The 72089-nt window shown below is 37.9% G+C and overlaps 3 protein-coding genes and 1 long non-coding RNA gene across 5 annotated transcripts; 2 read left to right on the forward strand and 2 right to left on the reverse strand.

Moving 5' to 3' along the window:
- The first annotated feature begins 11404 nt into the window (after positions 1 to 11404).
- Positions 11405 to 11926, forward strand: LOC110707149. Its single transcript, XM_021885159.1, has one exon. It carries the CDS (start codon positions 11405 to 11407, stop codon positions 11924 to 11926), a length of 522 nt encoding a protein of 173 aa, XP_021740851.1.
- A 13913-nt stretch (positions 11927 to 25839) lies between these two features.
- LOC110707221 lies at positions 25840 to 30269 on the reverse strand. Its single transcript, XR_002508446.1, has 5 exons — positions 30008 to 30269; positions 28682 to 28761; positions 28455 to 28538; positions 27339 to 27419; positions 25840 to 26032 (listed from the first exon to the last, which is right to left on the reverse strand). It is a non-coding gene; the product is annotated as an uncharacterized LOC110707221 (long non-coding RNA).
- A 2821-nt stretch (positions 30270 to 33090) lies between these two features.
- Positions 33091 to 35862, forward strand: LOC110707222 (zinc finger A20 and AN1 domain-containing stress-associated protein 8-like). 2 transcript variants are annotated; one of them, XM_021885227.1, is made up of 3 exons: positions 33091 to 33491; positions 33807 to 33870; positions 35088 to 35862. In XM_021885227.1, the coding sequence occupies exon 3, from the start codon at positions 35102 to 35104 to the stop codon at positions 35612 to 35614; it is 513 nt and encodes a 170-aa protein (XP_021740919.1). In that variant the 5' UTR covers positions 33091 to 33491; positions 33807 to 33870; positions 35088 to 35101; the 3' UTR covers positions 35615 to 35862. The 2 variants fall into 2 exon arrangements, with proteins under 2 accessions (XP_021740919.1, XP_021740918.1); XM_021885226.1 differs by lacking the exon at positions 33807 to 33870 and having other exon boundaries at positions 33092 to 33491.
- A 16953-nt stretch (positions 35863 to 52815) lies between these two features.
- On the reverse strand, positions 52816 to 55125 carry LOC110707150. Its single transcript, XM_021885160.1, has 2 exons — positions 53935 to 55125; positions 52816 to 52881 (listed from the first exon to the last, which is right to left on the reverse strand). Exons 1-2 carry the CDS (start codon positions 55123 to 55125, stop codon positions 52816 to 52818), a joined length of 1257 nt encoding a protein of 418 aa, XP_021740852.1.
- Positions 55126 to 72089: the final 16964 nt, after the last annotated feature.

The following is a 72089-nucleotide window of genomic DNA, read 5'->3' on the forward strand; positions in this document are numbered from 1 at the left end:
CTCCTTCTCTCCTCTTCTTCATTACAATCCTAGATTCACTTTCTCTCTCTTCTCAAACTCCCCCTTCGGTCGTCCTTGCCTTTCTCGGTTTCTCAGCTCGTTCCTCCTTTTGATGCGGCGTTTCGCGGCTTCTCGTTGGTGGTGTGGTGGTGTGAGGTGTCCGCCTCTGCTGGTGGTGTGGTGTTGTGAGGTGTTGACTCGGTTTCATCTGTGTTTAGATCTAGTTTTTTTTTTTTTAATAAATGTTTAGATCTAGTTAATTGTATATGTAATTGTAATGTTAATTTATAAAATTTATTAGACAATTATATATTTGTACATTTCTATTAATTTTCCTTGTTTAATTTTGGTTTTTTGGGGTTTTTTCCGGTTTTAAGGGTTAACGGTGGTAGTGTGGTGGTGTCGGTGGTGGTGGGTGGGCTGTTCTGGTGGTTCGGTGGTGGTGGGTGGGTGGGATGTTTTGATGGTGCCGGTGGTTATGGGGTGGGATTGTGGTGGTGTAGGTGGCGTGGGGGAGGTTTGGTGGGTCTGGGTTTGGGTGGGGTCTGGGTGGGGTGGGCTGTCGGGGTCTGGGTGGGGTGGGGTGGGGTGGGGTGTCTCGTCTGGGGGGTGGGCTGTTTGGATCTGGGTGGGGTGGGCTGTCTGGGGTGGAGTGGGGTGTTCTGGGTTGGGTGGGGTGGGGGTGTCTGGTCTGGGTTGGGTGGGGTGTCTGGGTGGGTGGTGTGGGCTAGTGGCGGGGGTGGAGCTGGGTGGTGAATTTTTTTTTTTTTTTTTTTTATTTACTTTTTCCGACGGAATATCTCCCCTATCGACGGAATATTCCGTCGGAACTTATCACACTCCGACGGAAATTTCCGTCGGAACCTTGCGACGGATTTTCACCTAAAGTCAACAAAAGCGCCGACAGAACATAATCCGTCGGAAATTCCGTCGTAAATGTCTCTTACGACAGAATTTCCGACGAAATATCGCAAAATACCTACAAAAGGTCTTCCGACAATGCCTTCCGACGGAATTCCGTCGGAAATGGGCGTTTTCGACGGAATTGCAGGGTTTTCCGACGGAATTTTTCCGTCGTAAATCAGGTGTTTTCTAGTAGTGAAAACTATCAACCTTTCACGTCGAGGTTGAAGGCAACTACGAGAAGGGCTTGGAGTATTCAAGACTCGTGAAGGAGGTATGGTGTATGATATCAAGAAGGTGTTGGGATGTGTTTAGGCTAGGCTAAGAAAAGAAAGAGAGAGAAAAGCTTTTAACTTAGAGAGAGGGATAGATGATGACTGCTGATGATCAAGCTTGTTGATGATTGAAAATGGGGTAAACCGACCTCTATTTATAATGAAAAAAGAGGGTCGAAGGATCAGAAAAGATTCGAATTCGAATCGGAATAAAACTCTTGCGATAGGCAGCAGTTTTTGCGGTTTTTGTTTTTATCATATCTTTTGATCCAGAAAACGGAATAATTTAAATAATATATCGTCGGAAAGCTCTAGAAGTCTTTTTTCCAACTCAATTATAATCAGGTTAATATCTTTTGTAGAATCAAAGATATAGCCGAAATAGTGGAACGGTGTCAGTTTTGGATAAAGTTTGGTATTTCGTTCATATTTTTTTCGTTATAACTCGAAATTGGGAATATGATATCATTGGAAAGACAATTTCAGGGGCTATCCAACCATTTAATATTTGGATAAAAATTATGAGGCAAGAATCTGAACATCTTTGAATTCGAGTAGAACAAGGACTTTCAAAAGGGGGAGTTTTATTCAATTTCAAACTCTTTGATCTTTATCTTTCAAAAAGGATAGATTAGAAACTTCTAGAGGCTTATAGAAGTTTCTAATGAATCCTAATTGGTTTAGGATTGGGATTAAGGTTAATGGACCCTCCACATGATCATTGGGTCGTAGGTAAGGTGGACCTAGGTTCTGTTTGGGCTTAGTTTAGTATTTTGGCCATAACTTATTCGTTTTAAGTCAAATTTGGGCTTAAGATATATCGTTGGAAAGATCTTTTCAACCCCATCCAACTAAGCAATAATTGGACCAGGATTATGGACCAAAATAGATTGGTTTGGACGATTTTATAAAGAGGACACGAAATGAATGATTTTGAGGACACGAAATGAATGATTTTGGCTTTAAAGACACGAAATGAATGGTTTTAGTCTAAAACATTTATGGAAAGGTTAGAAATGGTCAAGGCTAAAGCAAATTCATAAGACTTTTCAACACTTCACCTAACTCGATAATCAAAGACGTGAAAGGTACTGGGTTTGGTTTTTTGGGGAGACACAATCAGGTGTCTAAAATACCCAAAATCCAAATTGACTCGCCCCAAACATACTCGACTCGATCTGATACCCAACTCAAAACATACCTGAAATCTGAATTGACGCAACACGTACCTGACCCGAATGTTAGCTTACTCAAAATTAGCTAGCCCGAATGACCTGTTTGCCAGACCTGACAATCTTAACCTGAACTTAACCTGAAATCGACCCGTCCCGAGAGTGAAGTTGACCTGATACCCGAAATGACCCGACCTAAAGTTGACCCGCGATTTGATTTTGACCCGAATTACTTGACTATAGATTCGATATCTGAAATGTCCCGAACTAAAATTACCTTATACTCGTACTAAAAATGCCTGTTGCCAAAAATTACTCAAACGACTTCATCTCCTACCATAAAAGAACTTATACATCGAATTGAAAGTGCTTATTATAATAATAACAACATATAAAATTATCGATTTGAGCTCGATCCACAGTATTGACACAAAATAGAACGACCCGAACATGACCCGTCCTGATTTTGAACCGATCCGAACATGACCCGAACATACTCAACCAAACTAACTTAACCTGAACACACCCTGCTTCGGGATTTTTTGGAATCCCTCGCGATACAGGTCTTGAATATAGCTGGATGGCTGCAGACATCTGCAAAACAACAAATATTCCGATTGACGGAATATTCGCTTCCGACGATCAAGTTAGTGATCGGAAAACGAAAGTGTTTTAGAGAGAGAAAGTAGAGAGAAGTTAGAGCAATTTACTTATGCAATAAATGATATGTCTCAATCCACCCTTTCCATCATAAATAATTGGGGTATTTATAGGGGTGGGAATGTGTGCCCTTTAGGATCGGTGCCCTAAAAAGGTGCAACCTGATTGGCGGCGCAATCGGTGTTGGACACGTGTCATTTGGGGGCGCCGCTATGATGCTTTTCTCGGGATTTGGGCCTCCTGATGTAAGGAGGCCTTCTCTCTTTCAGGTGCTCTTTAGTTGGGCACATGTCATCTTCCTATTGGGACACGTGTCGCCCTTTATTAGGTCACGTGTCACTATGGGATTGGAGCACGTGATGGGATATTTTTACCCTAAACATTTTCCACTCAGAGGAGGGGGGGCTCGTACCATATGGGCCGCCTCCTCTGATTTTCACTCGTCCAGGCATGTTCAAGTATTGGGCTGTTTGTTAAAAGTAGCAAACTATATCGTTCGCCTAGTTTTTGGAAAGATCCTTTGGGCTAATTGCCTTGAGCCGTCTGCTTGATTTCACCTTTGGACTTAAGTCTTGAAATCAGACGGACGAGGGGTGCCGCCTGTAATCAGGTGAGACACCTGTCCTTCACATTTTTTGGAGTAACGGTTTGGATTCGCTGATTTAGCCGTCTATTTTGATGTGCTGTTTGGGTAACCGTACATCTTCTCCGTCTTTATTGACGGAACAGTTTAATTAACCGTTTGAGCTTCTAGGTTAGGTTTTTCAAAAAGAGTCGTTTGAACTTCTAGGCGGGAAAGGTAATTTTACCATTTTGCCCCATAAATTTTACCTATAAATATAACTTGTCTGACTTCATAAAAACACTTTGGATGTTGTGTTTTCTAGATAGAAGTCAGAGCTTTTAGAGATAGAAAGTGACTTTTCCTCCCAAATCTTCGAGAGCTCAACCGTGAACTTGAGTTTTCCGTTCGAGTATCTTGAATTTGCCGGTCAGCTCATCAAGATCTTTAAAGTTCCTCGAGTTTTCTACTTGTACAAAGGTAATTGTCTGCTTCTCTTTATTTTTTCCTTTTCCACACTTGTTTTTATTTTTAAACATGAATTGGCACAACACTCGGATTCGTCCGTTTATCCTCATGAGGTCGGTCATTCGCCTGGGACTGAGGAGTCTAGAGTGGACGGAGCTGACTCCTTCACTCTTTGGAGTGGGTCCATTTCTATGCATACCAACTCACCCCCACCTATTCTTCTCTGTCCCTACAGTAGAACATGGCGCTTACAAGATAAACGTACGAGCATAATGTAGAAAGAAACCCGGACAGTAGTATGGTCGACCCCCTAGTCCTATAATCCCGATAATACGGACGATGAGAATACAGACGCCACATTCAGTGGTAGTGCCTGCTCGGTAATGGAGGTGACTGCCTCCTCGTCCGGGAAACATGCTTAACAAATACAACTTCCCAGTCTTCTTCCAGACCAACGAGGGAAGGGGAAACTGTGGCGTCCGATCCAAATTCGGCACAATTCCTTTCACAATACACTAGCTTGGTCCTGATGCCGTTCGAGCTGCTATCTTCTGAGAGGCATCCTTCCGCAATTCAGGCGGACGCTAGGTCCGGCCGAGGGGGGTTGTCCGATCAAAATCCCCAACAACCTTCAAAACAAACTACCAGGTCGGCCAGGCCATGGACTGGGATCCTTATCTTTGAGCCGCCCGACCTGACCCATCGTAGCGCCATTGTGCCTGAGGAGAGAAGAAAGATAAGGGTGGTCGTTGGAGGAGAGAAGAAAGATAAGGGTAAAAGCTGACCCTTGTGCCTGAGGGAACCATTGTTATTAAGACCGACCAAGGCTCCAAATGGAGGGGGGGGGGGGGGAGCGAGGCCGAGGCCGCTACTCTAGACACGGTGCTGTCTTCAGTGTTTGGTTCGGTCAAGACCCCCAAACCTCAAGCGGCTGAGCAGGAAGCTAAGAATCCGGACGCTAATCAAGTAGCCGAGGAGCCCAACACCGTAAATTTCAAAGACCCATACGCCTGTATTATTGGTAGTGTGGCTCTGGGCTTTCTGAATAATAAATTCGAGGAGTTCAAAGAATTCCTCAAACTTGGAAAGGGTTTCCACATCGTGGCCCCAAGGCATTCATACTCGGTGGCCGCCTGGGAAAGCAAGTCACAAAGGATGGTGTTTCAGTGTCTACCCAGCGGCCTTGTAGGTGGGACTCCGTTTCCTGTTGCATCCATTCGTCCAGAATCTGCTGGATGAATATAATATTGCCATTTTTAAGCTGGTGTCGAACAGCTGGGTAAACATATTCGGCTACTTGGTGACGGGCCTTAGGCAAGGCATGACTCGGTCTTTTGTGAGATGCACTCTATGGTGCGGCTAGATGTAGAGACGGATGGATGGCTAGTTCTGAACACCCACAAAGACTACCTGGTAGTTATGCACAAGCCATCCAAGTGGCGTGACTGGAAGCACCAATTCTACGGCATTAAAACCAAATATGTGGAATTCAATTTGCGAATGAATCGCTTCAATGCCGAGCCTATTCAGCTCGGACGGGGGAATCATAAGCCCACCAAGCCACCCGTCCATCTTGACAATGAGTTCCTACTTGACTATTTCAAGATCAAAAGGTGGTCAGGGATGGGATTTCCGTGTCCGTTCTGTCTCATTGGATTCCACTGGCCGACTGGCTAAGGGATCCGGTGTTCATGTCGGCATGTGGCCTGTGCCTGAACTATCCCCAAGGTGGAACCTTGTGACTTGCACGTTCAAAGGTTTTTGTAACTTGAAAATAATCTGACACTTGATTTTTGTTTTCTTATCAGACGAAGCCTTCTTGAAGTTGGATGCCGAGCAGAAGGGGGAAACAGACATGTCCGACTTCAGCCTGGAGCGTTACAAGTTTCGCCAACAACAGTACGATCAGGCTAAGGAGGTAATTTTTTTTTTCCGAGCTTGTATGTTAGGAGGAGTATCCTTCCTAATTTTCCTCGGACAGGGCTTCTTGTCGTAAATTGCTAAGTTGATATGTTACGAGAGGTATCCTACTAATTTTACTCGGACATGGCTTCTTTTCATAAATTGCCGAGTTGGTATGTCAGCAGAGGTCTCCTTCCTAATTTTACTCGGACAAGGCTTCTTTTCATAAATTGTCGAGTTGGTATGTTAGGAGAGGTATCCTTCATAATTTTACTCGAAGATAATATCTTACTCGACCAATTTCTCTGCCTTTTCAAGCGTCCACTCCTAGGACAAAGAGGAAACAACCGGCTACTGTTTCCAAGGACGGCCAGACGTCCAAGTCTCGGAAGATTGTAGCCACCAAGGCTAAATCTTCTCCCCAGGCGGCCAAGACGACGCTGCAGACTGCTTCCAAGTAGTCTAAAGGAAAACAACCCAAGCTGATACCAAGAGGGGGCTCCAAGTCCATGGACCCGCAAGCTGAAACGGTCCATGATGAGATCGTCCGCATGGGTGAAGGGGGGAAAGTCGTCCCCTCACAAAACGGCTGGCAACATTGCCTCAACTCCGCATGTCGAGGTCGTCACAAGGTCTGAGTGGCTGGGACAACAACCCTCTCCGGCGGCCGCTGAGCAGCAAAGTCAACCCTAAGAAATTGGGGAACAGCCGCCGCATACTCATTTGGCCAAGCTTCGTGTACCATCTTCTCCATCCTTTTCGGCAAGTATAGACACCTGATTGTGTCTCCCCAAAAACCAAACCCAGTGATGAGTACCTTTCATGTCTTTGATTATCGAGTTCAGTGAAGAGTTGAAAAGTCTCGTGAAGTTCCCTTAAGCCTTCACCATATTCTAACCTTACCTAAAATGTATTAAGACAAAATCATTCATTTCGTGTCTAGTCCATAAAAATGTCCAAACTAGATTTTTTTTCATAATCCTCGTCCAATTATTGTTTAGTTGGATGGGACTTGAAAAGAACTTTCTAACGATATACTATAAGCCCAAATTCGACTTATAACGAAAAAGTTATCGCCAAAATACTAAACTAAGCCCGAACCAAGCCTTGCCTGCGACCCAATGATCATGAGGAGGGTCCATTTACCTTAATACCATTCCTAAACCCATTAGGATTTATTATAAGCTTCTAGAATCCTCTAGAAGGTTCTAATTTATCTTGTTTTCGAAAAGATAAAGATTTAAGAATTTTATATCGGATAAAGCATCTGTTTTTAAATGTCCTAATCCCGGTCAAAATAGAATACATACAGGTATTTTGTTAACCCAATCCAATTGGGAATCAAAATCCGTATGCTATCTATCTTTTTCAAAACCATCGCTGAGTGAGAGCACCATCGCGCCGCGACGGATCTGTCGCGCCGCGATGGAACCTGTTTTACTTTGATTTGAATTCTGACTCTTTTCTAATCGTTTCGACTCTTTTTTTCATAAATAGAGGTCGTATCACCCCGTTTTCATTCACCAACGATCATCATCAATACCCTCTCTAATATTCTCTTTCTCTCTTCTTCATATTCTTAGCGGCCTAGCCTAAACACATCCCTAACCCACATCCTTGATACTTTCCTCGATCAAACACCATACTTCCTTCACGAGATTCGAATACTCCTTACCCTCCTCGATGTTGCATCCGACCTCGACGTGAAAGCTTGATAGTTCAAAGGGTTTGGTCCCAAATCTATATTTCAATTATTATTTGATTTATTTACATTGTTGATTTAATCTTTCTTGAAGTTACTAACGTGTTTATTGTTTTGATAGCAAGAAGGGAGGAACATTAAAGTGAGTAGATCTACTATCCTTATTCCTCGATTTTGATATAGAAATCATGTTTAGAATATTATTTTGATTTCTAGTATCATGTTAGGATGTCTTTATAATTTTTAGTATCATGTTTAGGATGTCTTTATAATTCCTATTATCATGTTTTTATGATTTCTAGTATCATGTTTAGGTTAACGCTTTGATTATGATTTTTATTAGTGACATTCTAGGGTTTATTATTAATCCATTTATTATCATGCCTAGGATCTTACTAATCATGTTTTTATGATTTTGATTATGATGATGATTGTTGTGTCAATTAATTATATGTTGCTTGATTATTCATTATTGATTGTTATTGCTTGATCACGCCCCTTCTTGCAGGTTTAAAGGGAATTTGTACTTGAAATCACGCCTAATAAGATAATTAATAATTTGCTTGATTTTAGGTTAATATGATTTTAAATTAAGTGATCACCAATAATAGATTTAATTGTGCATTAATAATTAACCAACGTAGATTAAATATGCTTCGGACTAACTTGATGTATGTATGTTGATCGGAAAGCGAACATGAATATCATAAGAATTAAGTAGAGACCGATTAAGGGCGGGTTCAATATCTTTTAGGTTGTATTCGTACCATCATCCCCGAATATCCAGTCATGGTTCCAGACTACTATGGAGTTAGCGATTTCCGTGATCGTGATTGGGGTGTAACCTTCACACCCGTGAACGGTTTACAAGTTCCTAATACTTGTTGGAGACTCTTTTATCTCTAGCTTCCTTCCCTTTGGACGCCACTATGCTTAAAAACATGATCAGAGTGGGGCTCAAAAGGTTGAGTTTGAAAAATTCTCTATAGCAGGTTTATATGGCATCTGCGTGTTTAGTACTTGTACTTCAATTTCAGTAATATAACTTCCTTCATGGTTGGTACAGATTTTGCCGAAGAGATGAACATGCTGCTACCAGCCAGTCGCTTACTGGCGCTAATTGGAAGGCCATTAGGGAGGCCATGCTACAGGATGTCCCTTAGGAGCAGCACAAAAAGTTCCTCGGAATTGAGGAGTAGAGATGGCAATGGATCGGATTTGGATCGGGTGGAGCTTCACCTGCATCCATCCATTATTCTAATCGCTCCATCCACATCCATTTATCACCCGCTTCACCCATCATCCATATCCGTTCGTCCACCATTCGCGGATGAAACGGGTGGAGCGAATGAATAATAGATGAGTATTAAAGTGAAAAAAAAAAACTCACATAAACTCTAATTTTCGGTTATTTATACAATAATGTTTTTATTTTATTAATTAAAAAAAGGAAATAATAACAACATATTGTTTGAAAAATTTAATTTGCAACAAAATAAAGCAAGTAATTTTCTTGCACATTTCATATTTTATTATTATTAAAATTCTTAGATAAAAAAATTTAATATATGTTAAACGGGTGGGTGGATGGTTAGCGGGTGAAGTAAAATATCATCCACATCCGATCCGATCCATCACCCACTTCATCCGTCACCCGCTTCTCATCCATTTAATTTGAGTTTTTGTCCATTTATTTAAAGCGGGTGGAGCGGATATCCATAATATTGCCATCCTTATTGATGAGGGCTTCCTCGGTCCCATGCTTAACTGCAGCGCCGACGTAAATATATTATTACTAAGGTTTAACACTTAGTTTATTTTCATTTTTTCGCTTTTACTAACTTGGTCCTGTCTGAATGCAGCTCTTCCTTAGACTCAGCGCCTTCCTGGATTGGCGCTCTAATGAGCAAGATCAGAAGATCAAGGTCGCTTGGAGCATGATCAAGAAAGTCCAGGATGAGAACACCGGCCTGTTGGCTATGCAAGAGATCCGACACAAAGCCGCTCTAAACGCACTGTCTGAAAAGTCAGCCAAACAGAATGAGGACGTCGTCATAATGGGCGATGCTATTAGGCAGGAGCAACTTGCTCGAGAGGCCCTTCAAAAAGAAAGGGACGAGGCGGTCGCTAACGCTTCTTAGTGGAAAGAGGGCTTCGAAGCCTCTGAGAAGCTGAAGGCTGAGTTGGACTCCAGCCTCCAGGCTTTTCAAGCGACTCTAGACTAAGTGGACTCCCTCAATCTTAGGGTTGAGCAGCATAACAAGTCTATTGCGGACTTGACCGAGCAGCTCAAAGCGCCACGGCCGATCGACCCTCAGTAGGTGGTCTAACTTGGGCATGCGGCTGAGGAGAGGCTGAAGAGCCGTTTCTATGAAGCGTTCTCCATAATGTTTCCCATTAGTGAGGTGGCTTACTATCAAGAGCGCTTTGCTCATCGGCTAAACCATATCTCTCTCAAGGAGGAGGCCGAAGCTATCGGACTACCTCCTCCTGAGTTCGTTGAAACTCCCTCTCCTCCTCCAAGCGATGATGAGGATGAATTAGAGGATGACGAGGGGGAGGAGAAGGAAGAGAAGCCGGCCAAGGAAGAGGAGCCGACCAAGACGGATGGGGCTGCCAATGTTGATGGTGACAAGGCGCCGGCTGAGTGCAGGGCTCTAGTCTTCTGCTGCAGTTTATCAGTTTTTTGTACTTAGCTTTTTATTTCTTTTTTCTAACCAATTTCCATCTTTGCCGCCTGTTTAAGTTGTCTTGTATTATGACTTCCTTATTTTGCCGCCTGTTTGAGCGGCTCTGATTTATGCATGCAAGTTCTCTCCTTTTTCTTTATTCATACTTAGCATATTTTTGCATTTTTTCATGCCCTATGCCTTTATTTTGAGTACGAATGGATATGGAGGTATGCCCCTTTATTCGGCATTTTGTCTAGTCCATATTTAAAGAGGTTTGATTAACTTGATAGATCTTATACCTCGAAGGGTATGACGACTATTAAGTTAATTAAATTATAATAATGATTGCCCTTGGACTAGGCAAATGCCGAATGAATTTCTATATGCGACAGTTTGATTGGCTTTATATTTAGTCTGTGCCGAGTCGTCCTTTGATGCTATCTCTTAGACATACTCATGAAATTTCAGATATGATCTCGACCTGATAATTTCTAAGTATTCTTATGGCTTAATATCTTAGGTATGCCTTTGCCCTTGGACTTATTTCTTATTTCTTATCCGTCCGACCAGGTTCATGGCCGGATGGATAACAATCTGACCATTATGGCTGAGTTGCTTTACTGGGAGAGACTTTCGATGGACTTTTCTCCCGGCTTTTCACATTTTCCCCTATTCAAGGGCTGAATTGCTAGGCTGGGAGAGACCTTGTTGGGTTTTTCTCCCGGTCGTTCGACCTCTCCCCTCTTAGGGGCCGAGCTGCTATGTTGCTAGCAACCTTTGTTTTTGTTTTTAGGCGGCATTCCTGCTTAATATTAGTAGGCAATATTTATGCAAAAATTTAATTAACAATGTTTGACTTTTCATTAATTTGGTTAAAATTCATTGTTTAGTCGTACGACTTTAACTACATCGCGCAATCGCTAGACCTTGTTGTATATACAATTTTTTGCTAAGTACAAAAAACTTTATACATAGTATTTTTTGAGATTGTCCGTATTCCAAGTATGAGGAATAGGACGATCATCTAGGGCTTCGAGACGGTATTTACCGTCTCGCACTTCTTCTCTGATTCGGTAGGGCCCTTCGAGATGGTACATGCTTCCATTCCTTTTTCTGATCTTTTAATTCAAATGCCTCAATTTGCAAAATTTGTGAAGGAAATTAAAGATCAACATGATGATAAGGAAGTGATAAATGACAAATGCTATACTCTTTTACGTGATAGCCTACCACCAAAGCTGCATGATCCTGGTAGTTTTACTATTCCCTGTATGATAAACGAAATATATTTAGATATGGTTTTGTGTGATTTAGGTGCTAGTGTTAATTTAATGCCTTATTCATTATATGAAAAATTAGGTTTGCAAAATCTTAAACCTTCCCCTATTTCTCTTCAAATGGCTGATAGGACTGCTAGACTCCCTCAGGGTGTGGTTGAAGATGTATTAGTTAAGGTTGGTGAACTTTTTTTTCCTGTTGATTTTGTTGTTATGGATATGAAAGAAGACCATAAGATCCCAATTATATTTGGTCATCCATTCCTTGCTACAAGTCAAGCTCTAATAGATGTTCCTAAAAGACAAGTGACCATTAGTGCCCAGGATAAATAAGTAGTGTTTAAGCTCTTTAATGAACATAATTTTATATTTGATGGTGGTACTTGTTTAAGAATTGATGCTACTAACCCTTTGGTTGATAAGTGTGTATTTGATAGAAATCTTGTGAGGAACGAGGACAATATTCCACCAAATGATGTGTTTAGCTACATGAAAGTAAGTTCGGATACAAAGCATGTCAAATATAAAATGGAATCATTTGGAGGGGAATATTTTCATGGGCAACATCACGGAGTTTCTTCTTTGTGTGGTGACCCAGGTTGAGCTAATAAAGAAGGTCAAGCTTAAGACCTTAAACAAGCGCTTTGCGGGAGGCAACCTGTATTTTATTGTTTTTTTATTTTAGTCTTTTCTAATTTTTGTGTGTTTTCGTTTTTTTTGGTTCTTAGAGAGGTAAGGAGAGTGTATCTTATGCTAGTGGGAGTTTCTATTTGTGTAGGTTTTGATCTAAGAAGGTTGATTTAAAGGGAGAAGAAAGCTGGATTGCCTTCGGGTTCGATCGGGCAGAGCTCGGCCCGATCGGGCGCGCGTACGGATCAGCGAAACTACTCAACCAACTTCGAAACGCCATAACTTTCTTGTTACTTATCGGATTTTTGCGTGTGACCTATAGTTAGAAAGCTCTTCAAGTCTACTTTCTAATGCAATTATAATCACTGAATTATAATTTATACATAAAAATTTATGATCAGAATAGTGCACATGACTCAATTTTTTTATCTTTTTCCCACTAACACTCTGTTTCATTCTTGTTCAAATTTGTTCCAAAGAGATGCATTGCAATCCTCGAGGCTTTGGTGACATTGATGTGGTGATGATGATGAGGAGTAGTCACCTTGACTACTAGCTTCCCTTTAAGACAATGGGGACATTGTCTGATTTAGCTTGGGGGGAGGTTCTCGTGTACGCATGGTATATCTTTCACCCTCTCTCTTTTTATTTATTTTTTTATTTCTTTTGGTGTGTTTAGACTAGTTTTTTTTATTATTATTATTATTTGCTTTATAGGTTAGTTTTTATGCTTCCCTATGCCCTTTGATGAAATTTTTTTCGAAATTGTTTTTTTTTTCTTGGTTATTGATGATAAATTTTGTGGATTAGTTGGTCATGATTTGATATTTGATTGCTTTGAAACCTTAATATGCGTCAATTTTTCCCAACTACTTGTGAATATAGTGCTTGACTAGTTGATTTGGTAAGAAATGTGTGTTAGTTTCTGGTATGTTAATGAAGTTGAGTATTGGTTTATAACTTTAAGTAATGTTTTTATGATTCATTATTATGCACATTGAGGAGGACGAAGGCATTTGTTCCTTAGGTGGCCTTCAGACGATACTAGATACATTTGTTCCCTTCTTGCTACCCATGTTGTTGCTTGTGCCCTTTTATTGTTTATTTAGCTACATTACAAGTCTATTCAAGCCCCATTGGTTACTAGTCCCAAGTAAAGCTGGGCACGAAGTTCGTGCCGGCCCGGCACGGCCCGTGTGCCTGCTGTTAATAACGGTAATATTACCGTTTTACAACAGCCATTAACGGCTAGTTAACGGCTATATTTTAGCCAAATTGCTCCCCAAAATTTCTATAAATACCCACCTCTATTCACTTCCCAAATCACAAAATCACAATCTCTTCTTCTAATCTCTTATATTCTCTAATAATCCTTAATCTCTTATTCTCTTATATTCTATAATAATTCTCTTAAATTCTCTAATTATTTTCTTAATATCGGAAAAAATTAAAAAGTTCGTAATCATAATTAGTGGAGCGTTGAAGCACGGTTGTAAGATCTAAACTAATCTTTAATTTATTATTGTTTTTATTATTATTATTAGAGTAATCTTATTTAATTATTATTGTTGTTAATTGTTATTGTTATTGTTATAATTGTTGTTATTAATTATTATTATTGTTACAATTATTGTTATCATTTATTATTGTTGTTATTGTTATTGTTATAATTGTTGTTATTAATTATTATTATTGTTATTTTTATTGTTAAAATTGTTGTTATTAATTATTATTATTGTTAATCAGTTTTTATTAAAAATCTAATTGTTAATTATGGCATCGAACAACCCATCATCTAGGGGGGGAAAGGCCGACTTGGTCGTAGTAGTAGTTCTAGGGAATCACCTAATACAACGAGCCCCCAAATTCCGAGTCCAACCAATGACCCCAGTTACTTCCCCCCGGGCTATGAGCCATTTAGGCACGATGGTACTTCCGGTTTTCAACCCTATAATATGTCGGGATTTCCACCACCAAACCAATTTCAACCACCACAACAATTCCAACAATTCGGTCAATTCCCACCTAATTATTTTGGTGATCAACAAAACTATTATTTTATCCAAAGTAGCCAAGAAGATACCCAAATTCCCTCCGGTTCTACCCCTTCTACTACTACTAACCCAAACACACATCATGAATGGTTAACTGAAAGTGAGATGCTACTTTTGAAAAACCGAAAGAGTGATGTATGGCGTCATTTCCTCCTAAATAAACCCCGAACACATGCAAAATGTAAAACATGTAATAGTGTATTCTCGGCACTATCCAAATCCGGGACGGGACACTTAAGTAGACACATGAAAACTTGTGCACAACCAGCTAGTGATCCAACCTAGCCAAAAATTTCCCAGTACCATCCATACGGCTTTACCTACAACTATGAGAGGGATGGGGATGAACTAGGGAAAATGATAGTACACGCCAAACAACCTTTTCTTTTCTCGGAAAGTGACCCATTTAACACTTACATTAACAAAGCACTACAACCCCAACATAAAAGAATCTCTAGGAAAACCGTTCGTTCCGCCGCCATGAAAAACTTCCTAGAGTACAAATTGCGGTTACAAGCCGAATTGAGTAACCTTAACTGTAGAGTGTCTTTGACAGCCGATTCTTGGGATAGTGGTTATAAATATCACTATTTATGTGTGACTTGCCATTGGGTAGATGATCAATGGTTGTTACAAAAAAGAATAATACATTTCAAAATGATGGAATACCCACACACCGGCATTAACATTGCTCACCATTTAATGCAAGCAATAGACGAATACAACCTTCGAGATAAAATGATGTCTATGACTTTTGAAAATGCAACCTCTATGACATACACAACTAATCTTGTCAAACAAAACTTAACCGATGTAATATTAGACGGTGACGCTCTTCATACTAGATGTGTTTGCCATGTACTTAACTTATGTGTACAGGATGGAGTTCGAGCAATTGGCCCATAATACAACAAAATGAGAGATGCTATTATGTCTATTAATAGCTCAAACATGAGGTACCAAGAATGGAAGAGTTTTCTAAGACAACAAAAGATAAGGGCAATAAAAATCAAAACCGATTGCCCAACTAGGTGGAATTCCACCTATGACATGTTAACCAAGGCAATTGAGTACAAGAATCTGTTAACACTATTTTACAACAAAAAATTTCCACAAACTGCTTTATATGATGATGATTGGTATAACTATGAAAGATATATGCAATTTTTACAGTTATTATATAACATGACATTTTGTTTTTCTTCTGTTTACAATCCTTGTGCTCAAAACTTTCTTTCTAATGCATGTTTACTCGCCCAACTTTTCGCTGATCATCGCAGCCAAAGTGATTATGATCAGTATCTTCCAGCAATGGAAACAAAGTGGCGAAAATATTATAGTGAAATTCCTTTGATTAATATTTTTGCATCCATATTAGATCCCAGGCAAAAGTATGAAAACACATTTATATTAGTTGACATTTATTTTCAATGCATGAATCTTGACAATGATGTAGAAACCTATAAGACTCAAGTGAAGGATCAATTTTTTGCTTTATATAGAGTCTATGAATCAAATATGGCACCGTTCCTCGCTCAGGCCCTTCCCAGCCATCCAAAAACGTAAGTAAGAAGGCCAAACATTTATTTTCACAAGCTACTAACTTGATTTCAAGGTTTTCAGGTGATTCATCAATCAGGAGAACGCAAAGCGACGTCTCGGAGTTGCAGATGTACCTGAGTTACGACTTCACCAAAGGCATGGACGACGATGAAATAAATAGCCTTGACCTCCTTGCATGGTGGAAACAACAAAGCGGGAAGCATCCAACTTTGGCGGCAATGGCACGAGACATTCTTGGTATCCAAGTCTCCTCTGTTGCCTCCGAACGAGCTTTCAGCACATCCGGAAGGGTTCTGGACGATAGAAGAACAAGTCTAAAACCCGAAACACTAGAAATGTGCGTGTGTTTCAAAGATTGGTTGGATGCGGAAAATTTCTCACAAGACCGTTCTTACGAGGAAAACGACAACGATGAAGGAACCTCCGCTTCTGACCGTTCGGGTTCGGCTAGTTCCCAATCTATCCAACTAGCCGATGAAGCCGAAGCCGAAGCTGACAACGTAGACGAAGACGAGCAACAAGAAGAATAGACAATTTTTGTATATTGTACGATTTTAATCATTATCGTTTATCAATATTATCATTATCCAATTTTCATTGTTATCATTGTACAATTTTCTCAACTCAAGTAATAATAATATGGAGTATGCATTATTCACATCCAAAGTCCAATTTGCCTTTTTTCCCCGTTTGTTATAATTTGTATATTAATATAACAAAAAGAAAATTATACCAATTAATAATACAAAAAAATATTTAATAAATCATAAACATCAAATTTTAAAGTAATAGTATAAACTAAATATATAAATATAAATATTGAATATAAAAAATAATAAAACATAAATGTTCAACTTAATTTATTTTATAACTTATAACTTATAAGTTATAAGTTATAAGTTATAATTATAATTTTATAACTTGTAAGTTATAAACTTATAAATTTATAACTTATAAAAGTTATAATTATAATTTTATAAATTATAGGTTATAAAATTATAACTTATAAGTTATAATTATAATTTTATAATTTATAAGTTATTAACCATTAACAAAAACTAAATAAAAAAAAATAAAAAATTATTTACACAAGGCCAGCCCGCCAGGCCAGTACGCAGGCCAGCACGAAGGCCGGCACGGCACGAGCCCGCCAGGCACGAGGGCCGTGCCAGGCCATGGGTTGGCCTTTGAAATTGGCCGGCACGGAACGGCACGAAAACCTGGGCACGCCGGTGACCATGGCCCGCCAGGCACGGCCCGCGGCGGCTCGGCATGACACGATGCCCGGGTTTAGTCCCAAGGTTAGCTTGGGGGAGCTAATAGTGAGTGAGATGAGGAAGTTGTAGTGTGCACATAATTTGCACAACTTGGGTGGATTTGAGAAGTAATTTGTTTGTTCTTATATTTGTGGATTGAAAAAATTGAAAAGGTGCTCAAAAGCTGAAAAAATTCCAATGTGAGATAAAAAGAAAAAAGAAGAGCAATAGAGAAAAAATTGTTTTAGTGTTCAAGTGTTCCAATGAAGGTTGCTCAAAAGAAAAGAAAGAGAAAAATAAGTTTCAAGGAAAGATTGGGAAATAAAAAATGTTCAAAGTTTGTTTGATTCACTCTAATTCTATAATGTTTATTTTTATGAGTGATTTATCGTAAGAGTTGAAAATATGTGATATTATTGGATTGGTTGTTTGGTGAATTTTTGTAGTGTTGAGTTGTGTTGGAGATGATTGGTCATTACGTATTTTTTACCTTGGTTTTATCAGGATTTGGCTCCCTTATGCATGGCTTTACTCTCACATTTTCCCAAATGTTTCCTACCTTTTACCCTAACCTTACTTTACAAGCTTTAAAGACCTTCCGACTTTTGTGCATGGAGTTGTATGGATGTGAAAGTAGTTGTCTATCAATGCGAAGAATGATTTGATATATTCCAAGTCGGCTATTAGGTTGAGTGTATGTCTTTTAAACACACGAGTGCGTGAGTTGGGAGGGAATTGTTCACATATAAAGGGGTGGTTGGAGAGCGATCGAGTACATCTTTTTCTTGCCACATAAATGAGAGTTGAGTGTGTGATCACTAGTCTTGAATTCTATATGCTCTTGTAGTTTGCTTTATTTGAAAATTGTTAGGGAAGATTGGTAGTTAGGTGGATTTGATTGATTGACTTTAATACATGTTTGTCAAATTTACCTTGAATCGTATTTATTGATTTGAATTGCTTTTGGGGTGAAGTATTGATTTATTTATTCATTGCTTTGCTTAAGGACAAGCAAAGGTTTAGCTTGGGGGAATTTGATATATGCGTTTTATACCATGTGTTATCCCATTTTCACAACGTATTTTGCATGGTTTTGAGCTCTACGGAGCTATTTCTCGCTAACAATCTCTTCTTTAGTGTGTTATATCTATTTGAATGAGCTTCACTGAAAAATGAAGATTTCTTGGATGTTTCGAACTTGTTTTGGATGGTTAAATAAGAGGTTGTTAAGTAAAAGAGGAAAATTCCCCAATGCCCTACCGGGCACCCCATGCCCTAGTTGCCAGGGCGAAGAAAGAATAAGTTAAATATGAAGAATCATCAAAAATCCCGTATGCCTGATCGAGCATACAAAGCCCAGGCAGACCGGGCGGTGAGGACATGCAGTGCAAAGCTATATTTTGACGTTGTTACGCGCACTCGACCGGGCATTCGAAGCCCGGGCAGACCGAGCGGAAGAAGAAACTGCAAAACATGGACTTACCCCATGTGCCCGACAGGGCATCCTTCGCCCGGGTGTGTCGGGCACAGCTTCGAAGTTACCCGATTTTAATTATTTTCGGATTTTATCTTTCTTAGGGGTATAAATACCCATTGTAATCATAATTAGAGGACATCTTTTATTTTCCCTAATATTAGAACTTCTTTAAAACCCTAGTTTTCTCTCTTTATGTAGTTTAATTTTTACTCTTTAGTTTGGATTATTGTTCATCAACAATTCGAGTTCTTTCGATTGAAGTAATTGGTATTTATCTATTCTATTTCCTTTACTTTTCATTGCTCATTAATTATGTTTTCTTCATTGAATCTTGTTTTTGTTTTCGTTATTATGTGTGAGTAGATCCGTAATCTGGGATCTTGCAAAGTCCGAATATGATTGATACATGAATTGAATCTTTAAATTCTCCAATAATGATCCCAATTGACATGCTTAATTGATTATGTTTATGCCAATGCTAGATTAGGAATAATTAGTATTGTTATCATCCCTTTGTTCTTATCGCAACGGAAGTTGGGCATTAACGGGATTTGGGTATTTCAATTAAGGGTTTGAAGTTCATCACGGAAGTAGATGATTGGATGATTAGGAAGTTAAGTATTGTGGTTAATGTCCCTCATTTGCTTGATTCTATGGAAATAGGCTTGATAGTTGATTTGGGAAGCCATTGATAACTCGGAAGAGACCTTTGGTATTGTTTAGGGAATGCTTTTCCTCTTGATTTGTTATTGGGGGTAGATTTATTAGTGCATCGATTATATTCGTGGTAATGTTTGATCTTGGATGCTTTAGTTCATTGATTCATCATTTTATTTAGATTATTTATGCTATTTAGCATTCTAGTTATTAATTTCTTCACTATTGATTTGTTACTTGCTTGGTGATTACTTGAGTCTACTTAATTAGTTGAACCTTAGTCTCTTGGGTTTCGACCCTTACTTGCCCAACTACATAGTTAGGAGGAATAGTTAGGTTTATTTTTGTTAGGTACGCAACACGCCTATCACCGGATTCAACGCTAAAGACACACTTTTTCGGATTTAACATCATCTTATGCTGCCGGAGTTCAGCAAATGTTTCTCGGAGGTCACTCAAATGGTCGGCCGACTTCTTTGATTTAACAATCATATCATCAATATATGCCTCCATGTTCCGGCCGGTCTGATCTTTGAAGGTCGTATTCACAAGCCTCTAAAATGTGGTTGGGGCATTCTTAATTGACTTGCGCTTTTTGCGGACCTACATTGCTTGGAGTGACCCTCCTTCTGAGTTTTGCTCAGACGCTCTGCCATGTCCGAGTGAATTTGGCTTCACGGCCAGCTGATTACACTCTTTGGCCATTACTTAGTTCCCCTAAATTGAACCTATCTTCCTGTCTGACTGCTCGAACTTCATCAGCATTAAGTGAGGGACAATTACAGCCTTTTCCGAGTTCAAGGTCAAACGGCCGATAATGACATTATAGCCAGTGAGCTCTTTAACGACTAAGAAGCGGATGACCATGTCCCTTCCCTCTCCTTTCTTCCCAAATCTGGCAGGCAGGTCTATCCGTCCAATGGGATGGATAATGCTCCCACCAAACCCAACTAATGGGTGAGAGATATCCTTCAAAGCATCTTCGGGAAACTTCAAGTTTTTCAAACAAGCTAAGTTGATTATGTCGGACGAGTTGCCGGTATCAATCAACACTCGTCCAACCTTCATATTTGCAACCTTGAAGATGAACACCATGGGGTCATTGTGGGGAGCTTTGATTTTGCCTCTATCTGCCTTCCAGGCGGTCACTTCTAGAAAAGGCTCAACCTTGACCTCTTCCGTATGCATCACTTTCCCCAATTTCCAAGCATCCTGCTTGATACCCTTCATGGTTGGGTCGTCTGTAGCGAAGCCGCCTGAAATAACGGCCACAAACCCTGAGTCTGTGCTATTTCCCTCTTCATCATTTTTTTTCTTTTCCTTCTTCTTCTCGGATTTGTTGTCCATCCGAGAGTAAGTGAACTTAGACTTCAGCACGTACGAGTTAAGCATGCCCTTCTCGGCTAGTTTATCCAACAACCTTTTCAGGTTATTGCACTCATTCGTATCATGCCCCACATTCTTATGGTAATGACAGTACTTGTTCTTGTTCCCTTACTGAGCCGACCCTCTCAAAGGCTGGGGCTTCTCAAATTCAAACTTATACTTGATTTCCATCAAAATCGAGTAACAATCTTTGTTGTATTCATACTGTGGTTCACACGTCTTGGCTTTCTTGAACTTGGTCTGTTGGCAATCAGCCACCCAGACTTGTTTTCTTTTGTTATCTCCTTCCTTCTTTTTACCGGCCGAGTCTTGCTGAGAAGAGGGTTTCTTCTCGGCGCCCTTGGCCGGCTCCTCTACTTTTGTAAGCGAACAGAAATCAACTGCCTCTATATATATGATTTGGCCTCCCGCAGAACACTTGCGTATGTCCGAGTCTTTTTTCTAATCAAGTCAAACTTGAAACCATTATGCCTTAAGCCTCGAAAAAACTCTAAGTAAGCCATTTCATCCGGCAGATTCTAAATTTGTGCTTTCTCCATGTTAAACCTTTGAACGTACAAACGCAACCCCTCTTTCTTCCCTTGGACGATGGTCGCCAAGTTAAGACTAGTCTTCCGGGGTGGTATATTGTAGGAGAAGTTTCCAACAAACAAGCTGAGAGTTGTAAAGCAATTGATATATCCGGTCGGCAAACTGTTGAACCAGTCTTGAGCCACACCCTTGAGGGTGGGCGGGAAGCATTTGCACCAAGTGGCATCATCTACACTTTGAAAGTACATCAAATTTTTGTACGAGGAAATATGTCTTCTAGGTTGCCTGTACCGTCATAAGCACCTATAAGTACACTCTTCACTTTGGCTGGGTGGGAAGAGTTAAGAATTTATTGAGAAAACGGAGGCGGCTTGTCACTAAGATTCAACAAGTGCATTTGCCAATTAATAGGTTGAGGTTGTGCGACCGCTCTGACCAGGTAAGTTGCCTGGTCGTACGGCTGACCATATTGCTCGTACTACCCATACATATGGGGAGTAGGCGGCTGGATTGCACCATAGTTATGGGGCATTTGAAACTGAGCTAGTTCAGATAAAGGATCTAGAGTTAGAGTATAGTGAGCTTGACTTCTACTGGTCCTGGCCGAGCTGGTATGCTAGGAGAGGCTATGGCTTGACATTTCATCCGGCATGGTGGGAGTGGAAGCAGTGTCCGAGTAGTAGGACTGTGCCCACTCCTGCCGCTTGTGCCGAAGGTAGTCTCTAGTATCACTAAAGTGTTGGGACGGCTCGTTTGAGGCAACCTCATCTGCCCCCCAACCGACTTCGATTTCTCAAGCAGCCTCGACCAGTTCGTTCGAGGCACCTTAGGGGACCTTGGCTGCCTCCTAAACAGAGTAACTCCCGCATCTTCAGTATTGGTCGCCTTGGTGTAGACACCTAAAAATGTCTCCCCAAAGCCAAACCCGATGATGAACAACCTTTCACCGCCATTATTGGTCGGATCGAGTATTTAATCTTGGGAGTGCTTAAAAATCCACATTCAGTCAAACACAACTTACAAATCAGTCAACAGGTCGATCCAACATTTATTCAAACTCAGTCCAACTCACATTTTAGCCCAAACCCTTTTAAATTCATCTCGTTTTATTTATTAATTAAGCCCGATTAATAAATAATAAAACCCTAAGCCTGAAATAAGTCTGGAATAGCTGAAACGGTGCCTAATTATCACGTGCTTAATGCTTAAAAAAAAGATAAAATGAATTTAGACCGAATTTAGGAAAACTGATTTGCCGCGCCACGGCAAAAATGTCGCGTCACGGCAAATTGCGTCGCGTCACGGCAAGCAGTACCTTGTCACGACAATTTGCGCCGTGACACGGCAATTTTTAGGTTTAATTTCTTCGCGGCCCTTCAATTCTAGGGTTCCGTGCTTCACCCCTCGTATTTTCTCTATAAATACGAAGCTGATTTCACCAGTTTCAGGGCACTAAATCATCCTCTCTTATGCACCAAATCATTCTCTCTTTCTCTCTTATGCTCTAGCCTAAACACTAGCCTTCCCTATTCTTCCACAATACATCCCTAAGCACTCTCCGGAGTCCGTACTTTACCCGAGGTTCTAAACTTAAACCAAGGCGTGAAAGGTAGAAGTGTTTGAGGGTTTGGTCCCAAATCAACTCTAGTTTAATTTAATTTAATTTCCATTATTATTTATTATTTTCCTTGAATTTACTAACAATTTATTCACGATGTAGTGATTTAAAGAAGCATGGAACGTGAGTAATTAATCACTTAATTACTCTTATTTTTATTCTTATTGCTAGTATCATGATTAGGCCTATTATTATGATTTGATTTTACTAACGTTATTATGGATGAATTGCTTCCAATGTTAATGATGGTTCTATTGTTATTGTATTGATCACCGTATTGCATATTAAAGGGAATACGTAATTGAATATGATGCCTAATAAGATAATTTGGACAACCGGTTTAGGTTCCTTTTTAATCTTGTTGTTTAATCAAGTGATCACTAACAATTAGAATTATTTGTTGCATTAACATTTAACCAGTTTAGCCTAATATTAGTTTGGAGCAAATTGAATCTTTGTTTGTATGCCTTTGAGATCACAGGAATCACTTTTTACAATAAGAATCGAGTAGAGGCCAATACGGGCGAATGTGACTCCATGACTCATTTCGTACCATCATCCCCGATCCTCCTTTCATGGTTCCGAACCATATGGAGTTAGTAATCTCATGGATTATGAATGGGGTGTAACCTTCACGGGTCAATCGTTGTTGCCTATCGTTGTCCCTTTTCATGGTTGCCTTTTAATGATCCGTGAACGGTTTACAAGCTCCTTAAAAACTGGTTGGTGGCTCCCTACTTTTCTTTGTCCTTAATCGTGTTCCTAATCATCAATTCCCACTTCCTATGAGTGCCAAGCATATTCACAACATGCTTAACGTAGGCGCGCTTCGAATGATGCCTACACTTGGCATGGGGCTTCTATTTGGTACCCTCTCCTTCTTTTCTGGGCGGTTGCCTAGAGGAAGAGGGTATCCTGCCCTCTTGGCCAAAGCAGCCTGCAAGGAGCCGACCGTCTCAGGAGGATCCTCGGCCTCATGGAACGAGGTGATCAGAGGATCATTACTGTTGATGTTGACTTCAATATTCTCTACATGTATGTCCTGAACAGGACTAGGTGTCTGACCATCTTTAGCGATTTTAGACGGGTATCCCCACAGATGGCGCCAAATGTTTCGAGGTTTGTTGGAATCTCTCGGGATATAGGTCTTGAATATAGCCGGACGACCGTAGACACCTGCAAAACAACGAATATTCCGATTGACGAAATATTCGCCTCCGACAGTCAAGTTAGTGATCGGAAAACGAAAGTGTTTTAGAGAGAGAAAGTAGAGAGAAGTTAGAGCGATTTGCTTATGCAATAAATGATATGTCTCAATCCACCCCTCCCATCATAAATTATTGGGGTATTTATAGGGGTGGGAATGTGTGCCCTTTAGGGTCGGTGCCCTAAATAGGTGCAACCTGATTGGCGGCACAATCAGTGCAGGACATGTGTCCTTTGAGGGCGCTGCTATGACGCTTTTCTCGAGATTTGGGCCTCCTGATGTAAGGAGGCCTTCTCTCTTTCAGGTGCTCTTTTGTTGGGCACGTGTCATCTTCCTATTGAGACACATGTCGCCCTTTTATTGGGCCACGTGTCACTATGGGATTGGACCACGTGTCACTATGGGATTGGACTACGTGATGGGGTATTTTTACCCTAAACACACCCGACCCGAAATTGACCTAACCCAAACTTGACTCGATATCCGACTCGAAAAATACACGAAACCTAAATTGACTCAACGCGTATTAGATCTTAATGTTAGTTGACCCGAAATTGACCCGTTTGCCTAGACATGGCAATCCTGACCCGAACTTGACTTGAAAACAACAACCCAAAATCGACCGACCTAACCCAAAATTGGAAACACACGTTAAATCTTGAATACCATACAATTACATGTAGTATTCATCTATTAGGAACTTCTACCAAAAATTACACACGTTAAATCTTGAATTGTAATAGAAATAATATACTCCATTCGTTCTAGTTTATATTGCCTGTTTGTGTTTTTTCACGGTATTTAAGAAGTGGGAGGAAAAAGTGGATGAAGTAAATTGAAAAAAGTGAAAAGTACAATTATAGACAAAAGTTAGAGAGAGAAAGTGGAAAAAAGTACAAGGCAAATGGAAAATTCAAGGCTAATTTAGGAAGTACAATGAGTAAAGCTAAAAATTTTAATGGTATAATAGTCTTTACATACTATTCAAAAATAGAAACAGGAACAACATTTTGGGTTCCCAAAATAGAAAAACAGAAACTATAATATGGGACGAAAGGAGTAACACTTTTATCAATATTGGTATTCATACAATCATACATTGCGTGCATGAATGACTAGTGTTTTTTAGAGCAAGAAAGGGCAAGCCCCGAGGGTAAGAAACTGCAAAGAAGACTAAAAAACAAAAACACACAGCAAATGAGCAAAATAAATACGAAGTAATTAACTTTCAAAAAAAAAAAGTAACTATGAAGAGCTAAACTCTACTATTTCTCTAAAATTAGCCACCAAACAAAGTTTGGTCTAATGGTTAGGTTTGCCATCTCACTACCAAAAGGTTGTGGGATAAAACCCCGCTAAAGAATCTTCTTCAGGGCAGGAAATTCCTTGCCCTTCCTCCGCACTTCCAAACGGCGTTGTCCGCTAGCTCAAGGCGGGTTCACATGCACTAGACGAAAAAGGTAAAAAGGCACTAGTTCAAACCCCCCCTTTGGCACCGGTTTTGAACCGTTGGGGATTTGAGGGATGTCAAATCCATGAAAATTTGGCACCGGTTCAAAACCGGTGCGAAATACACTCTTTGGCACCGGTTAACCGGTGCCAATTACCCATGGCGCGCTTTTTTTATTTCAGTACAATAGGCACCGGTTTTGGCTTAGAACCGGTGCCAAAAGTCGCCCAATAGGCACCGGTTTTTACTTATAACCGGTGCCAAAAGTCCCAAAAACCGGTGAAAAAAAAATTTAGCACCGGTTCTTTTTAAAACCGGTGCCAAAAATGCCCAAAAAAAATATTTTTTTTTTTTTGCACTTAAATTGTACCAAATACTTATATATAATCATAATATATATAAAACACATATGTTTTCTTCAATAACTTGTAATATTACACATATACATAATAGGACTATATATATATTGTGTACATTGGAAATCTGAGCCCGTAAGCAGCATGACAAGTCTGTCCACGCCTAGCCCCTAGCCTGCAGATGGAGGAAGCCCGTATTCCAGAGCTCTAACAAAAGTCTCGTCTACAGTAGTAGCTTCCTTGCCTTCCTGATCCTGTGAACACGAAGCAATTTCATCACAATACAAGAACAAGTAACTCTGGTTTACTAGTAAGACAGAGCGCATGGAAGAGATAATAGTGCCTTAATTAAAATCCAATGACCAGCAAGGCAAACACTACAGAAGTCGGGGCCTGCAGTTCAAGGAATTCTAGGTAGATGTGATAGAAATGGGGAAATATAAAAGCTTTAGCACAGAGCCAAATTGGTATCTAGATAGATAGGCAGCCTGATTTTATAGCAAATTTTTTTTACCTGAAATCATACTTCACATTGTTTTAGGATGTACAAATCTAAAATTATCACTTGTGATCGTGCTACAGATGTACAGATCTAAAATTATCACTTGTGAGATAAGTTTGATAATATAAGCCTTCAGTAGCTATGTATAATCTGGATTTTCACTTGAATTCTATTATTCTTTGTGATCTTACACTCTAATTTAGAAACACGGTTAACAACCTAACACCACCACAAAAAAAAAAAAAAAAAAAAAAAAAAAAAAAAACGCTTAACAATTAAAACCAGTTTGGGTTTTTCTCTCCTGTGATATCAGAAGCAATAATTTGCCTTTTTTTTAAAAAAAAAAAAATAGCCTATATTCATTCTGCTAAAGTGACCTTGTGAAACATGTTAATTCTGGTTATATTGCAAATTACATTTGCTAATTCATACTCTGTAACCACTTAGCTTAAGCCAAAAGGAAAATAGAAGCATGACATATAAAGAAGATATGACCCGATGTAATGACGTATCAACAAAACAGATTCATCACTACACAAACAAGGAGCAACGAGGGGTTATTTTATTCCTCTACTTAGAAGTAAATAATGTCACATAAGTTTTAAGTAGTAGCTTCATATCTGAAACATACAGAAACTTTAGCTCTAGTGCTTTAGATTGTGCATTTTAATCAATAAAGACAGAGGTAGTAGGTTGGATTTAGGCAATCATAAATATTGGGACTTAAGGCATAGATGTTGTACGGTCTTTGATAGGGTGAATTCTGAAATAATTTAATCAATAAACCACAAATTTTCAAACTACATCATATTTCAATAAATATAATTAACACAAGAGGGATCCCAGTACAAAATTTTATGACTAATCAACACTATCATCCTCATACTAAGAGGATTGATGGTCTTGATACATAATTAATATCCAGAAAAAAAATCATTTTTTATTGGTGGAACTTTCACAAGTCTTCATTATTATAGGACAGAGATGCATTAAGTATTTCCTTTAATTATAGTGATACAATGTTGCATATGAAAATTCAATTAATATATAGATCATACCTCACGAGTGTCTTTTATGACGATAGAATTTGAAGAAGCTCCAATTTTAGACACTGATCTAATAAAAAACAGTTCCCTATCCTGCAAGTAAATAGATAGAATATTACAATATATTAAACCCTGTAAGTAAATGGATATAATATATTAAATTTTGCAAGTCAACGCCTATGGCAAGCAGTTGTTTCTATATTACAAAATTCATAAGCCTTGTCAATGTTCCACAGCACAAGAGCTGATCTGAATTAGCAATAAACTTGGAAACCGTCCCCTATTCTGTCCCAGAAGATTACAAGATATTTTCTGATAGTTTATAGAATATGCAGATTGTAGACAGTTAGAGAACCGAAGCTCAAATTGGTCAAACACTCAAACATGCATGTTGGCCACTACACAAATAGCAAGTGAGTAGAACAAAGACAGAGGTAGTATAGAGTAAAACATGCATGCACTCCTAATCTGATTAATTGCTTCTACAAATCTACTAACAAGTGGTGGTTGGTATAGAATAAAATGAGGTGTGCATATTAGCATGTACTCACTCTTTTCCAGTAAACTAATTAGAGAATATATCCAAGAATAAATTTATGTCAATAACAAATTAATAAGTACACAAGCACCAAGTAAATATCAGTTATATATGTTGTACTACAATTCAAATAACATAGATCTAGCCTATGTGACATTTGATACATTCAGAAAGCTATATGCTACTTGAGAACTGCTAGTTTGCTAAATGCTACGGAGTATAACAAAAATTACTGTTTACTGAAATATAAGTTTTCAACTATTCTATGTTTTATAGCTCATTTGAAATATATTGAGGGTAATTAAAGAAAAAGAAAACAAACAGTGGCAAAATGAATTGATTAAAAAAGCAAATGGATACAGAAATTTGTCTTAAAAACCTTCACTAAACAAAGCTAACAATGGAATTAGAAAGACTCATGCTCATCCAATTAGATATGAGATACTGTTAAAATCAACACCAAAAGTCAAGAAAAATATCACAATTTCTCATAGTCAGCCTGTGCGTTCCCTCCCAAATTTGTTTTCATGATAAAAACTCTATAAACCAATGACATAAAAGTGGCAAAACATCCGGATTATTATACTTACAAGGCATCAACAGTAAGCATTCTACCAATCTGGTGTCTTGAGTTGCCAGGGATTGAAAGTTGAACATGAGTCACTGGAAAGAACCTAATCAGTCAGCGGAAGCACAAATACAAGTCACCAACTAAACCATAATTAGTTCACACAACGAGAAACTATAAATACATCCAATTTTTCTATTAAAAAGCAGAGGAGAATTCATAGAGGAAGGCTCTAGATGAGAGTAGAACCTGTGCATTTCATTACAAAATGTTAGAAAAGAGAGCTTTCTAGAATCGGAAATGATAACCAACATGCCTTTCCCCACAACCTGCAGAAGGAATAAAATATGCATTCAATTACAATGCAAGAAAAGAGATGTAGCCATTATGAGCATTAACATGAGGGTTCCTTACATCATGTAAAACCTGTGAGTTATTTTGTCCATATATGTCGAAATATTGATCGGATTACTTTAAGGTCGAGTCGGGTTACTTTTTTACGCATCTAATTAAAAACCCCTGTCATAGTGATAACTGATAAACCCTTAAAAAAAACCTTGACCTAATAAGCATGAATAGCGATCTCTGCAAATCCTCATAGCAGCTACAATGTAAGCTAAGTTTGACTGATTTTGCAAATCTATTTATTCATGCAAGTTTTCACATAAACAAAATTTGAGTTTCTATATTGCTGTTTACAAGTGATGTGTATAGCAACTATAGCCCCTGTATCATAGACGATGAAACTCTACTGGTTCTTTGATAAGTAGGAAAAAAAGTTCTCTGATCTTAAACAAAGGAAAACTAAAGGTCTCACCCCCCTATAAAGTTTGGTAAATGATGTAGTTATTTTAAAACAAGTGAAGAATCACTCCCTACCTCGTCACATAGCTAAAGAATTAAGAGTTAAGACACGTCTAGAGGCCTATATACATTACCAAAGCACCCATAGAACTTTTCGAAAAGAAAAAAAGTTGTTCTATATATTTTTAATCCTTATGGCTTATGCAATGTCAAATTCACCAAACATAACTGTAGAAAATAAGAGAATAAATAGGTAGGAAAAGAGAAGTTAAGGAGTTTGAAGGCTTCAAACAACCAGCAAGCCATCTTAGAGATCAAGAGGAAAAGCTATATAGTCTAATATTTGCCAACTAACTGATCTATACATGTGTGGAATGCCACCTTAAAGCTACTTAATTTACTTCAGTCATTATGGGAGTTCCGTATCATAAAACCTATTGTGTACTACCTACCTTGACATACAGCATAAGTCATAACCACCATACCTAATCTTTACACAACAAAAACTTCAATATAAACTACTGCTCTCAATAAACATATTACTCTTACATTTATTTTGTATAAATGCTCTTAATATTAAATAAATAATGTGCAGTAATTTAATTAAATAAGGAATACTTACGAGACGATGATGAAAATTAGAAATAAAACCAAAACCCTAAAATAAAACCAGAACCCTAAAATTACAAAATTGAAAACCAAATCAACGACAAACCCTAGGTTCTGAAGAAATTCGGTAGATTAAGAAGACCACAATGGCCCAAATCTTACCTCGAAGCTGCTTCAATGGAGGTGAGAAAACTCAGAATGCGCTTCAATGGAGAATAGAGAGCACGAGTTCAATGGAGGAGAGATATGGAGAGAGAAGGAGGTGCATGCAGCTGCTTCAACGAAGATAGAGAGCTCAAAAACGGCTTCAATGGAGAAGGTGGGAATTCGGAGGTAGTGGCCTGGAAGAGAAGGTGAGAACGAGGGAAAAAACAAGTGTTGAAAAATCAGGGGGAAAGAAAAGAAGAAGAACTAGAAGCCCGGTTTATTTAATGGCACCGGTTCAAACCGGTGCTAACTACTATAGTTGGCACCGGTTTAAGACGAACCGGTGCCAACTCTATTGCTTTCTTCGGTTTTTTTTTTTTTTTTTTTTTTTGGTTGGCACCGGTTTCAACCGGTGCTAATTAGATTAGTTGGCACCGGTTTTGGTTGGAACCGGTGCCAACTCTAAATTTTCCAATCCCGCCCATTTCTTTTGGCACCGGTTTTCAAGAACCGGTGTTAAAGGCGGGGTGCCTATGTCAAAATTTATACTAGTGATGTGAGAGGTTCCAGCTTGATAGGGCCCTTTCCCTTACCTTTATAAAAAAATCCTCTAGAACCAACCTCTACAAAGGATATTAAGTGCAATTACTAGATATATCAAGGATCACTATTATAGAGATAATTAGTTCATTATTTTGGGTCGTCATTGTCTGTTGCTAGATATGATAAATGATCTTTGGGCTAGTCAAATAGTCCAAAGCCCAGTAAAATGGATCCTATGAGGTCACACACAAGGGTATTGAATTGAACAAGTATGAAGCCCATTAATGAGCCTCATGAGGTAATGACAAGCCATGTAAGGAGTAGGGCTAGTATAGTTAGAATTGGGTTAGGAGTTTGGACTTCACATGGACTCTAATTATATATGTGATATATAAATAGAGGCCATTCCTAGGGTTGAAATACAAGTCACAATTAACCTAAGCAGTAAATTGTGAAGTAAGCAACCAAACTCTCTCAATCCCTCTCTCACACGCCTCTTTCTCTCTCTCCCCTCCTCCGTACAACCGTACGGACCACCCAAGCAAGGTGGTTGCTTGTAGTGGTGGTGGTGGTGGTTCGTGGCTTGATCGTTTCCTTTCCTCTCCGTAGAAGGTGGCTCGAAATGTTCGTGCTCGACTAACTAGCATTAGTTCAATCTGTGCCCGTGGACCAAGTAGAGGAATCACGTTTGGGGTTCTAGATCTCCTCGTTGTTCTTGCTCGATCACTTGTGGAATCATGCTTCATAGGTACAATAGTGCGTTCTTTATGTGTTATGTTTGTAGATCCTGTTTAGGTGCTTATGAATATGATTTATGCAATTCCGCCTATAGTACCTAAAACCCTACACTAAGGACCTCCTACAATTACTAAATTCACTTTGTATGTTGTATTAGTCGTGTTTTCCATAAACCTATTACTATCTATTGGTGGCCAACATACGGTCTTTTAAGATTATGTTTATCTTATGTAGTTATAACATGTAATAGAAGTTATGTTTATGTATTTGAGATATAACAATTTGAGAGAAAAACTACCATATATATGATATTAAATCATCTGGAAAATATATTTGTGTGATATATTTTCTATATTGATATTAAGTAAATAATATTTTAAAGATATTTTACACTAAGAGATAATTTAAAGAATACGGAATTATGTATAGGATTTTTGGTAGTATTTCACAAAAAATTCTTTAGGATGTTGTAAGGTGTTAGGATCATTTCCTAATAATCGATTATAACTAGACTATCTTTTGTATAAATGGTCGACGATTAACTCAATAAGACGAGAAACTATTAACCTTCATCCAAAACTTATCAAGTTTAGAGAAACTTTACCCTTTCCTTCTTTCTTATTAGCATAGAGGAGCCATGATTGAGTATCGAAGTTGCAATTGTTTAGGAAAGTATACACAACATATAGGAGCTACTATTGGGTGCGATCATACCAACACTAATACACCGGATCCCATCAGAACTCCACAATTAAGCGTGCTTGGGCGAGAGTAGTACTAGAATGGGTGACCTCCTAAGAAGTCCTTATATTGCACCACTTTTTAAATAGGGCTTCCTAATAATTTTTTATCTTACCTTATATATATATGTGTGTGTGTGTGAAGCTACCATTGCCTAAGGGAGTATACACATCAAAGGTTATACCTCTAACCCTATTACGTGAGTCACATGATTACATGCTCGGGATTCTGCACAAATATTAGAAAATTGTTTCTTGAAATTGCCATTAATTGCACCGGTAAGTTCTTTCAATTACACACAACACGTGCCTTAGAGGGCAAAAGCTTTATTAATAAAAATCAACATGAGCCCAACACAACACAACTTAATTTATTAACACGTGTTAGACACAACTCGCATGAACATAAAGGCCTTGTTTGGCAAATTGCTGTTGGCGGTTGGCTGGTTCACTTGGCTTGTTTGACTAGCTGGAATATTTGGCTATTTATAAGAGCTTTTGAAATTGGCTGTTTAAGCTGGCTGTTTATAAAGGTGTTTGGTAAATTTATTTGTTGGCTGTTGACTGTTTATTAGATAATTTGTGGGTCAACAAGCCAAAAGCCAACAATAAAAGCTACTCATAGTAGCTTTTTCATTTTGGCTTAAAAGTCAGCTTTTTCGCTAATTAAAAAGCCAATTATCAAGCACATTTTTTGACTATTTAACCACATAAATAAGCCAATAGCCAATAACTAACCAAAAAGCCATTTACCAAACAGGGTCAATGCATAATATTACATGAAAGTCACAAAGGATAATATAATAAATGCGATAATAAAAAATCAAGATTATCAGAACAATGGGACTGCAGGAGGGGGTAATTCGAGAAGGTACATGATGTACATCATCACAATCACAACTCACAAGGCCCCAACTGCCTAATGCCTATCCCAAGGCTTATGAATCGTACCCCTTACGAAAACCACCCACCAATTTAAAAAAATCGGTCAAATGAGTCGGCGAGTTGCCGACTAACTCAAGCACTAGGCTCACGCTAACTCGACACCAAAACCAACCATGCATTTATAAAACACAACAATATACGAAGTAATATTTTCTCTGTCCTCAACTTTGCTCTTATCATCATCCTTTTTCTTTTTTTCCCGAAATGTCCCTGTCATTCTTAATCATCTTCCACTTGTGAGATTTTTCTTATGTTTATCTTAGATTTTTCCATTTTCATCTACTAATAATACTACCCTCAACTACCTTTTTCTTTTTATTTATACGTTTTATTATAGTAAAGGATTCTACCTTTTTTTTTTCCATCAAATTTTAATACCATTTCTATTATTAATTATAACTACCAATATTGTTATTAATATTTACTTTATTTTTCTTTCTTTCTTCAAATTTTGAAATTCTTAGTTTTCCTCGATTATCTAGATCGTCACCAAACCCTAATTATTTTCCCCCTTTTCCAGATCTTATAACCAGGTTAATTCTCCCTTTTTATCCTTTTACCCTTTTTTAATTTTATAAGTCTCCGATCTATATGTTGGTTGATCTTTTTTATTTTAATTTTATTTTCTGGGTATGTTTTTAATTTTAATTTGATTATTTGTTGGGATTTATGTTGATTGTGTTTAATTTTGATGGGATGTTTTGATTTTATAGTCGAATCTGGACTGTTTGTATTGTATAATTGTATTATTAGATGTGTTAAGATTTTTATATTTTTTTGATTTGTGTGTTGTTTGATTGGGTATTTTTAGTGGTGTTTTCAATATTATTTGATGTATTTTTTGTTAGGTTGAAGTTTACTGGATTTATCATGGGTTCAAGCTTAATAACTGCTGATGCTTCCGATTCATCTGTATGTTGATCTGGGTTTTCTGAAACCCTTTGTAATTTATTATTCTTTTTAGGAGTGGGGTTATAATTTATTTTTATTTTTATTTAAAATAGTGAAATTATTTATCTTGTGTATTCGAAGAAGAGGGATTTTTTTATTTTTATTTTTTTTGGTTTTAAATTTTTATTCTCAATAGTGAAATTATAATTTTCTGTGTATTCGAAACAGGGGTTCTAATTAGTTTATTTTTTATTTTTATTCCCTATAGTGAAATTATGAATTTTGTGTATCCGCAGAAGTGGAAGTTAATGCTTTGATATTGTACCTGTTATTGATTGATTTGTTGGCGATGTTGTTCTGCAACCCTCTTCATAGTCTTAATTTAGTTATTAAGATACATATGCTGATATGTTGAAGCTCCTTCAGTTTTGTTTGTAAATTTTTTTTGGCAAGCGAGTAATCTTTATGCGTTAATTGATGTTTATATGCTGATTTGTTAAAGTTCTTAAGTTTAGAGCATGCTTAGTAAACTTTTTGGGTGCTGTTAAGAGCTTGGAATCTCCATGGCTTAATTTTGATTCATATAATCATATGTTGAAGATTTTAGGTCTAGTACATGCCACGTAACTTGTAAGCTCATTTGCTACAAATTTTGATAATTTTTATGGCTCACTAAATAAGATTCTTATGTTGATGTACTGAAGTTTTTTTTGGTTTCGATCATGCTTTGTAAACTTTCGTGGCTATTATAGCTATACTTAAAAAAAAGATTCATATGCTGAGATGTTGTTGAAGTTTCTTTGCTTTCAAACATGCTTTGTAACCTTTCTTGGCTATTACTAAGCTTGACAAGAGCTAGGAATCTACATTGTTAATTAAGATTCTTATGGTGATGTGCTGTAGTCTTTAGATTTTAATATATACTCCGTACTTTGTAAGCTTAGTCGGCAGCCAGGGTTGTTAAGGGTCGGGAATTTTCATGGTTGTTAAAATATATATGCTTATATGTAGAAGCTCTTTGGTTTTGAACATGCCTTGTGGCTTATTGGTATACTGTCGAGCTTGTAGATTGGTTTCTAATACTCTGTATTTATTAGCCCAATCAAGCTCATGCAGCTTCTTAAGCACCAGTTTTTTGATTTAGCTGCTGGTGTTTGATTGATGGTGTTAGATTCTGGCAGGTTTAAGATTGCTGGGTGTTCTGAATTTGATGGATGTTGAATATTCTTTCTCAACAGGAAAAATTAAAAAGATGGATCATAATGAGACAGGATGCCAAGCACCAGAGCGCCCAACTTTGTGCATTAATAATTGTGGCTTCTTTGGTCATGCAGCCACAAGGAATATGTGTTCCAAATGTCACCGAGAAACAGTGCTCAAGGATGAACAGGCAAGGTTTGCAGCCTCTTCCATTGAAAACATAGTGAATGGGAACAACAAGGGCAAAGAGGCTGTTGTTGTGCCTGCTGCTTCTGTTGATGTAAAATCTGGAGAGGTAGAGACAAAAGTTGTAAATGTTCAAGCTGCTAGCGAGTCAATTGTTGGACAGCCTTCTGAGGACAAGAAAGCGGGTCCAAGTAGATGTTTAACTTGCCGTAAGCGTGTTGGTTTGACTGGTTTTAGTTGCAGGTGTGGTAACCTGTTTTGTGCCGCTCACCGGTACTCTGACAAGCATGATTGTCCCTTCGATTACCAGTCTGCTGCTCAAAATGCCATAGCTAAAGCCAATCCAATCATCAAGGCAGACAAGCTCGATAAAATCTAGAAGCATGATGACAAGTCACCAGTTTCTTTCTATCGTTGTTTTTCGCTTTTAGTATTGCTGCTTTCCTTGTTAGAAACTATTATGTCTATAAATGTATGACAGGGGGCAGTCACAGAGGTGCACTCACCTTGTTTGCCAACTGGGTTGGCCACCTCTGCACCAGTTTGTAAGTACTTATTTGCTGGTTTGTGGCACTTTGATAATTAATTTGCGAGTTTGGGTATTATCTCTATGATCACTTCTGCATATTTTTTGGTTTCACAAAATTTGACGTGTTGCTGGGTTATTGAATTTTTTTTTTCTTTTCTTATTTCAATACTTAAGATCACCATCATTGCTGGTTTTGAAAGTGTTGTGGTGAAGAGAAATTTGAAGTTCCATTCAAAAGGAAGAACGTGATCAATACCTTTTGGCTCAAAATTTCAAACAAGGTAACTGATTTGTTTGGAAGGGGGTGGAGTTTACAGCCATATATATTTATAGCTTACAAAACCAAAGAATTTATGTAGGAGACAAGCTTTTATGGCAGTTTGGCTTCAGGGTGTATATAATTGGCAGTAATGTTTGATTTTTATATCTGTGGGGATGTCTAACAATGCCTGTGGTAATGGCGTAATGCTACTCTATTTCCAAGTTTGTGCTGATATATAATTTAAATTACAAGTTTATATTGCAGCACATTACCATATTTGGATTGATCATAGGTTAGCATCGCCTTAGACATTGTCATGGTACTTGCAAAACTGCATAGAGAATAATTACATTACTGCCACTTATTTTCATTTAGTTCTCTAGTCATCTAAACAGGCCGTAAGTGTTTTCATTTTTTGGTATGAGTTGTTTATAAAAATAACCCTTAGTTAAGGAGCTGTCAATATGCCAGCCTTGCCAGGAACTGTAATTTTAGAAAGAAGTTTTTTTTTTTTTTTTTTTTTATTTTTTTATAATTTGCAGGTGTGCTGGTATTCAGTGTACACAACCTTCAATAGCGTTTTCCTTCTCTCTTTTTTTTGTCTTGTACAATATTCAGTTTACTTTCTTCATTCTGTTATTTTACAGTTGCATTTGATCTTGCTATTGAGGTCTAGGGGCTTAGCTCCTAAATTAGTATGGCTTCTGTCTTGTTGCATTTTATGTTCATAAGAGCAGAAGTAATTAATCAATTGATTAAGGATTCCCTCAAAGCTGTTGACAGATTTTGATCTGTGATATCGTTCGTGGAGGAGGGTATCATTTATCTATTTTTGTGGAGGTTTAGTTTTAGAAATACTTCACTTATGCTGAAGTCTGACGATTTGATGGTTAAGCTCTTGTAGCTCCATTTATCCAAGATTTTTGGTTTGCCATATTATTAGGTGCTGAGCAGGCTGACAATTGATAATGCTATCAGGGTGAGGCTATATAAATGGATGTGAAAGGAGGTACGAGTGATGTGAGTTGTAGAAATCGTACAATGCTGATTTTTTTTTAAGAAAATTGTCCAGGTTATTCTTATTGTGGGCAGGAAAGCTGTAAATTGAAAGTCGTTTGGGTGTTGGTGAAGAGGAAGTACCACCCATAGCTTTAGGAAGATGGTTATTATTTAAGAATGATGTGGAGAGATTATAAGACTTAACTGGTTTGTGATGATGATGAGGGAAAATACCATGCTGTTGCTTCTGGGTTTCTTAATACTACAGGGTATCATAGTTAAGTGATCGTGTGTTTTTCTCTTATGTTGGATTAATTCATGTGAGGCTGTGACAGGTAGGTAATAGGTTGATCCTGTTTTAGTGGTGGTTTATGCGATCGTTTAGCATTTTGCTCTCGGTGTTTCACGTGTGTTCACATGTTAATGATTTTTAATACTGCAAGGGTAGGGTCTAGCATTTGGTAAGTTGGTAGCCTTGTTTTCTTTTTTTTTTTTTTTTTTTTTTTTTGATATGGTATTCTATTGCAAATATTATTATTATTATTTTTTTCCTGTGACCAATGATCACTGCTAAACACCACAAGGGTGAAACCTAGATCTTCAGTCTGGTATTCTATTGCATTTATCTTTTCTTGACTGACGATCACTGCTCATCACCAGGGTGAAACCTAAAACTTCTCTCTCTTTATACTGTATTTGCCCAATACTGTATTTCTTTGTTAGCTGGTTGATATTTTCTGTTCTTGCTACAGTCGTAGTTTAGGGAAGCATAGAATGGAAACCATAGCAATGCTGTTCTAGTTTTGTAGCGATCGATGTGGAGTTATCGTGATTCACAGGACGGTGAGACGAAATATCCGTAGTGTGCACGTTTTGGTGTATGTTACATGTAGATATGATTCATGCAGTAGTATGCAGAAGCGTAATGAAATTAAGAGGTCAGTGTGTTCCATTCATTTGTGTACAGCGCGGCTCAATGACCTTCCGACTGACCTAGTTGGATCAGGATTTGACTATTTATGTTTGAAAACTATACAAATTTTCAAATCAGAAGCATTGCCATTATAAAACTACTTGTAGGAGGATCTAGGTGATGGAGGGACTTCCCCCAAGTGATCGGGGTTTGATTCCTCATCTCCCATTCTTGTGATAGGGTGGGAGTCTTTCCCGTATCTTACCGTTAAAAAAATAAAAATAAAACTACTTGTTGGTTTGGAAACAAGCTAATGCGGTTACAACCTAAGATAAGGCAAGACCCTTTGAGCTTAAAATTGGACAATTATCTGAACAATATAACCTCTAAACATTTTTTTGTTGGTCTTCAATGTGATGTACCATTGAATACAAGTATAGAAGTACTATTGCTGGATGTAACTTTGAATCCAAGGACAACTAAACTAACTCATTTCGTGACTTTGCGGTTTAAAGTTCAAGCATTTACATGTGTTTGAGAGTAGGAGATTTCACTATCTTGCTCCTCTAATGTATTACATCTATTTCATATTATGTGTAACAAATGAGTTTGCATAAACTCCTAGACAATTTTGTTTCTGAGTGTTGAATTGAGAGAAAAAGAATAAAGATAATAATGTATGTGATGAGGAGATAACTAGAGTGAATTGACAGGTTAAAAGGGAAATAAAACATTTGTTGCACATAATGTATACTCCATCCTCTCACATCATATTTCCTGTTTTTTGGAGACCTAAAATGTTGTTCTGATTTCTATTGTTGGATAGTATATAAAGATCATTATACCTTTATTTTTGTAAAACTATATTCATTGAGCTTTCTAAATTACCCTTAAATATTTCACATGCCTTGTATTTTTTTTTCCACTTTCTCTCTAACTTTTGTCTATAATTGTACTTTTTTTTTATTTTTTATTTATTATTTTTTTTTTTAAAAATGTACTTCATCCATTTTCTCCTTTTATTTCTTAAATACCGTGAAAAAAACACAAATAGGAACTATAAACTGAGACGGAGGGAGTAACTACTTTTAGTAAATGTTGTACATAATATAAAACGGAAGTAGTATTTATATTTGTCTTCAATGTGATATACCAATGAGTACAACTATACAATTACGATGGTAAATTGTTGGATGTAAATATGAATCTAAAGACAACTAAACTAAATCAAAGGACAAAATACGAGTTTATTTTCATGGTAATCAAAATTTGATTATTTAAGGGCATAAATGTCAATTTATGTCTTTAAGTATGGACAATTATGTAATTTCAACTGCAAAAAAATATTAACACTAAATCTTGAACAAAACGGCGGTAATTAACGAAGATAAAGCTGAAGCAACAATGGAGAAAATTCAATGGACAAAATCAAGCTCAATGAAAGCTTCAATAGAGGACATGGTCACCCTTATCCTTTGGGGTTGACCATACCCTTAATTTACCCTTTTTCATAGAATTTTCGTTTAAATTTGGCGGTCGGTGGAAGGTGGTGTTGACAATGTCGGTGGAAGATGGTGTTGAAAATGTCAAAAACGGTGGTAATTGTGGTGTCGGTGGAAGGAGGAAGAAGGTGGAGGAAGAAGAAGATAGCTTTAATTGAGGCTGAAGCATTTGACGGAGGACGAAAGATGCCATTAACATTGTCACTAGAAAATACAGCTTTAAAACACTAACTTGAGCAACAACAGTATGATATGTAAGGTAATACTGTTCAAGTTATTTACAAAATGACCATTAGATAAACAAGATATGTTTATCATTATGATGATTAATGGGGGTGGCCTCAGATCAAAGTCACAGGTTCAAGTCTCTTCATTTACCTATATTTTTTAGAGTAGGAGATTTCCTCATATGTCCCATTTATTATCAAGCTATTGTGAACTTGCTTGGATTTCATGAAAGGTGCTGGTTCTTACAATAATTAAAAAACCTTGTACATAGAATTTGAAATTCATTGCCTATTGATGTTTGTTTTTGTATCAAAGACAAAAAATAAAAATAAAAAAATAGGATAATCCTACAAGGGCTGGATTAATAAAACCAGTGTTAAAGTTTTTAGATTGGTTCGTATCTAATTATATATATTTTTATACACAAATTTCTATATGTGGCTGGTCACACTGTGTGACATAGCATTATAAGGTTACTTCGATAGTGTTATAAGGTTTACTCAGTAAGTGTTTTAGGGGTTACTCAGTATGTAATACAGGGGTTACTCTATTAGTGTTGTAAGGATTACTTTTTTCTTTCACAAGTGGTCACATGGTGTAGCTAGCCGCACACAAAGAACGCTGATTTTATACGAATCTATTAAAAAAAAAAAAACCAAGTGTAGTTATCTATTTTTGAAAGTCTAAATATAAGAGCTTATAATACAAAAAATCTTCCAAGGAAGGAGAAATTAAGCACTTAAGAGACTTAAATTAGGGCCGGCAAACGTATTAGGTCGGGTTCGTGTTCGGGTTAATTGATTTCAGGTCAGCTACTTCCCAATCCGAACTCGATCCATTTAACTTTTTGGGTTGAAAACCTCAACACAAATCTGATATTTTCGAGTTCGGTTCAGCCCAAAATTGACCTTATTTGACCTGGATTTTTATTTGGGTTTAAATCAGGTTGCTTTAACATGACCTGATTTTTTTTTCCATTTAATAATCTAATTTTTTCACCTGATATTTCTTCAAACATACAAGTTCATAGGTTCAGTAGTTCAATTAGGTAAACCTTATAAGTTAGGTAAATCATATTCCCTCCATATTTTATCACTTGCTCCACTTTCTTTTTGCGGCCGTATTTTATTACTTGCTCTATTTACTTTTTTGAAAACTTTAAACAATATTTTACTATTTCCCCCCCTCCCACCATCGGTCCCCTTATATCTTATTTATTTATCATATTCTTTCTCCTCCCCACTTATACTCACTTTTGGTTTTTTGATTTTTTTATTCTTCAACCAACCTCACTTCCACCATATTTTATTACTTTTCACTATTCCTCCTAAAACTCCGTGAATGGATAAATGGAGCAAGTAATAAAATGTGGAGGGATCGGAGTATTAATTATATGAACAAGAATTAGGTAAACCGTATAAATTATATCAACAAAACAACAACAATAGATATTAATAACATAAATTTTAAGTGTATTTAACTTGTAATTTAATATGAACAACAACAAAAAATCTAAAAGCAAAACAATACAATAACGCATAAAAAAAAATTCGAAATTAGCAAACTATTTTCTCTGTTTCTATTTACTTGACTAATATTCCTATAATGGAAATATCGTACTCCCTCTGTTTTATTTTTTTAATTTTTTTTTATTTGCATCACTTGGGAGTGCACGGAGTTTTAGGAGAGTAATATAATATTATGAGTGGGTGAATAAATTATTATAGTAAAAGTAAGATAGAGACCATGAAAGAGAAAGTATGTGAGAGATGATAGATATTTTTATTATTTAAGTGGGTCCATGAAAGAAAGAGAAATGATAAAATAATTTAAGTGGGGTTTAAAGTAAGAGAGAGAAATGATAAAATATGGTATAAAGTTACCAAATATAGAAGTGATGCATTTAAAAAAAACACTCATAAAAGGGAAGTTATGCAAATAAGAAAAAACGGAGGGAGTATTACTTGACCCATACTATATTTGATAAGTTTTTGGTAGAGAAATTGTGGTAAATTACACATATAAAGTGCATATGAGGACAACTTTTGGGGGGTAATAAAGTAAGTCATGTGCAACAAGGGCTAAAAACTACAATTTCTCTCTCCTCTCCTTAAATATTGTGCCAAAGGCTATGGGTCAAGTATACAGAAACGCAAAAAGTACATTATAAATTGATGAAGAACACTTGTCACTTGTAACTTGAAGTGTGATGTCCGTGAAGGAGAGGAAGACGTAGAGAGGCAAAGGATTTTAGGAATTGATTTCTTGAGAGTTAAAGAGAGAAAATTGAGAGAAAAAATGGAATATGAGAGAGAAAGTGAGCTTGTTCAGCTGAGTAGGGATGACAGTGAGTTGGGTCAAATAGGAGACCTGCCCCATATCCGTCCCAGCGGAGCGGGGATAGAGGGAGGTTTGGCGGGTGATGGGACGGGGATGGGTATAAAAAGTGTACCTGCCACGGGTAATGGGGTGGGTATTGATTTTAGAGTAAACCCGCCCCATCACCCACCTCATATCCGACTTATACTAATTTTTGTTAAGGTTGAAACAAACTTGGAAGAGTCTAAAATCTTGATACTATAATAATATAATAATAAAAAAAATGGTTAAATTTATGACATTAACGCCGTATGATCCTGTTAAATAGATGAAAAAAGAGATTTGTTAGAAATAATAATTCTTCATATTATTGTGATATAATATAGCATTATGGTAGTGGGTTTGGAGCGGGTTTTATGGATATACAAATGGGTGGTGGGGCGGAGATGGATATTAGCTTGTACCCGGCGAGGCGGGTATGGATGTAGATATTGTATCTGCCATGGGTGGTGAGGTAGGGATGGGAACAAAATTTTTAGGTGGGGATGGATGTGGAGGTACCATCCTCCGCATCCGACCCGCCCATTGCCATCTTTACAGCTGAGAGGAGTGAGAGGATTTAGGGATTTAGTTTTTATATGGAGCTATATTCGGGCTTGGGCGGATTTCATTAGGTTGGTTTTTTTTGTTTTTCTTTTATTTATTATATATATATATATATATATATATATATATATATATTTTAAATATTTGCTATTTAAATTATACAAGTTTGGTTATCAGGTCGGGTTCGGGTTGACCCCACCTGATTTTGACTCGAAAATATTTTTGGGTTATGCGGGTCATTTTTGGATTGGAATTTTCAACCTTAACTTAATCCATTTAATTTTAGATCGGGTTCGAGTCAACCCATTTAAGTTTTCGGGTCGAAAATCTCAACACTAACCCGCTATTTTTCGGTCAGATCAGCTTTTGCCTGCCCTAATTTAAATTTATAATTTGATTAATCTTACACAAAGCACCTATTTGGTCTAAGTTTGAGTTTTAAAGGGTTTTGTAGTGTCGGAACGTAAACTAGATTAGTTCTCTTTGATATGGTCCAATTGTATCCATTTTTTTTTCAGGCCAATTTTTAATATCATGATGAAAGCAAAACCTTTTATATACACTTGGGTACACATAGAGGTAGGTGCATCTAAGGGTGATTTTTTTACTCATTCAATATTTTTAAATGAGTAAAAATACCCGGTACATAAAAAAAAAAGACAATTCACTATAAGACATACAACTTCGAGATTCCAAGTATTATTTTTTTTGAATTTTGCTAAAATAATTTCATTGACCAATAATTCTAGAACCAATAAGCTACTTCTTCTTCTTTTTTTTGTTTTTTTTTAATAAAGATTGATTCATAGATAAAAAGTCATACGACATTTACAAAGAGATTTAAATTTTATAAATATATGACAATTTAATCAAATAAAAGCTTCCTTTCAGCAGAGCTACGATCGTTGTTGCAAATCGTACATTCTTCATACCTTCTTTTATATCGATGTGATTTACAACCTTTTTCGACGAGGGGGTCTATCAATCTGTTATAGTCGTGAAGAAAATTATCGCCCGATTCATCTGATTGTAATCGAATGATTAACCTTTTTTTCGATCCCGCACAAATCATTACCCATGAAACAACTTGTACCATACTAAACTCAAAAAACAAAAACAAAAACAAAACTAGAACAAAGCCCACCATAGTGGCACTTTCTACACTCAAACCCACTATAGGGTACTTACTACCTTCAAAGAGTGTAGATTTATTGAGCTCAATAACAAAAACATAAAGAAACTAAAGAGCAAAGGTCGGAAATAGCCAAATTTTCGGAGAAATTTAACTATTTCGGTCTATAAAAGACTTATTTCGAAGAATCCTAGAGTGAAAAAATAGAGAGAAGACATGTATTTCTTTTATTTACCTACTAATAACTCAATATTCTTCTTTAGCTTAAGATACTTTGGTTTCCGTTAAAAAAAAGAGATACTTGGTTGAATTTTTTTTTTGTAAAAAAATGTTTTTAATTAAGGCCATGTTTGCTAATGGGTATATTACAGTATTTAACTTTAGTAATTAATTTTTTTTTTCTCTCTCTAGAGTTTCTCTCTAGGAGTTTTCTCTGAAAGTAAGAAGGTTGCCTTTTTAGCTTTTCTTGATGGTGGATACTATGCATCCCCCAGATCCTCCTCCCTTGCCTGATCAGGTAATGAGTGAGGCGGGTCAGCGGAGTTCTACGGTGGTAAGTTTTAGAGAAGTTTTAGCCAGTTCCTATTGTGGAATAAAGGAATGAATCAAAAATAGCCTGACCCGAGCGTCCGACCGCGCGCGAGAAGGGTCGTAGTTTCTGAGTTTCGTCACCCGACCGGGCGCGAGAGGACGCTTGGAAAATGAAGATGTGTTCGCCCGATCGGGAGAGCTCCGCTCGACCGGGCGCGAGAGCAGCCAATCTTTTGGCTGATGCTCGCCCAATCGGGCGAAGCTCCGCCCGACCGGGCGCGGGTTCGGTTGTTGGGTTGCCTAGCTTCCTTGGATTCTTTTCTTATTCAATCTCTTGTAACCCCTCACTTAAGAGGTGTTTTATGATGATTAAAACACATGTTTTTATTGCTTATTTTCTCTACCTTTTCACTTCCTCTTGATTTTCCATCTTCCCTTATTGTTCTATATATTTGTGATCAAATTTTCAGATGTGACACACAAGGAAAAATCATTCACAAGTAGCCTAAACACATTAAGCTAAAACACAACTCTATTTCTCTTTGGGCATAAGTTTGCGTAGACTCCACCTCTCATTCTAAAGTGCCTTTAGCGTGAGAGTGGTGTGTAACCTTGGGGAACGATCCGGTGAATACAATTGAGCACTTCGGTTGCACCGGAATTCTTTTCAAAGGCAGTGATTATTCACGCCACATCGAATTTCCTTCTCTTATTTTTGTTCTTATTTTATTGTTGCTCTTGTTTTAGACACCTATTTTACAACAATTTTGAAAACGAAAATGTCTATTTCAAGTGGCATTTTGAACAAGACTCTTCCCGACCTCTCTAAGTTGGAACCGCTTGATGCTAACAACTATAAGAGGTGGTCACAAAAATTGCTAATCTTTTTTGAACAGTTGGAAGTTGACTATGTGTTGAATGAAGATGTCGTTGAGACCCTCGAGAATGCGGAAGAAGCTTCCAAGACCGCTACTGAGGCAGTCTCAGCAGTCATAACGAAAGCTTTGAAGAAGAAGGAGAAGGACAACAAGCTTGTTCGTGGCCATCTCCTCAACCACATGAATAATACTTTGTTTGATTTGTTTGTTAATTTCAGATCAAGCAAGATAATATGGGACTCCTTGGAGAAGAAATATGGATCGGATGATGCCGATAAAAAGAAGCACGTGGTGGGCAAGTGGATCAATTTTAAGATGGACGATGAAAAGCCGATCATGTATCAAGTCCATAACTATGAGAATTTAGTGACTGAAATCCTTGGTGAAGGCATGAAGATGTGTGAGACTCTTCAAGCCAATGTTCTCTTGGAGAAATTCCTCCTTCTTAGAATGACTACCGAAATCTATTGAAGCACAAGAAGAAGGACATGACCCTCCAAGAACTCATTAGCCACATGAGAACCGAAGAGGCCAATCGCTTCAAGGATAAGTTTGAAACTTTGTCTCTTAATTCTTCCAAGGCTAACCTTGTTGAGTCTTCTTTGAATGTATCTAAAAACAGGAAAATCTACAAGAAAAAGGGAAGCAACAAGTCCAAAGTCAATTTCACTCATAACAATCCAAAAGGCTAAGGTAACGTGCTACGTGTGTGGAGTCATAGGTCACAAAGCCTACCTATGCACTCGTAGGCATGGAGCTAAGAAAGATGGCTCTACCTCCCAAGCTAATCTTGTTGAGAAAGAGGACATCGTTGTAGTAGTGGTGGTTGAAGCCAACTTGGTGGAGAACAAAACTGAGTGGATTTTGGACACCGGAGCATCGAGGCATTTTTGTGCAAACAAGGCTTTGATGACTGAGTTTGAAGATGTCACCGACGGAGATCATGTCTACATGGGAAATAGTAGTACCGTCGGAGTCCCTGGAAAAGGAAAGGTCCATCTCAAACTTACCTTCGGAAAAACTTTATTTTTGAATAATGTGTTGTATGTTCCCTCTTTTAGGAGAAATCTTGTTTCAGGAGCCCTTCTCAACAAAGCCAGTCTAAAACTTGTATTTGAGGCCGACAAGATTGTAATGTCTAAAAATGGAGACTTTGTTGGGAAAGGTTACCTCAATAATGGTTTGTTTGTTTTGAATATCATGAATGAGAACGGAAGTACTTCTTTTGCTTATATTGTTGAGTCTTTGGATGTTTGGCACAATCGTTTGGGACATTTAAATTATTCTTATTTGAAAAAGTTAAAGGACATGAATTTGATTAATTTTTCAATGGATGATAAACTTGACAAATGCCAAATTTGTGTTGAGGCCAAACATACTAAGAAACCATTTAAGCAAGTGGTCTCAAGAAGTACAAAATTACTTGAATTGATTCATTCGGATTTAGCGGACTTTAAAAATTGCACTAGTAGGGGTGGGAAAAACTATTATATTACCTTTTTTGAAGATTTTTCTCGCTATACCGAAGTTTATTTGCTTAAAACAAAAGATGAAGCCGAAAGTGCATTTTTAAAGTACAAAGCCGAAGTTGAAAATCAATTGGACTTAAAAATCAAAAGAGTTAGGAACGATAGAAGTGGTGAATATGGTAACGATTCTTTAAAAGATTTTTGTGAAGCCAATGGCATCATACATGAAACAAGTCCACCTTACACATCCCAATCAAATGGTATTGCCGAAAGGAAAAATAAATCTTTAAAAGAGACTATGAATGCCATGCTTCTTAGTTCCAGTTTATCCGATAATTTATGGGGAGAGGCGGTTCTTTCCGCTTGTTATGTTCTCAATAGAGTGCCCCATAAAAAATTGGATAAAACCCCCTATGAACTTTGGAAGGGATATAGTCCAAATTTAAAATTTTTGAAAGTGTGGGGGTATTTGGCTAAGGTGGCCTTTCCGGATTTTAAAAAATCCACCATCAGCTCTAAAACTTTTGATTGTGTGTTCATTGGATATGCTCATAATAGTGTAGCCTATAGGTTCATGCTTTTAAATGATAGATCGATTTGTGAAGCTAGAGATGCGGTGTTTTTTTGAGCATATTTTTCCTATGAACAAGTCTTTGTCTTCTAATGTTGATATATATGCTAGTGAATTAAGTATGAATGTGCCTTTGGTTGATTCTTTGTCTAGTTCTAGTCTCTCCTCTTCATCTACCAAAGTGGTAGAAGTTGTACCTAGGAGAAGTAAGAGACCTAGAGTAGAGTCTTCCTTTGGACCGGATTTTTTGACTTCTTTTGTGGTAGAAGACTTTGATGTGAATTATTTTTTGAATGAGCATGTTGTGTCTTTGTTTCTCTTGGGGGAAGACCCTTAATCTTATCATGAGGCAATGAGGTCTATAGATGCTAGCTTTTGGAAAGAGGCCATTAAGAGTGAGCTTGATTCTATTATGTCCAATCATACTTGGGACCTTTGTGACTTGCCTAAGGGTTCTAAACCTATAAGTTGTAAGTGGATTTTCAAGAAGAAACTTAGACCGGATGGAACCATAAATAAGTTCAAGGCTAGACTTGTCATTGAAGGTTTCACCCAAAAGGAAGGTATAGATTTCTTTGACACCTACTCTCCCGTGACTAAGATTGCCACCATTAGAACCTTGGTAGCCCTTGCGGAAATTCATGACTTAGTGGTTCACCAAATGGATGTCAAAACGGCTTTTCTTATTGGAGATCTTGATGAAGAAATTTATATGACTCAACCGGAAGGGTTTGTGGTGAAAGGGCAAGAACATAAAGTGTGTAAACTTAGAAAGTCTCTTTATGGTCTTAATCAAGCACCTAAGCAATGGTTTGAGAAGTTTGATAGTACTCTAAGAGTTGTGGCTATGTTGCTATGTTGCTAATCCATCGGATTCATGCCTGTACTCTAAAGAGTTTGGGTCATCATGCGTTATAACTTGCTTATATGTTGATGATATGCTTGTTGTTGGTACTAACCTTGTTGTTGTGAATGATACCAAGGCTATGCTTTCTACTCAGTTTGAAATGAAGGACATGGGAGAAGCCGATATTATTATTGGAATTCGCCTAAAGAAGCAGAGAATGGTTTCTCCATGAGTCAATCTCACTATGTAGAAAAGATTCTAAAGAAGTTTGATTCTTTTGATGTTGTTCCTAGCAAGGTGTCATATGATGTCAACGCCAAATTAGCAAAGAACAAGGGTTCTAGTGCGTCTCAAGAGCTCTATGCAAAGGTGATTGGTAGTGTTATGTTCTTGATGAACTCTACTCGACTCGACATTGCCTACGCAGTGAGTAGACTTAGTAGATATACTCACAATCCAAGTGAAGATCATTGGGTTGCTCTTCATCGGTTTCTAAGGTATCTCAAAGGTACCTTGGAAGTATGCTTGCATTTTAATCTCTTTCTTAATGTCTTAGAAGGCTATTGTGATGCTAATTGGGTAACCGATAATGATGAAGTTGTTTCTACCAGTGGGTATGTTTTTTTTTTTTGGGTGGAGGAGCTATTTCATGGAAGTCCTCAAAACAACCATGTCTAGCTCGCTCCACCATGGAGTCTGAATTCATTGCTCTTGAATTGGCAGGTCATGAAGCGGAGTGTCTTAGGAGCCTGCTAGCCGACATTCCATTGTGGAGGAAGTCTTCATCTCCGGTGTCCATACATTGTGATTCTCAAGCGGCCATTGGAGTTTCCAATAACAACAACTACAACGGCAAAAAGAGACATATGCGTATGAGACACAAAGTTGTGAGGCAATTTCTCAAAAATGGATTCATTACATTGGACTATGTAAGGTTCGAAAAGAACTTGGCGGATCCTTTGACGAAAGGGTTAGCAAGAAAACAAGTTGAAGAATCATCGAGGGGAATAGGACTTACGGCCATGTGATGCATTACATTGTCCTAGTTCCTATGGTGATGGTGTTTGTAATGCATGTTGGTTTGTGAGGTTGAGTTGTTTAAACTCTTAATGGGTCCTTGTGATATTGAGACGCACGGTTAAAGGACTCACCTATGTGGTTGTGAAGACTAGCCATCTTATATGAAAACTTGGTCGGTTTTCTAGTACCTCCACTAGACCTAAGGTGAATATGCTTGGCTATAAAAGAGCATATCTCTTCGCGGAGTCTATGTAAATTTTGGAGTGATGTATGTGTTTTGAGGTTCTTGAGTTAGTCTTGGAGTTTCAAGGTTAATCCACTCCATGATCAAGAGTCTAAGGGTTTCAAGGTTTTATCTACCCTTGTACTTGTAGCTCATTGTCTCAATTCACTAAGCACTAAGATTTCAAATTACTTATGTAATATCTAAGTGTTATGTATTAAACTCCTCTTATACCCAATATGCTGTTCATTCTCTTCTTTGTTGATTTTTCCTTCTTTCCTTTAGTGGGGGATTGTTGGAATAAAGGAAGGAATCCAAAATAGCCTGACCCGGGGGCCCGACCGGGCGCGAGAGAACGCTTGGAAAATGAAGATGTGTTTGCCCGAACGGGCGAGCTCTGCCCGACCGGGCGCGAGAGCAGCCAATCTTTTGGCTGATGCTCGCCCGATCGGGCGAAGCTCCGCCCCACCGGGCGCGGGTTCGGCTGTTGGGTTGCCTAGCTTCCTTGGATTCTTTTCTTCTTCAATCTCTTGTAACCCCTAACTTAAGAGGTGTTTTATGATGATTAAAACGCATGTTTTTATTGCTTATTTTCTCTACCTTTTCACTTCCTCTTGATTTTCTATCTTCCCTTGTTGTTCTATATATTTGTGATCAAATTTTCTGATGTGACACACAAGGAAAATTCATTCACAAGTATCCTAAACACATTAAGCTAAAACACAACTCTATTTCTCTTTGGGTATAAGTTTGCGTAGACTCCACCACTCATTCTAAAGTGTCTTAGCGTGAGAGTGGTGTGTAACCTTAGGGAACGATCTGGTGAATACAATTAAGCACCCTGATTGCACCGAAATTCGTTTTCAAAGGCATGCCACACCGAATTTCCTTCTCTTATTTTTGTTCTTATTTTATTGTTGCTCTTGTTTTAGACACCTATTTTACAACACCTCTGAATGGTTTGAGGAGGTTAGGAAAATTGTAGCCACTTCTACAGAGTGGTCAGAGGCCGAAGAAATAGGGCCAGATTCAAGTTTGGCGGTTCATTTTGATAAAGTGACTCTTGAACGTCTTAGGCAACCATGGAATTTAACCTTGATGGGCAGTATGTGATGTTGCAACTATAATTAGGCCTATTTATGGATCGGATATCAGAAACTGATATTCAAATACGATCCTAAAATTTCGGATATCCGATATTCGGATATCCAAAATTTTCGGATCAGATGGTTCGGATATCCATTATCCAATATATATTAAGTAAAATTGATTATAATTACTTTCTAAATTTAACTAATTACTGCTTTTTATCGTTAAGTTGTACAACATATTTTAACAAATTAGTAGTCTTTTTGTAATAAAAATTATCATCAAATATATAAGGAATATTATAATAAATTAATAATACAGGGTCAGTTTTATATGAATAATTTAAAATTTTTATATATTTTTCACTATTTCAACCTTGGATTTTTTACGAAACTAAGCTTAATTGGCAAACAATTTACCAATCTAGACGCGTGGCCAAACTATTTACGAAACTGAGCTTCTGAGGTAAAACGCTGACTCAGTCAGCGTTTTACCCCTGTTATTATTATTTTTTTTAAAAAAATTCGTATTTTGTGAAATACAAATTTAAAAAAAAAAATGAAAATACACAAAAATGCTGACTCAGTCAGCGTTTTTTATATAGGCATAACAGGAAAAAAAACGCTAACTTAGTATAAAGGCTGAAGGCAGCAACAACAACCCCAACAACCACCTTCCACATCCACCAACACCACCACCCTCCTCCTCCACATCCACCACCACCATCACCCTCCTCCTCCACACCCACCACCTCCACCACCTTTCTTCTCCACACCCACCACCACCACCACCCTCCTCCTCCACATCCACCACCTCCACCACCACCCTCCTCCTCCACATCCACCACCACCACCACCCTCCTCCTCCTCCACATCCACCACCTCCACCACCACCCTCCTCCTCCACATCCACCACCACCACCCTCCTCCTCCTCCTCCACATCCACCACCTCCACCACCACCCTCCTCCTCTACATCCACCACCACCACCACCCTCCTCCTCCACATCCACCACCTCCACCACCCTCCTCCTCTACATCCACCACCACCACCACCCTCCTCCTCCACATCCACCACCTCCACCACCCTCCTCCTCCACATCCACCACCTCCACCACCCTCCTCATCCCCATCCACCACCTCCACCACCCTCCTCCTCCACATCCACCACCACCACCTCCACCACCCTCCTCCTCCACATCCACCACCACCACCACCACCACCCTCCTCCTCTACATCCACCACCACCACCACCACCACCACCACCCTCCTCCTCCACATCCACCACCTCCACTACCCTCCTCCTCTACATCCACCACCACCACCACCACCTTCCTCCTCCACATCCACCACCTTCACCACCCTCCTCATCCCCATCCACCACCTCCACCACCCTCCTCCTCCACATCCACCATCTCCACCACATCCACAATTTATTTTGAACGAAATGAGTCAAATATGCACAAATAAGGAATTTGAAGTTCAAACAAGACATAAATTTATTCAAAACCCAATTATTAAAATAATAATGTAATGTAAGTGTTATGTACAACAAACTAGAGAAGGTCATTACAACAAATAAATCAGATAATTCTATCCTATTCTGACTCATCAATTTGGTGTGACGGCTCTCTATCCTGTATGTCCACTCTCGGCCTGAGACGACGGCTGTAGTGACGGACCGTGGTAAATGGGTTCGGGCGTACTGGCGGAGTCAGCTGGCTGGACGATGGGTCATCAGGATGACGTAGGGGCGCGGAACTGCGAATGTCGTACTCCTCTACGCCCGTGAATGACGCAGGATCACCCCCACAGCTACTCTGGCCAGCCTCGAACTGTGAGTAACTAGAGTGGCCGCCATGATTGTCCCGGGGGTGGACGAGATAGGCGTGACCATATCTCTGCAAGGTAGCCATGCCCATATTTCGCACCCGCTCGACCTGTGCTTTGGGCGGCTCAGGTATGCCTGGAAGGACGTCCGACATGTGCGTCAACCATCACCGTCATATCCAACGTCTGCAGTAATTATGGATGAGTTAGTTAAATGATATACAAATTAAAAATTGATAAAAATAAGTAAATTAAATACACTTACATATCCCATGATCACGTCAAAGGATGGATGGTAATGTGCGGATGGCGGCGTGTAGCTGGGGTTGATGAAACGTCGTGTAATCCGCATCTACCACTCCATGTATGGATCGTATGGATCCATAACGCCGTGGATGGGGTCACCAGTGACGACGAACTCTAACCGTCGATGCCACAAGTCAATGTACTGGGCATGCTCCATCCGCTAGTTCCTGTCGCTCTTTCCCCGACGGTCAATGCGGTGCAGCCGGGCACTAGTGTCACACTGCTGGGGGACAGGCTGGCGTAGTCCAAACTGTCGCATGACTCGATCCGGTAGGTGACCCTCCACAACCTCAAAACAGATCAGGGGGACCCTAGAACGCCACTGCGCCTAATGATCTAGCAGATGTGGAGGCATGGCAGCAACTAAATCAGCTTCATACGGGTCCCATGTCATCTGCGATAACACATACAAAGTAATATAGTAAACAGGTTAGTGCATATTAAATATGTTAATAGTATAAATAAATAACTGTTTACTAAATAAATTAAAGTTATAACCTGATACTCGGTGAGTCGGTCAAGGGCGTCTCGGTAGTACGGAAGGCCCCTCGCCTCATGCGCATATGTCAGTTTGGGGACCGCCCATCTGTAACCGTACGCCTCGTCAGCGGAAGGCCGTGGTGGAGGAATGTACCTCTCATACTGCTGGTCCTGATCCTGCTTTCCCTAACGATGTATAGCAGGCCTACCTGGCCTGCTTACATGGATGTGCTCCCAAGACCAATACTGGACATCAAACACACAAAACTAGGTTAATTGTAAACTAAGTAAGAACTTTCCGAATTAAATTGATAACAGATAGGTAGGTTACCTGAAGCAAAAATAACGGACTGCTGATCTCACGAGAACCCCGACGGGATGCTCTACACAGATTACGATAAAACATCGCTAGACTTAGTGCCCGGTCGATCTAGATGGACACGATCTCTTGTTGTGACCATGCTGGTGACAGAGGCCGCATTTGCTCGCTAGACGGTTGGTCTCATCCATTTCATTGCGTATGTGCCTTGACTTAGGGCGACCTTGTCCTCGTACCATGCTGTTGTCGGGAATGAGTTTAGGGCCTCATACTCTCTCCATGCCGTCTCACAAGGGATAGGCCAGTATTGGGGAGCGTATGTGTTTGCGTAGGCCTCTGATTTCAGTACCCGGTCCACCCATGGCCGCTCTGATATCGAATACTTCGCACAAACTGCTAGAACATGAGAACATGGGAGGTGGAAGATCCGTGGTTTATTGCATGTACACGTTCTTAACTGAAAGTTAACAGTATGTCTATGGCCTCCTTTTCTACCAATTCTATCTCCCCTCTTTGTTTCAACTTGATATATATGCAGTCGACGGTTATACGCTTCCACTTTGTGATATCTAGCCTTTACGATGTTTTTCTCCATAGTGGAAGTGACTTTAGGGGGGGGGGGTATGCAAGTCCATGTTCAGATCTAGCCTGAGATAATTCACTTCTATCAGTGAAATACTTATTCACTCTGTGGAATGTTAACTCAACAAGGGACATGATAGGTAGAAATCGAGCACCCTTCAACACATTGTTAAATGTTTCTGAGAAGTTCGTAGTACATATCCCATATCTGCGACCAGCATCGTGAAACAAAGACCACATAGACATGGGGAGTTGGACAATATACTGTATGGCCTTGGTACATGCCTGACCGATCAAACTCAAATTAGCTTGCAGTTTTCTTTCTTGCCTTTGGTACGCAGCAGCCTTGAACATATCTCTCATGTCGTTTCTTCGCACGTGAGTCTTCAAGTTAGAAGCCAAGTGCCGAACACAAAACCTGTGATAGGCTCGCGGCTCAGTGAATCCAACGTTAGGGTCATTCATTGCTGCAATGATCCCAACATGTCGATCAGATATAACACAGAGGCCATCCCGTTGAGTGACATGAACCCGAATGCAGCCAAGAAACCAAGACCAGCTGGAAGTGTTTTCCCCTTCGACTAACGCAAATGCAAGCGGAAATACTTGGAAGTTTGCATCCACACTTGTAGCAACCAACAATGTTCCTTTAAATTTCCCGTACAAATGCGTCCCATCGATACAGATGACAGACATACAATGTTTAAAACCTTCAAAACAAGGGCCGAAGGCCCAAAATACTCGTTCAAACACTTCCATGTTGCTGTAATAAATACCGTCTACTAGAGCTTTGTGTTTCCATACAACAACGGTTCCCAGGTTTGACTGTTTGAGTGCTTCCATGAAGTGCGGAAGTCTGCCATAAGAACTCTCCCAATCTCCAAATACTTCAGCTATGGCTTTCTCCCTAGCATACCATGCTCTTCGATAAGTAACGTCGAACTGAAAATGCTTGGATATGAGTTCCTGTATAAATTCAACTTTCAAGCATGGATCTTTCTGCACAAAAGACTTCACAAAATTGGAAATTATAGATGAATCCAAGTGTGCATGATCTGTAGATAACACTTCAGTGACACAGGTCTCCCGGTGCGGGCCTTTGTATGTGACTATGGTAAAGTTGTCTGAGTGCTCACTTTTTTTAGTACCTCGTAGCGACCAACCACAATTCTTCTTGCACCGCAGATGAAGGACCTTCTCATTTGAGGTCAATGTGGTGTAGAATTGGTTCCTTTGTATAGAATACTTCTTCACCATTTTCTGAAGCAATTTCTTAGATTCAAAGAACATACCCTTCTTAAACTCTCCCCCGATCACAAATGTTGTATGACTACCTGATTCGGCCCAATATTAATCAACCTCATAATTCTCATTTACTTGACTTAACCAAGGAATAGGAGTTCTAACCATGGCCTCCCCACCTTCCATGTCTGCAGAATCAACATCCATGTTATCTAGTCCATGTTCCTCCTCTTCGCTCTCATCCTCATCATTTGTTTCCCAGAGCGCATCATAAAGAGACAACTCGTTATTCACCATATGTTGTAGATTTTCAAGATGATTCATCAATGGTTGAGACGGAGATGTATGATCATCATGCTGCGTAGGTGAATAACTTTGGAGTTGCATGGGAGAGGATATAAATGTGTTCAATGTCGAAGGCCCAGATTGGCCTAACATTGTCGTAGATGGTCCACCATATACAGGTGAAGCTATATGTGAACTCAACGGCATCTGGAACCAATCGTCATGAAGTAGTGTGCTGAAGGACCCCATCCCATATTCAGTTGATGGAATGTCTTGTGAGGGCATTTGGAAGGACTCTGTGTATCCGGAAAAATAGGTAGCTTGTTGATCTGGTCGAGTACTTTGTTGCGTACACGTAGACACTATTTCTATATATATCTCATGTGGATAACCCCTCATTAAAACAGCGCTCCTAAAAGCTTTCAAATGTCTATCGTTAGAACAAGGTAACACTTGAACCACATTATTAGTCTCAAACCTCATTTGAATGTTAAGGTACATTCATTGGGTTTAAGCCAATAATGCTACAAACCTCGTTCATTAGATCGTTGAAAGTCATGTCCGGTCCAAATGGCAATGGTTCCATATTTCCACCACTATACTGGACATTCGGTCCATCAGACACAAATTCACCCCCCATCGGCATAACAAAGCTGCGCTTTGTGCAGCCATATTCTATACAACAACCAAAAAACACATCTTAATTGCATGCAATCTCCACCAATTCGCACTATAACAACCAAGATATTCACACTATAAACATAATTAACCAACATTGTTCCAATTCACATAACAACCAAAACAAAGTACACAACGAACATATTCACACTATAACAACCAACATATTCTACATAACATATTTTTCGTAATTAAACAACAATGTAGGCTACTTTATCAAATTAAAACAACAATTTCATCAACATTATCAACAATTTCATCAACATTTTCAACAATTTTATCAAACATTTCCACAATTTCATCAAAAACTTTCATACTAAACTAACATCAATTTAGGGCTTTTATACTAAACTATTATCAAATTACAACAAACTAACTTAGAATTATCAACATAATTATCAATTTACATCAAACTAACTTAGAATAATCAACAACATTATCAAATTAAAACAATGTAGTATATAATTATCAAACTAACCTAGATTTTTAGATTTTAAAAACAAATGAGTGAGAAGTACCAACAATGTGATTAAAAAGAAGAGGAGAGGCGCGGCGCGGCGGCAGCAGGCAGTAGGCGGCGGCGACCGCGGCAGGCACTAGGTGGCGGCGGGTAGACAGTTGATGAAGAGTGAGAGAGTGAGTTTGAGTTTTGAGGAAGAGTGACTGTGTCGCGTGTTTCCGGAACAATTTACCAGTGAAAACCGCTGACTGAGGCAACGTGTTTCTAGTATTAATGAAACACTGACTCAGTCAGCGTTTTAAGGTCTGTTATAGCATTACACAAAAACGCTGACTGAGGTAGCGGTTTTGTGTATTTTCTATTTTTATTTATTTTGTATTTCACAAAATACGAAATTAAAAAAAAAAACTTAAATAAAAGGAGTAAAACGCTGACCGAGTCAACGGTTTACCTCAGAAGCTTAGTTTCGTAAATAGTTTGGCCACACGTCTATATTCGTAAATTGTTTACTAATAAGGCTTAGTTTCGTAAAAAATCCTTCAACCTTTATATTTCGGATATCAGATATCCGAAGTTTTGAGAATCAATATTCAAATTCGCATCCGATATCCGCTTTTTCAGATCGGATAACCGATCGGAAATGAAAACTCGGATCGGATATTCAAAAATTCGGATCGGTTGCGAATCGGATTATCGGATTTTTGAATTCTCGAATAGTTTTGTAGAGGTCTAACTGTAATATCCAAGTTTGAGATTGCCATAGTTACTCATATTCCAAAGGAACATAATGAGTTGGCTCACAAACTGGCAGTCTATGAAAGGGAGATGGCAGTTGGTTACAAGACTCATTACTTGATTCCTGATTGCGTGCGTGAATTGTATGAGGCAGAACTTGCTCAAGTGGTGGCTGCTGCTCAAAACAAATGAATAATCAGGGGTTCTTAGCTATGGATGTTTACTGTTTTTGGATTCCTTAATGAACTTAATTGCACACTCACTTTGAGGTGCTTATAGGATGTATTCACAGCTTATGTGATAGGTTTATTTTGGTACTGCATCGATTTTCATTGTATAAATTATAGGATGCGATGTAAATATTTTGGCTATAGCCTATTAATATAAATAAGTCTTTTCTTTATTTGTGTTAAAAAAAAAAACTTTAGTAATTAATAAAATCTTTACTTTCATCCCAAAATTGGAGGATGAATTTGGGAGGAAATAAATAAAGTAACAAGTATTATACTAAACTTTCCATCAAACCACACATTGGATAATATACACCCAGGTGCATGGTGCACCCAAAGGTATTTCTACTCATTAAATATTTTTTTTGCTCATTTTAAAATATTAAAATAAGCAAAATATTATTAAATGAGCAAAAATCACCCATAGGTCGGTGCACTCGGGTGTATATAAAAGGTTTTGAGTTTATTTCTTTCCCCTTTTCTTCCTTTCTTTTCCCTTCTCTAGTTCTCATTTCCTTCCTTTACTAATGTTGGTCCTATACTCTCTTACTTGCTCAATTTCTCTACGCGCGGAGTTTTAAGAGAATTAGTAGAAAGTAATAAAATATGAAGGAAGTGGAATTGGTGGAAGAATAAAGTATAATAGTTGGGAGGAGAAAGAATATGGAAATACTAAAGTATGATAGTTGAGAGGTCTACTAAAAGAAAAGAAATTAGTGAAATATTGTGAAAGGTTTTCATAAAAGAAAATAAATCAAGTAATAAAATACGACCACAACAAAAAAGTGGAGCAAGTAATAAAATATGAAGGTAGAATTTGTTAATAAAAAGAACATTACATTCCTTTCATTATTCATAATTTTAGTGAAGTGAATTATGTTAAATGGACACACAATATGAGACGAATGGAGTAAAATACAATTAAAAATCCCATTGAAAGTACAAGTTACAATTTAAGAATTTCTCAAAATTAAGGCAAGGATGTTAGGGATTTGGAGTTTCTAGTATCTCTTTTTCTAATTTATTATACTACTTTCGTTAAATGTTATGTGCAACTTTAGAATATTTTATATTTCACAAATAATACCCCAAAGTTGCACATTCTAATTTCCATAAAAAGGTAGACATTAGAGCATGAAGTTGACCACATTGGAGCATGGAAACAGCTAATATCGATTTCTTCAATAGAGGTTTCTCGTTTTTCTATACTACTAGAATTACAAAGCTTATTTATAAAATAATGCTTAACATTCCAAAATTTGATGATAAACCATGTTTCGAGAATTGAACACGTACGTTCTTGACATTTACAAATTCCTTCATACTATGCTAATGTAATGGATTAGGAACTCCGTATTAGATTATTGTTTGTTAAGAGTATTAGTGTATTACTATACAATAATTTTTTGAGGAATTACGCAAAACCAGCAAAAGCTACTGTTTGGACGGCTAAAAGGAAGAGGTTTGACGCCATCAATCGAGTTAACATTATTTGGGGTTAAGAGTACAAATGCACAACTAATGAAGATCAAACCTTTTTTTTTTTTTTTGGGTCATTCATAAATTAAAGAAAGTATAAAATGGATTGATTGATTAGTGTAAATGCGTAGTAATTTTGATTTTAATTAATATCCTTACTCTTGTTTCTTGTTAATCCTGTTAAAATACTATCTCCACTTCGCATTACTCGCAACAAAGAGTAGTTTTGCGAACTCCTAGACAAAAAATTTTAAGCATAGTTAGTGAAAAATAAGGGCATATAATTAAGTATTAATTCAACCCAACCCCCCCCCAAAAAAAAAAAACACAAAAATCAACCAAAATTAAACTAAATAACCCACCACCATTAGCACACCACCACCATCCAGCAGCACCGAAACAACCCAGTAGCACTGAAACAACCCAGCACCACCATCCAACACTACAAAAACCGAACCCAGAACCACCCAGCCGCAGCACCAATCCGAACCCTTTTGACCCACCGCACCCACGAACCCACGAGCCGTAGCAACCCACCAAAGCCACGAGCCGCAGCAACCTACCAAACCCACGAGCCGCAACAACCCACCAACCCCAGCTAACCCACATATCTGGAATAAACAACCCACAACCCACCAACCACCAACCTACCACCGACGAACCCCACGATGTGAACCTTCCACCCACGATTTGAAACCACCGACGAATCCTACGATTTGAAACCACCGGCGAACCCACGATCTGAAACCTACCATCGACGAACTCACCGAGCAAAACCCACGAACCCACCATGAGAATGGGTTAGAGGAGGAGAGAGAAAAATAATGGGGATGAGGATGAAATTAATTAACCTTGGGTTTAATCTAATGAAATTAAATTTGTAGTTTAATAAGGTTGTTTTTTTTTTAAAAAAAATAAGGGTAATTCGTCATTTAGCAGCAAAAAACTAACTAAAAAAGAAAGAAAACAATTTGTTGCGAATAATGTGAACCATCCGTTTTTAGTAAATATTGCGAGTAATGCAAATCGGAGGTAGTACATGTAAAGGGGTTATGAATCAAGTTGATATATTCAAAATATATTTTACCAATCAAACTTGCTTGATGGAGATGGTGGAGAACTCACCCTAAGATTACAAGATAACTAAAATATAAGATACTGTATATCAAAATAATAAAAGATATTAGGAGACCCTCCTTATTCCTCAGGAAAGGGTCTTCTAATGCATAAAACACGGAACTAAGTTGACATTGTAAAAACATGACATAATGAACACATAGAGTACAAGCCTTTAAAAGCAGGAATGGATTAGAACTTTAGTAGAGAACTACAGACGTTTGTTGTATTACATAGATAGCTAATCTACCAAAAATTTAAAATAATTCAAGGTTCATGAATCATGATGGCTTGGCAGGTGATTTTCATTTGTAGGAAAACACTGCAAGTCTGCAACTATACCTTTTTTTAAAAAAAAATAAAAAAATAAACACGTTAAAGGTGCCTTATATTGATAATTTGTCCATCAATACATTCGGAGAAATCTCATAGGGGCAATGGTTCTCCCAAATTTGTTCTATACCAAAAGGCGTTAAATGGGCTAAATCATGAGGAACTACATTTCCTTCCCATTTAACATCACACAAATTAACGGAATTAAAAGAAGAACAAGAGGATAAGATATCATCTAAGACTACATCAAGGTCAGTGAAGAAGATTGAAGCCTTGGATAATCGATTGATGAGCATCTGACTGTCGGCTTCAATTAGAATGTCGGACAGACTATGGCTTCTAGCTAGTTTAATTGCCATGGCAGCAACTTTCCCTTCAGCTATGAAAAGTGGCCAGTGAGCTCTTGTGCGACGAGTAGCTACGAACAGCACCTCCCCTCTCCAATCTCTGGCAATGACCCCTAAACCCACCCACCTTTCAACACTAAGAGATGCGTCACAATTAAGTTTGATAGTACCTTCAGGCCAGGTGGGGCTTTCCAAGATTTCGGGCAGTGACATGTACTCTTCTTAACACCCCCATATATTTTCTTCGCATAGGTGTTACAATCAGATGCAAGGCGGAAAACTCGCTCTACAATAATGGGATTGTAAACTTCTTTGCCCATCTCATTTCTTCTATTCCATAAATTTTACATCAAGATAGCACCCCTGCATACCTTTTTTGCATCAAGCTTGCTCCATGACTCAAATAATTCAAGGAAAGACATACCATTGGGCCAAAGAGACATCTACTCCGTACATTCGCAATCCACCCAAAGCTCTCGGACTGTAGGGCAGTCAAAGAAGGCGTGCTGAACAGTTTCAGGGGTGCCAACACACCATGGGCAGTCAGAGTGCTCGGTCATGTGCCTGTATTTGAGGTAATCCCTTATGGGGAGAGTCTCGGTGCACACTCGCCATAGGAAGTGCCGCACCTTCGGGATGATATCCAAGCTCCAAACATCCAACCAAGACTTGTGAAAAAGCTCAAGGTTGCAAGACTTACCGAGCATGTAAGAGGATTTGACGGAGTAGCAACCATCAAAAGAAAACGCCCAAGCGAGTAAATCTGGGCTACCTTTCGAGCTCAAAGGGATAGCTAGGATGCTACGGACATCCTTTTCATTGAAAATACTTTCGATACGCTGCATATCCCACTCGCAAGAACTATGATCAATCAAGTCGCTCACTACCTGGACTTCTTTTGTATTTGGAGTGCTAATAAATTCGTTGTCCCCATTATTGACCCAAGGCTCACTCTAAATATTAACAGACGACCCATTCCCTATTCTCCAAAGTAACCCCTCCTTAAACAAAGCCTTCGATGACCAGATGCTTTGCCAGGAATAACTACCCCCAACGCTTAGATGGGCATCAATAAACCTCTTCCCCGCATAATACTTAGCACTAAGTACCTTATTCAACAGAGAGTCTGGGTTACTCGTGAGTCTCTAGGCTTGCCGACTGAGAAGGGCTCATAAAACACCTTCAAATCCCTAAAACCCATACCCCCGAGGCATTTAGGGGTGGAAAGATCCTTTCAGCTCTTCCAATGAACTCTCTTTTTGTCCACTTCTTGACCCCACCAGAAACGAGCCATCATAGCATGAATATCATCAATCACCCCTGTTGGAATTTTATACCCCCATAATGTATGTTGGAATGGCTTGACTAATTGATTTGAGAAGAATCTCCTTCCCTGCTCTTAATAAAAAATTTCTTTCCACCCTGACAGCTTTTTCCATATCATATCCTTGAGTGCCGAAAAGACCATCTTTTTAACTTTTCGATGATGGTTGGGATTCCAAGGCACTTCTCGTGCTTGTTAACTTGCCGCATTGCTAATATACCACAACTTCTCTTGCATTGGAACACTAACACCTTTGCTAAAAGAAACCTCTGATTTGTCATAGTTAATTTTTTGCCCAGAAGCTTGCTCGCATATGTTGAGAATTTCAACAATTTTTTAACACTCCCTTCGATTGGCTCTTGTAACGAGAAGACTATCATCTGTAAACAGAAGATGAGAAATTTCCGTCCCTTTATGACTAGCTCGGGGCCCCATGAATAAAACCATCAACCAAAGATTTCCGCATTACGCCTAAAAAAAGCATCTGCAACAAATAGGCCTAAATTCCGATACCAGAGTAGGGGACTTCACTTTCGGGCTTAGCACAATGTTAGTATTATTAACAGGACCAATAGACTCATTTCCCTGTAAAATATTAGTAATATCATCACCAATAATATGCTAAAATTTCTGAAAAAATATAGCATGCATACCGCCTGGTCCCCGGGCCTTCCAAGGGTGCATATGAGATAGAGCAGCAAAAATCTCATCTTTAGAAAAAGGGCGTAAAAGGTCAGAGTTGTTCTCTAGAGTTATATGTAACACCCTAGAAAATCCTTTCTTTTAAAATACCTGTTTTGCCCTTTTCAAAATATGAATTAGGAAATTCTAAGACATTACCGGCACCACGAAAACGGCTAAGGCAATTATCAAACACACATAGCGGAAGACTTGTTTTAAAAATTATTCAAAATAAAACCAACTTCAAAAGTCAACCAAACGAAAGTAAAGTCAAACAAAGTAAACCTACAACTTGGAACCATTTTAGGCCCTTTTAAAATCCAAACAAATACTTAAAACCATTACGTTTGTCTCACAAGCAAACATATATAATAAAAAAAGCAAATAAACACATCATATCCTTATAGGAACTACACAAGATTCGCTCTTCACTCATGCCCATCATGAATATGTTTCATCACCTAAAAAGCTTCTCTTTACTTTGTCCCCACTACTCGCCATTAGCAATGGGTCATCGTAGGGCCAACATAAAGAAAAGGCCAAACAAACATACAAACACAATCAGCAATGCTGAGTACATAAGCGTAAATGAATCACGCTAACATGCTTTCATCCTAGCATCACACAACTTACGTTGTTGCATCCGTTTTTCAAGCATACAACACAATAAATGAATAATTAAATTGCTTATTTAAATTGATTACGCATCGAACGGGTTTCCTACCAAATCCCTGCCTCAAATAAATTGAGGTAAACTACACCGGGAGCTAACCGGGTAGCCAAAAATGTCACATGAAGTGACTGGACGTCCTACGCATAAAAAAAAAAGGAAAATACAGCGTCCTGTACTCCCAGTAGAAGTTATGATCAAATATAAAGTCACATAACTCCCCCTATATGTTCATTGTAAACACCTAAAAAATGTCTCCTTAAAACAAACCCGATGATGAACAACCTTTCATCGCCATTTTTGGTCGGGTGGTGTATTTATTCTTGGGAGTGCTTAAAATCCACATTCAGTCAAACACAACTTACATAATCAGTCAACAAATCAGTCCAACTCACATTTTAGCCCAAACCCTTTTTAATTCATTTGGTGTTATTTATTAATTAAGCCCGATTGATAAATAATAAAACCCTAACCCTGAAATAAGTCAGGAATAGCTGAAACGACACCTAATTATCACGTACTTAACGCCTAAGAAAAAAATAAAGTGAATGTAGACCGAATTCAGGAAAACTAATTTGCCGCGCCACGGCAAAAATGTCGCGTCATGGCAAATTTTTCCACGTCACGGCAAATTGCGCTGCGTCACGGCAAGTTGTGTCGTGTCACGGCAAACCGTGACACGAAAATTTTTAGGTTTAAATTCTTCGCGGTGCTTCAATTCTAGGGTCCTTACCTCACCCCTCATATTTTTTCTATAAATACGAGGCTAATTTCACCAGTTTCGAGGCACATAAACAATTCTCTCTCTCTCTCACATGCTTTAGCCTAAACACTAGCCTTCCCTATTTTTCCACTATACATCCCTTAAGCACTCCCTGGAGTCCATACAACACCCGAAGTTCCATACTTAAACCAAGGGGTGAAAGGTAAAACCAATTAAGGGTTTGGCCCCAAATCAACTCTACTTTTATTTAATTTAATTTCAATTTGATTTATATATTTATTGAAGTTACTAACGCTTTTATTCATGATGTAGCGATTTAAAGAAGCGAGGAACGTGAGTAATTAATTCACTTGATTACTCTTATTTTTATTCTTATTGGTAGTATCATGATTAGGTTTATTATTATGCTTTGATTTGACTAACGTTATTATGTTTAAATTACTTCCAATGTTGATGTTTATTCTATTGTTATTGTTGATCACTATATTGCATGTTTAAAAGGAAATATGTAATTGAATATAACGACTAATAAGATAATTTAGACAACCGATTAGGATCCTTTTTAATCTTATTGTTTAATCAAGTGATCACTAATATTTTAGAATTATGTGTTGCATTAATATTCAACCAATTTAGCTTAATAATAGTTTGGAGCAATTTGAATCTTTGTATTGTGTGCCTTTGATATCGCAGGAATTACTTTTCATAAAAAGAATTGAGTAGAGGCCAATACGGGCGAATGTGACTCCATGACTCACTTCGTACCATCATCCCAAATCCTCCTTTCGTGGTTCCGAACCATATGGAGTTAGTAATCTCATGGATTATGAATTGGGTGTAACCTTCATAGGTCAATCGTTGTTGCCTATCGTTGTCCCTTTTTGTGGTTGTCTTTTAATGATCCGTGAACGATTTACAAGTTCCTTAAAAATTTGTTGGCAGCTCCCTACTTTGCTTTGTCCCTAATCGTGTCCCTAATCGTATGTCACTTCCCACTTCCTATGAGTGCCAATCATATTCACAACATGCTTAAGTAGGCACGTATCGAATGACGCCTACATTCATACTCAGGGTATATACGTTCAAAGAGTTTTGGTGCGCAATTTCTTTCGCTTTATGTTATTTACATGTTTTAGACTTGGTGATGACTCTCAATCAGCAACACAATCAATCACCATAAATCATTCAAGTAATCAAACATTCCAATTTATTTCTTGAATCATTAGTGATCATAAATGATTAAATGTTGAATCCTTTTAAACTACTTCGGTGTTAAATAACACCTTAAGCGCATAAAGCACCGCAAATCCTATCCCTCGGTGTTTAAAACTCCTTAAGTGCACTTAGGCACCGCATTTTCTTTTTTTTTCCCCCTGTGTACTAAGACACTTACTAGCTCAATTCCCATGCTTATAGCATCAGTAAAAATTATATGAACCATAAAAAAATTCCCTTTTTATATTCCAATCCAAATTGAACATTTAGTTTAATCAAATGAGCCTTTAAAAATGCCGACAATAAAAGTATGGTTTAATAACAATATTCCAATATCACCAATTCCAATAAATAATTATTTCAACCAATCATGCTTCACCAATATTTCACCAAAAATCATTCCAATTCAATCAATTCAATCTAAGTCACCAATTCCAACAAGTTCCTAACATGATACTAATTTAGAATCATTAAAAATTAAATCTTAGCATGCTTCTTCACGCTTAAATAATATCAAGTACGCGTACGTACCTCAAATATGATCTCAAAATCACCATGACTACACGAAATCACTCACTTGGAAGTCTCTTACAACCCACAATTTCAAAGAGACATTAATATCTATTCATATTAAATTTTCAGCTATATATATACTCTTTAAAACACTTTTAAACCTTTTAAAGCATGCTGAAAATTAATTACAACCATCTAATTTTATTTCCAATTAATGGGTAATTAAAATCCCTTCAAGAAAACTTTATTCTAGCCTCTATATAAAAATTTCAGCATTATAAAACTCTTAAACTTGATGTAATTTAGTTTTAAAACACTAATTTTAATAATTTTAATCAACCTCCATTAAATTCCATCAATAAACATTAATTTAGAAACCTAGAGTTTACCAATTTGGGGCTTTTTCATTCAAAACCAAATCTGATAATTATATACATATTAATATTTATAAAAACATCATAGCATCATCACACACACCCAAATTCAATAACTAAACAAGGCTAGATTGAATTAAAATTGGAAGAAGCAAGTTTTTTTTTTTGGCTTGCGCACGCACACACACAGCATAGGGGCCTGCTGCCGTGCCTCCTGCCGGTGGCTAGCTGCTATCGGTGCTCGTTGGTGGCAGTGGCCGGCCAGTGGGTGGCTGCAGTGGTGGTGGCCGGCTACCGTGTGGTGTGTGTGGGTGTTTGTGAGGGAGAAGGGAAAAATTAGGAGAAAGAAAAATATGAGGAGAGAGAAAGAGAGTTTACGTTTGGGTATTCTCCACCTTGGGCAAAGTCTAAATTTGCTCATAAGATGGTATTTATACTCCCTCCCAAAACCCTCTTAACTTAATTTCCTTTTTTACCCTTAATGATTCTCATTCCCATTCAAATTGGTATTTAATTTTTTTTTAAATTCCATTGACTTTAAAAATTCCTTTATAAATTAAATACACCCCAAAGTTTCTAAATAATGAAATAAAATATTTACAAAACCAAATAAATAAATCGAAATGAGTTTTTAATTAATATAAACCTTTTAAATTATTAAAATACCATAAATAATCATTTCAAATTATTTAAATACGTCATAAAATAATACTTTAATTAATATACATATAAAGATACGGGGTATTATAGTCTACCCCCTTAAAATAAGTTTCATCCCCGAAACTTGGGTAACGAAAAACAAAATCCATACTCAAATGAGTGAAAAAATACAGACTTTTGAAAACCTTTTTCCTCACTTTGTGTAATATTGCTGTACTCTTTCGACATACATTTATCTTTAATGTCTTCTTAGAACCAAAAATACTCGAATTAACCGTTAAAAATGTTCAAAAGCACTAAAATTACTGAAAATTCAAGGAAAAAGCGCGAAATTTTACCGCGTTCTACCCCCTTAAAGAAAACGAGTTACGTCCTCGTAACTCAACATACCTTAAACAACTCAGTGTATTTCTTTTTCATCTCATCGTCAGCTTCCCAAGTTTCTTCCTCGTACTCTTGGTTAGACCATAACACCTTAATAATCTTAACTTCCTTATTGTGTGTACTACGCACTTTACTGTCAAGAATCTTGACAAGTCTTTCTTCATAAGTTAAGCTTTGATCTAACTCAATTGTTTTAGGTTGTAGCACATGTGATTTGTCAAGCTTAATACCTTCTTAACTGAGACACATGGAATACATTATGCACCTTGCTCAACTCCATAGGTAAGGCCAACCTATAAGCTACTTTGCCTATTCTCTGCAATATCTCATATGGACCAATATACTTTGGGCTAAATTTCCCTTTCTTCCCAAATCTCATGACACCTTTCACTGGTGACACTTTCAATAACATTTTATCACCAACTTCAAACTCTTCTTCTCTTCTCTTCAAATTTTCATAACTCTTTGACGGTCTTGTACCGCTTGACTCTTAGATTGAATCTCCTTCACTTGCTTGACTGTGTCTTTAATCATTCGAGGTTCTAAAATCATTGTTTCGCTTATGTCGTTCCAACACACAGGGCTAAGACACTCGCGAAGTTTCCTTATGCCTTGACTATATTCCTAACCTTACCTAAAATGTTTTAATCTAAAAACATTCATTTCGTGTCCTTATACCCAAAATCATTGATTTTGTGTCCTTATTAAAATCATTCATTTCGTGTCCAATTCATAAAAATGTCCAAACCTAATTATTTTGGTCCATGTTCCCAATCAAATTTTTTCTTAGTTAGATGGGTTTGAAAAGAGCTTACCAACGATATTTTATAAGCCTAAATCCGACTTAAAACAAATAATTTTTGACAAAAATACTAAACCGAGCCCAAACCAAGCCTAGGTCCCCCTTAGCTACGACCCAATGATTATATGGAGTCCAAATATCTTATTTAGGCCCTATATGATTATATTCCTAATCCTAAATCAGTTAGGAATATCTGGAATCCTCTAGAAGGTTCTAATCTAACCTTTTCGAAAAGAAAAAGATAAAAGAAGTTCGAGATTGAATAAAACCTTTCGTAAAATAATCTTTGTTCTATTCGAATACGTAGACGTTTGAATATCTTCTGTAAACATATTTCCGTTAGAAATCAAACTCCGTACGACTTTAACATCTTTTAGAACCAGCGCGCAACGCCAAGACCATCGCACAGCGACAGTTCTGACGCGGCGTGTCAGCACCCAGCGCGGCACGACAACCCTGTCACGTCGCGTCAAAAGTTGTTCTATTTATTTAGAACTTCTGATCTTGTTTGATTGTCCAGACTCTCTTTTATCCCTATAAATAAAGGTCGTTTTCCCTGTTTTCAAATCAGCAACAATCATCGATAATTAACCTCGAAAGTCCTTCCATCCCAGAATTCTCTAGAATTCTTAACACCAATGCTCTTAGCCTAAACACCCAAAATCAGTCACAATACCTCCTTCGTGAGATTTGAATACTCCAAGTTATAATCGACGTTGCCTTCGACCTCGACGTGAAAGGTTGATAGTTCTGAGGGTTTAGTCCCAAGTCTCTATTTCAATTCATATTTGATTTATTTACTTTATTGATTTAACTTTCTTGAAGTTTACTAACGTGTGTATTGTTTTAATAGCAAGAAGGTTGAGGCATCAAAGTGAGTAATTCAATCACCCTTATTATTATTCTTTAATTTTGGAGTTGTAATCATGTGTACAATGTTATGTTAATTCCTAGTACCATGTTTAAGATTTTATTTTGATTTCTAGTATCATGTTTAGGATAACGCTTTGATTTTGTTATTCTTGACATGCTAGGAGTTGTTATCAATCCGTTTAGTATCATGCCTAGGATCTTAATACTAAAAATATTTTTATGATGATGATTGTGATGTTTCGATGATGTTCTTATGATGATGATTGTGATATTAATCATATTTTGCTTGATTATTTATGATTTATTGTTATTGCTTGATCATGCCCTTTCTTGCAGGTTTAAAGGGGATTTTTACTTGAAATCACGCCTAATAAGATAGTTAATAATTGAGTTTAGGTTCAATTGAAAGGAATGGTGTCCTTCGAACAAGTGTATTATTCCGATAGCAGGTTTAGAACTAATTAGGAAAGCTAATTATTTAGTGAGGTCAAGTGATCGTAATGCCTAGCTGGAGGCCGCTTTCGATCAGTAATATTAATGTATAATTAATATTACAACTTGCTCTTGACTAAACCCTTTGGGTCACACCCAATCGTGTAACCGAACCAAAGCGACGAAATTAATTCGAAGGATTAAACAAGTCGATAGAGATTTTATGAACTAAAACATTGGATTCCGAGCTTAGAGCGTCAAAGCGGAGCGTCGAAAGTCGAGCCGAATTTAGGAATCGACGAGACGAAAAATTAGTCAAACAACAAGTCAATGCGTGTGAAAATCCTATCCTTGCAATGGCCTAGCCATGCGAGGGCTAGGTGGGCTAGCATGGCTAGCCGAAGTCCTTGCCGCAAGGTGAGGCTTGGCCGCAAGCCCCTCAGCATGCATCGCATGCATAGGCTTGGCGAGCTGGCCAAGCAAACCATGCGGGCAAGGCTTTTAAAGTACATAAGTATTGTTGTAAATCTAATTGCTTGGGTATTTATTGAATTATTGTTGTTTGGTTTAGGAGAGGACTTTATAGAAGGTGATTTCTAGTTGGTAAAGTGGCCAACCAATTCGTTTACTCAAGCTACGTACAAGGATACGAAAAACCTTGACTTTAGGAGCATGTTTAAGGATTTGGAAAATTTAGGATCATGTTAGGAAACTTGTGGATTGGTTGAGATTGTATGGTAGCAAGTTGATTGGTGATTAATGTGATGATTAATTTTGATTCATGTATGAGAAGTAATCATGTGGATGTTTATATGCATATTGATTTATCTTGTAAGTATTATTTATGCATTAACTTGCAAGATGAGCTTAGAGGCAAAGGTACATGATTATGTGGAATGAATTATTTTTATTACTCGTTCATGATTATTGAAATGGAATGAGTAAAGGGAGAATTTAAGTCTTAAATGACGAGGTTGAGGATTTGAGGTGCCTTATTCAATTAAGGTGTTTATACACCGAGGTAGTTAAAGTATTCAATACTAAAAGTTGATTGTCACTAATGAATCAAGAATTGAATTGAAAATTTGAATTGCTTGAATGACTAATGTTGGATTGGTTGTATTGTTTTGCATTTGAGTCATCACCAAGTTTAAACATGTAAATCACGTAAAATGCAAGATGGATAAGCAATAAAACTCTGGATTTGTGCACATCTAGAGTATTGACAAACAGGGGTTGGGGTACACGGGGTATTAGCCGTGCACTTTTCTAGAGGCCGTTTGATCTACGAGTCTCTTGTTTTCAAATACTTTTTAAAACTACAAGAAGTTAGATAAGATCTCATACTAGCTATGGCCACAAAGTCACGCCCGTCTGTCATTGGATGTTTATTGATGTTTCCGAATGGAGGCATGGGGTTTTTCTTTAAGTGATATTCCAAATTGGATCATGGGGAGACAACCTTGTCTATTTCTTAATCCTATGAATAAAAAGAAATGAATTATTTATTATTAAATAAGTAAAGTCTCAGTGATGTTGATAGTTGATTTATGTGTTTAAGTTAGTAATTAAATTATTTGTGTGTTGTTTGATATTTAGAAGCATGCTAGGAATTTATTGTAATATTTTCGTAGCTTGTATCACTACTACAAAAATGCCGAAAGTGACCTATTAAAAGAGACCTGTTATATCATATAACAGGTTTCTTTGATCAATAAGACCTAATATTACTAGTAACAGGTCTCTTACATGGAAATTGATGGTGGGAAAAAAATAAAGTGACATGTTGCTATCTTTAACAAGTCTCTTTTTTATAGTATTTTTTTTATTACTATTTATTAAAAATATATTAGAATCATATTTCAAAAAAAAAAAAAAAAAAAAAAAAAAAAAAAAAAACTAGTATTAGAATCAGGCTACCTTGTTTACCAAAAAAAAAAACTCCTTTTTATCACCCCACTCTCGCCTAAGTCGCCTCTCAGGCTCTCAACCTCGACTCACTACCCCCTCCGTCGTTGCCCACACTACCGCCATCATACTCTCACCGCCGCTACTCTTCGGTGTTCCTCTCTAGTGTCGGTACGGTTCTCCCTTCACCTGAAGTTGCTTTCCTACATAACCCCGAAGATTGCTTTCCTACATAACCCTGAAGATTGCCATCCTTTAAGTTGGAGATAGCCATCATACTCAGATCTTGGTATAGGTAATTTTTTTCAATTTTTTTCTCAATTGTTTGTTGTCATTAAATTTTGATTTATATACAAGTATGATTTTATTTACTGAATTTTGTGAATGATTGTATTTTAGTGATTTTGTTTACGATTTGGAAGGAAAATTTTGTTGTATTAATCATGAAAAAATGCTAAATTTTGGTTGATTTTTGTGTATAGAAGTGAGAAAGTGATGAGCATTTCTATGAACTAGCTTAGATGTTAAATATTGAAACAACTTTGATTTAGAGTCTATGTATATTCCTTTGAATTTGGGTGTTTAGAATTGCAATTTGAATCTTTTGGTTAAAGATTAACTGTCCCTTTTACGGCCTAAAGCACTGGCTTCACCTCACAAGGCAATTTTACTGTGTGGTTGCAATTTAAAGCAGCATTATATGAACTATGCCGATAACTTCTTTTTTTTTTTGTGATCTTATACTTTCCAGAGGCT

Source organism: Chenopodium quinoa, unplaced genomic scaffold (assembly GCF_001683475.1).
Source record: "Chenopodium quinoa cultivar QQ74 unplaced genomic scaffold, ASM168347v1, whole genome shotgun sequence".
In the NCBI taxonomy this organism is placed as follows: domain Eukaryota; kingdom Viridiplantae; phylum Streptophyta; class Magnoliopsida; order Caryophyllales; family Amaranthaceae; genus Chenopodium; species Chenopodium quinoa.

Coding starts and splice junctions, on each gene's coding strand:
- LOC110707149 (XM_021885159.1), top strand. CDS start 11,405: ATGGTACATGCTTCCATTCCTTTTTCTGATCTTTTAATTCAAATGCCT.
- LOC110707222 (XM_021885227.1), top strand. CDS start 35,102: ATGGATCATAATGAGACAGGATGCCAAGCACCAGAGCGCCCAACTTTG.
- LOC110707150 (XM_021885160.1), bottom strand. CDS start 55,125: ATGGTGAAGAAGTATTCTATACAAAGGAACCAATTCTACACCACATTG. Junction 52,882..53,934: donor ATAGAAGTGAATTATCTCAG/GCTAGATCTGAA, acceptor GTGTTATCGCAG/ATGACATGGGACCCGTATGA.